General features: G+C 43.6%; 2 protein-coding genes across 14 annotated transcripts; one reads left to right on the top strand and one right to left on the bottom strand.

The window, feature by feature from the left end:
- Positions 1–1,533: 1,533 nt before the first annotated feature.
- On the top strand, positions 1,534–30,221 carry RAB1A (RAB1A, member RAS oncogene family). The gene is made up of 6 exons (XM_044772588.2): positions 1,534–2,413; positions 18,578–18,650; positions 22,623–22,718; positions 27,073–27,168; positions 29,013–29,144; positions 29,404–30,221. Exons 1-6 carry the CDS (start codon positions 2,391–2,393, stop codon positions 29,599–29,601), a joined length of 618 nt encoding a protein of 205 aa, XP_044628523.1. The 5' UTR covers positions 1,534–2,390; the 3' UTR covers positions 29,602–30,221.
- Positions 30,222–31,075: 854 nt separating this feature from the next.
- Positions 31,076–56,316, bottom strand: CEP68 (centrosomal protein 68). 13 transcript variants are annotated; one of them, XM_014836774.3, is made up of 9 exons: positions 56,059–56,206; positions 49,834–49,886; positions 46,618–47,017; positions 43,432–44,958; positions 41,822–41,944; positions 39,294–39,390; positions 35,576–35,748; positions 34,526–34,595; positions 31,076–32,450 (listed from the first exon to the last, which is right to left on the bottom strand). In XM_014836774.3, the coding sequence occupies exons 3-8, from the start codon at positions 46,966–46,968 to the stop codon at positions 34,572–34,574; spliced, it is 2,295 nt and encodes a 764-aa protein (XP_014692260.2). In that variant the 5' UTR covers positions 46,969–47,017; positions 49,834–49,886; positions 56,059–56,206; the 3' UTR covers positions 31,076–32,450; positions 34,526–34,571. The 13 variants fall into 13 exon arrangements, with proteins under 13 accessions (XP_014692260.2, XP_044628514.2, XP_070368814.1 ...); XM_044772579.2 differs by adding an exon at positions 48,949–48,996 and having other exon boundaries at positions 31,076–34,595; positions 56,059–56,202; XM_070512713.1 differs by adding an exon at positions 48,949–48,996 and having other exon boundaries at positions 31,076–34,595; positions 46,879–47,017; positions 56,059–56,198.
- Positions 56,317–71,096: the final 14,780 nt, after the last annotated feature.

Consider the following 71,096-nt stretch of genomic DNA (forward strand, 5'->3'; position numbering starts at 1 on the left):
ATGAGTGGTGCCATGTCCACATCCAGGATTCGAACCGGCAAAACCCAGGACCGCCGATGCGGAGCACGCAAACTTAGCCACTCAGCCACGGGGCTGGTCCCTAAAAGTAGTTACTCTTAAACACCTAAACATAAAATACATTAAAGTTTGAATCAGCAAAACTGACACTTTAAGTTTGAGGGGGAAGTCTTAATGTTAATGACACATAAGTCGTAGGTTGGGGAAGGAAACAACAATCCACCCCTCCCAAGCTAGGCTGCCCCTGATCGCCTTGCATATTACAACCCCATCACTAAGATATGAGGCGCTCTGTGCTTGGTATACAGCAGGTACATTGAAAACTGTCAGAGAAGTTAAGGGAAGGAGAAGGGTAACTAGCACCTACCAAGTGCCCACAAAGTCATAGAATTATATGCTTCATAGCCCATTTTACTTAATTCTTACAACTGCTCTCTCACTTAAGTTAAAAGTTATTAGGAGGTAATTCTTTGTTGGGAAAGGAAACAGCTAATTAAAGGAAGTTTAGGAGTATACCTCCAAGGGGAGGGACAGGTTAAAAATTGTCTTTTTGGCTCAGGATGAGTTCTTCGGAGATTTTGAGTTTTTCCTCTGGGAAATCACAATAACCAGGAAGGGACAGGGTCCAGGTAATAAACACTTTTTGATGTCTAGCCTTGATCCATTCAGGGTACTTCACCACAGTGTGGTGACCATGCTCATTTCAGAAGCCAACCAGACGTGAAGGAACTCTAGGGTACTGTGTGCTGAAGTTCCACATGGTGGAATTTGGGGGTTAAATGGTGTAGTTAGTAAATGGGTAGAACTAAGAACAGCTTTCTTTCCATATTTTTGGTGTCATGAGGATTTAAAGTGATTTTGCAATCACTCTTAGCAGATAATTTTCTTGGTTCTTAGAACAAGTTGGAAGATAAACTTTGGACAATGTATTATACTATGCCCTTTGTAATTAAATAACCCAAGATAATGTGTTAAAGTTTAGTGGAGATTTACATTCCCGAGCTGATTAAAGAGAGCTGTTAAGACCATAAGGTTTTAAAAAACATTCTGTTAATATTACTTTTCCCAGAGTTTCTAGGCATTATATAGTGATGAATTGCGTGTTTCTATCGCTTATTACTTTCCAATCCTGCAGAACAGCTCAGCATTAAATATCAACTAAAAATAAGTACAATTCAATTTGAAGGCTGGGACCAGGACAGGAAGACCTCGAAGTTTTGGCTGACCCTGGGCTGTGAAAGTGGATACACTGAAAGTTGTGGGCTCGCAATGAAAGTTCTGTTTCAGGAAGATAAATCTGGCTGTGTGTGCAAAAGGCCTGGGGCAGAGAGGAAAAAGAGGCAGTCAGCCTACTGCAATACCAGGCTGCAGTGATAAGAGCAGGGCTGGAAAGAGAATGGTAAAAGAACAGAAAAGAAAATGGTAGTGCCTGCGGCCAACACTGGACGATGACTGGACCTAGTGGGGTTGGGTGAGTGAGGAAGAGAACTGAAAGAATGGCTTCGTATTTTCCAGAAACTCCGAAGTTTTCAGCAGAGGCCCCTCGACTCCCCTTCCGTCCTCAGAGCGGACATGCTGGGGCCAGCCGGGAAGCTCAAGCCTCAAGCTGAAAACCCCACGGGCGGCAGGACCTGCCAGGAGTGGCCTCCAACCCCGCCTCCTTCCAGGCCTCGGCACTCAGGGACTCCTCCCGGACCGACGCGTCTCTCCCCAACCCTCGGAATCCCCTGATCGCCCCGCACCCCCACCCTCCCTCGGCGGCTGGCACCGCCCTCTGCCCCTCCCTTCCCTCCTCCCCCGTGGGGCGCTGACTCGCCCGGCTGCCACGTCTCACTGATGACATCACCAGGGCCGCTCGGCCTTAGCCAATCCGCTAGGGGGAGTCCGACCGAAGTCCTAGCCAGCGAGTCAGCGGGGAGGGGAACTGGGAGGGGCGGAGGGGGTGGCGAGAGAGTGGGGAATGGGGCGGGCGACAACCCCTCAAGTACGCATGCGCCAGGGGCGCGGGGCTCGACGGGAAGTGGAGTCCCGGCCGCCGCGCCACACCGTCGGTCTCAGCGGCCACAGCCGCACTCGCAACTCTCTTTCCCGGCATGCCGGGCGGTGCGGCCGCCCTCTGGGCTATGTAAAGACCCCCTCTGTCTAAGGCTTTCCTATTTCCTGGTTCGCCGGCGGCCATTTTGGGTGGAAGCGATAGCTGAGTGGCGGCGGCTGCTGATTGTGTTCTAAGGGGACCGAGTGGGGGAAGACGTTTGCTCTCCCCGAACAGCCTATCTCATTCCTCTCCTTCGGTTACCCGTGGTGCGGAGAGTCAGGGCGGCGGCTGCAGCAGCAAGGGCGGCGGTGGCGGCGGCGGCGGCAGCTGCAGTGACATGTCCAGCATGAATCCCGAATAGTGAGTGCAGGAGAGCGCCGGTCGGCTGGGTCGGTGGGCCAGCTTGGGAAAGCTTAAAGGGGGCGAGGAGGGCTGGGGCGGGAGGAGCGGCCTCGGCCGCGGTGAGGGGAGGGTGATGGGGCAGGAGAGGCTGCGGCCGGGAGTGGGGCCCCATTGTCTGACGGAGGAGGGGCGGCCGGGGGAGGGGTCGGGCTGGAGGGGCGAGCTGCTCGGGCCTGGACCGGGCCAGGTTGGAGGGCCTGACTGCGGGGCCGGGGCGGAGGACCAGTCTGCTGAGGGGGTTGGGGCGTTTGGGAGTCGGCGGTGGGGTGGTGGGAAGGGGCCGCTTGTGGAGGCAGTGACTTTTGAAGGAGGACTTGTTTTTAAGGGGAGGGGCGGGGGTGGGAGAGCACTCCTAGAGGGCACTGTCAGTCCCTGCTCCCGCACTCTGCGGAGCTGTCAGAATCGGCTGGGTGGAAACCAGCTTTACTTGTAAATCCTGAGCCTGTTGGCTCCCTCTCCTTGCATCCTCCCCGCCAGGTTGCAGGTAATATGGATGCTTTTCAGGACTGCGTGGGATTGAGGGGAATGAGTAGATGGTGAGAAGCGATTTAAAATGTTTAGTTCTCATTTTGAGTTATTTCCTGGAGTTCTTTAAGAACTTGCCAGGCCCAGTGCCTTCCTAAAAACCTGGGCATTTGTGAGAATTTTCTTTTAGAGGACACGAAAGTCATTTTGTCTTGTGTAGGTCAGGAAAAAAGAAAACCTAAAACTAAGACGTAGGAACACCTTTCTGACAGTGTTACCAAATTAAGGGAAGACACTGCTGTCAGGTTGAAAGAGAAACGAATGGACCCCATGATAGATCTGTAGGTTTTGCATTACCTACTTGAGTGCTTGCAGATAGGGAATGAGGTTCCATGACTTGTCATGAAAAGTTAATGCATTTCTTTTTCTTGCTTACTCAAGAAGTCACCCCGGCAGATGTGACACACCTGGCACCTTTCCTGGGAACTGGGGTTCACTTTCCCTGGGAAGACTTTGTTGGGCTCTCCTTAATGGCCCTTTAAAAAAATCCTCCTACAATTTGCGTATATAAATTAATGAATAATTAGAGGAGATTTAATTGTTATTCCTCTTCAGTGTCAGAAGATTTTGGGGGAGACGGGGAATTTTTTAAAGCATAAAATCAGTATTTGTCCTAAAAGTTGAGTTTATTTGCTGCTTTGGTCACTTACTGCTAAGCGTTTCCCCTAAGAGGTCCGTCCACCCATCGGTTTAGCTGACTGTCATGTGTGTGTCACATGGCTCTTGCAAAATGCATTCTGACTTCAAGTTTTGTAATACTGTGGTTTGAAGCTGAAATATCCCCTTTTGTACTAAACAGAAGCCATAGTATTTTATTAAAATTTTATATACTTTAAGAAGTTGTGGGTAGTGGTGTAATAGAGCCATATTTGCTATGTTGGCAATTTTTTATTTCTTTATAAAGAGCTCCAAGGACAAGGTTTTGCATAATTGAGCAGAGTTGAACTTGAGGTCCCTAATTTAGTAGTTTTCCTGGCAACAATAAAGTACATGGATTTGCTACTTTATAGAGGTTTGTAAACCTCTTCTGTTCAGGGAATTTCTTAGATTTGCTACATGTATTTAGTACTGTAAATAAATCTTGAAGATTAATTGAGCAGAACTATGACAAATTATTTAGCTTCTGAATTTGTTTCTCCTTTTGTAAAATAGGATAGTAGGAGTCATTGTTCCTCTCAGGGTAGTTGTGAGGTTCAAGTGTTTGTAAAAGAATTTGGAAAACTATAAGAGCACTTTAATTTTGTGCGTCATCTTCATGTAAGACATTCTAGTAGTGCCAGGATTTAGGAATATGATCCTTACCCTCAAGGAGTTTATAATGGAATATAGAAAATAGATTGTATATAAATCAAATACCTCTAGATATAGCAAGTTCTAGATGTGCAGCATGGATTGGAGGAGCAAGATTTCAAAGGAAGGTGAGGCTTGTGGTTGGTTAGTTGGGTCCAGGAAGACTTTATAGAAAAGAGACCTGTAAGAGAATTATTAGCAGTGGATTTGAAGAAGCAGAAGGGAGTGAGGAGGATTTTTCAAGAGGGAAGAAGGAAGAATGGTTTAATAAATGGCAAGGATAGTAATTCTCAAGTAAATTCAGTGCCAAACCATTCTTTCTTTTGAGGACTCTAGATTAATAACCTCAACAGAATCAAAGCTAGAAGTCATTTTTTAATTTTTTCTGGCATGGAGTATGCCAGTACCTGGCTACTGTGTTTATATTCTAGACTGTGTCTAGTAAAATAATCTGGGAATTTTGGAAAAGCGTTAGTGAAAATTACTTATGAGAGGAGGTGATGGATATTATATTCGGGAAGGTCACAAGGGCAACCAGCAGGCAGATTTTTAGCGATCTGACTTCAGCAGTTTCTTCTTTTTGTCTTTAATGAAGCTTGTTACCATAAAAAAAGTAATTAGAGAAAGATTGGAAAATAGAGAAAAGAAGGAAAGAAAGACTTAGAGATTTATCACTCAAATATAAGGCCATTTAACACCTTGTTCTAAAAATCTTATGTTTTTTCCTTAAATTAAAACTTTAAATGGGTGAGTGCCTTTCATGATTCCATGATGTCTTAATAGCTCATTTATAGCCACTTATTATATGCCAGGTACAATATTACACATTATAATACATGTGTGTTATAGCAGACACATTATATGCTAATGTGAAAGAATAGTATACTAGGTAATATTTACGAATGCACCCCAAATGTTCCTTGTTTTGGTTTATCATTTACGAATTTATCTTATTCCTGTTAGACACTAAAAATCTGCTTTATCAGTGCTGCTGAATTTGGTAATGAAAATGGGCTCTTGACAAAAGAAAGTATGATTCTCTCAGAAGGAATAGGATTTTAGATTTATATTGATTGACATAAGATTACCTGTTAGTAGCTTTATTACTGAATGCTTTTACTTTATGGTCTTTAAGTTGTGAGCTTTTGGGAGTGAGGAGAATAAGAAATATGCCAGTCACTGTTTTAATTTTAAGGTGTCCCTTTGATTACTTTGCATGTTATTTGGCTGATTTGTGGGAAATGACAACCTTGGGTTATCTTTATGGTAGAAATTAAGGATAATGACTGACTCGTTGGAATTTCAAGTACAAACAAAAGCACAAGGCAACTAGAGGTGGAATCCAAACAGTGGAAAAAGTAGATGGAAAGGATCAGAGCTTTCTTTTTCTGGAGATCTGAAAAAAGATTTTGATTTTCTGAGATAGGTGGTGAAGCCGGCAGTGATTATTTCAGCACGCTGGTTAAGAAATACCTAACGTTATTCTCATACCAGAAACATTTTTCCTAATCCATTACCTTCTGGTGGGTTTTTATGGTGTCAAGAAAATCTGTTTGGCTGTTTCATCTATAGGAATGTGTTAAGAATAAAGTGTGTGTCCCTGTCCTGAATATCCCAGTAAACTACACTAGTAAGAGCTATAGTAGTCTGCTTAGATCAACTGTAGTTCTTTACGGCAGAAAAATTATGTGGTAATTACCATGTTTTTTAACCTTTTTTTTTTTTTTATCATGGCTCCAGAATGATATTTGAGATCATGGTTCAAGATTTAATCAGCCTTTCAAACTTCACTTTTCTGTCGTTGTAGACTCAAGGAACATTTGACTTTTTTTGCCCCAGCACTGTGCTTTGAATAAATCTGTCTTTTATCTTGGGGTTTGAAAGTAAAAGCAAGATAAATCAGTTCTGTTGTCTGACAGAGTGTAGTTTCATTAATAAGTGTATCATTACTGGCTTTCATATAATTTTTAGAATTTTTTTATTAGAAAAGAAAGAAATCAACTAAAAGTAAGTTTTCTTTTTGTTGGTTGTGTTGTTGACTTTTTGATGGTGTTGGTAGTGGTTTGAAAAGTTCAGAAAAGTTTAAAGAAGTGAAGTAACCAGTTCTCACTATCCAGAATGTGATTTCTTTATGTCTGTAGAGAATCAACAGATGTAATTCTTTGGGTAATGTACGTTTCCGTTAGCTATATAGAATCTCCACAAAGTGCATCTTAAGAGGTTAGCATGAATGTATGATCTTGTGGGATCATTTAAAGATAACTCAAATTTTGCATTTAAAAATTTCTGTTCCTGGGGCCGGCCCTGTGGCCAAGTGGTTAAGTTCGCATGCTCTGCTGCAGCAGCCCAGGGCTTCGCTGGTTCGGATCCTGGGTGTGGATGTGGCACCACTCATCAGGCCATGGTGAGGCGGCATTCCACGTGCCACAACTAGAAGGACCCACAGCTAAAATATACCACTATGTACTGGGGGGATTTGGGGAGAAAAAGCAGGAAAAAAAAAAAAGATTGGCAACAGTTGTTAGCTCAGGTGCCAGTCTTTAAAAAAACATTTCTTTTCCTTTTCATCATAATTAAGTTAAAATGAGGGATGTTGACAGTTTCTTACATATTCCAGCAAATAAATCTTTAAAAATTTTTTTTTAATGTCTTAAAGATGGAAGAGCTTCAGAATCAAGTGTTCTCTTTGCCAAATCTTTAGTTGGCTTTTAAAGAGAATTTTGCTTTTTGTGTAATTTTATTTCTTGGATATTTCAGTCTTCCTTGTTCTGGAAGCAGTCTTAGTAATTTACCTATGTGCTAATATCTTGTTATATTCACATCCTATTAGCAGTCCTTTGGCTGTGTATGTGTGCTTTCTCTCCTTGGCAACTTTGACTGTACATATATGGTGGTTTTCCTACTTGGAGTTGTAATAGTTGTTTTGTTTTTGATAGGTAAGAGTAGCTTCCTTTTGCTAATGTTATCTACTGTTGTCTCTCTCTTGATATATGAAAATGTTTAGTGTTAAATAAAATGCTTTTTAAGGTTTTGAGATTTTTTTTAAAGATTGGTACCTGAGCTAACATCTGCTGCCAATCTTCTTTTTTTTGGGTTCTTCTTCTCCCCAAAGCCCTCCAGTTACATAGTTGTATATTCCAGTTGCAGGTCTTTCTGGTTGTGCTATGTGGGATGCCACCTCAGTATGGTCTGATGGGCAGTGCCATGTCCGCACCCAGGATCCGAACCTGCGAAATCTAGGGCCACTGAAGTGGAGTGCGTGAACTTAACCACCCAGCCATGGAGCTGGCCCCAGTTTTGAGATTTTTAAAGATTTGCTAAAAAATACTTTAAGTTGACGAGAAACCAAAAATGGGCGTAGGATGCCAGTGCATGAGATATTTTAGATATGTAGCTTATCAGCTTTTTACCACTCTTTGCCTGAACTACATTTTGGAGTTTTAGTAAGAGATTTAGGCAAAATGTTAAAAAAAATTTTTTTTTTTTTTAATCTTAGGGGAGTGGTCAGCCTGCCCCACTGTTTTCCTGTAGAAGCTGGGGCTGAGATCGCTTCTTTCACGTCTGGAATAGAATTTAGGGAAGAAGACTTAGGTCTTGGCTTTTCTTTGGGACCATCCTGTCAGTGTTTCAGATTATTATTATTTGGGAAAAAAAATAGTCCTGAGGCCTTAAGAAGCCAGAGAACAGTTGTTTATTGGATGTTGACTGACTTAAACATGTGAAGACATAGGGTGCAAAGGAGAAGTAGGAAATGCAGTTTTCTGTGGTACTTTTGTGACTGGTCAGAATACATTGCTTTGTTAAATTCCAGGTTGTGACAGATTCCAGTTAACTCTGTTCCATGTTTGTAGATTCCTAATTCTGACAGGCAGTTTTACATATGCATGCCTTTGCTCATAAGGGGAACCCCTCTTTGGAAACAATTTTTTTCTTTTAGTGAGGAAGGTTTGCTCTGAGCTGATATCTCTTACCAGTCTTCCTCTTTTTTTGCTTGAGGAAGATTAGTCCTGAGCTAACATCTGTGGCAGCCTTCCTTATTTTGCGTGTGGGTCACTGCCACAGCATGGATCGACTAGCTTTGTAGGTCCGTACCCAGGATGCGAACCCATGAACCTGGGCTGCTAAAGTGGAGTGTGCCAGACATAACCACTACACCACAGGGCCAGCACCTGGAAACACCATTCTTTAATAATAATAGCTCCTATTTAAGGAATGCTTAACTGTATGTGCCAGCCATTTGGGTATGGTCTTTGCACAGGGTATTTTATGCAGTCGGTACCTCAAACTTTACAAATAAAATTGAGTGAATTGTATAATTGAAGTTTTCCAAGAACAATGATGAATTTAACTTGTCTGAATGTATTTCCTTTAAATGACAATAGTACTTAAGTAGAATTATTTTTTTGTCCTTTCCACTCTGCCTGTAGACATTTTCCAGTAACTTGAGTTAGGATCGTTATTCTTAACCCATTTATGGTCGTGTACTCCTAGGGACATTTCATGAACCCTCTGTACCTACCTGCTCCCCATGTGCATACATACTCATAACATGTTGCGTGAAGTTGCAAGCTGTTCACACTCCTTGAGACTATTCATGAACCTCAAGTTAAGGATGCCTGATTTAGGAGATTTAGAAAACAGAAAAGAGAGTGTTCACTACCACTCTTTTGAAATGTGGAAACCTGGGAGTGACAGTTTAATTTTAAATCTGGTATCCTGAACTAATTAATTTTAAAATATGAGATTTGTTTCAGCATGGCTTTATTTTGGTGACCTCATCAGTGCTTTTCTTTTCTTCTTTCTTTTTTTTAAATGCTTACCTGTTTCTCATTAAGTTACTAGTATATGAAGTGTTTCCAAGAGTCTTGAAACAGAGGCACACTAAGTTCATAGAATGTTAGCATTCGCATTAAGAACAATAGGTCATCTCTCTAGTATCTTTATTACCTTAAAATCCATACAGATGTAGTTAGGATAAGTGCCTAGCCAAGTGTAATATGTATTCTTACTTAAGCGGATTAGATGGAACTTAGAAAAATAGTTGAATAGCTAGTTTATAAAAGGACATTTAAGCAACTTTGTGAAACATGCACTATGGATAATTTTTTTTTTTTTTGAGGAAGATTAGCCCTGAGCTAACATCTGTTGCCAATCCTCCTCTTTTTGCTGAGGAAGACTGGCCCTGAGCTAACATCCGTGCCCATCTTCCTTCATTTTATATGTGGGACGCCTACCACAGCATGGCTTGCCGAGTACTGCTGTGTCCACACCCAGGATCCGAACTGGCAAACCCTGTGCCGCCGAAGCGGACCACGAGAACTTAACTGCTGCTCCACTGGGCTGGTCCCATACTATGGATAATTATTTAGTGCTTTATTTGTAGATTGGTGGCTAGCACATGTCCTCATGAAGAACAGTTGGGTTCATCACTTACTAAAGCTGATGATGTCTGAATGCCAAAATTTACCATGCTCTTTTGAGCTGAGCCAACTTATTCTCTACTAACACAAATGATCTAAGTTAATTTAAGCAGTGAATCACCCTTTTCTTTATATTTGCTTGGGTCCCGTGTGCTAGTTCATAGACAGTTTGATTTATTCCGATAGGTTTTATATGTAGGACTTAGCATATTTACTGAAATTTTTATCATCTGAGTATATAAAATATATCGTTGAGAGAACGTGATGTGATAAAAAGAACATAGCATTTGGAGTTGTTTTTGTTTTGTTTTTTGAGGAAGATTAGCCCTGAGCTAACTACTGCCAGTCCTCCTCTTTTTGCTGAGGAAGCCTGGCCCTGAGCTAACATCCGTGTCCATCTTCCTCTACTTTACATGTGGGACGCTTGCCACAGCATGGCGTGCCAAGCGGTGCCATGTCCGCACCAGTGAACCCCGGGCCACGGAGAAGCAAAACGTGCGAACTTCACCACTGCGCCACCGGGCCGGCCCCAGCATTTGGAGTTGTAAACCCTAGGTTTAAGTTCAGGCTACCACTTACCTCATACAAGTCATTTATGCCTTTTGAGCTTGTTTGTTTGTCTATAAAATGGGGTTAGTACCACCTCAGTTCTGAGTCTCAAGAGTAAACTATGGTGCTATGCAGACATTGACATATTTATTCTAGTAAGGGATGTTAGAATATGTGTGAATGGCAGGAGTTAAAGTTTTTTCTACATGTTAATCATCATACATTTATCTCTGTCCTTGTCTACTTTAACAGTTTTTTTCAATACAGACTTTTAATCTTCCAGGTGAATATATACATATACATACGTACATCTATGTGTATGTAGGTTCTCTCTTTCTCTGTCTCTCTGTCTGTCTGTCTGTCTGTCTGTCTGTCTGTCTCTCTGTCTCTGTCTCTGTCTCTCTGTCTCCTGGCTTTACCTTGGAAGAAAGCTTGGTAAATAAACAGCCAGCCCTTTCTTTCTCTCTCTCATCAGTTAAAGTATGCTAGGAATTGAGGGGGTTTTTTGTTTTTGTTTTTTAATTATGCAACATGGACTCTGCTCTCAGGTGCTTACCAGTTAGTTATGAAGATGACTTGTGGTCAAACAAGCATAATCAATATAACAGTATTAGCACAAATTGTATCTTGTGATACTTTTAAAGAATAGGATGGAAGAATAGACGGTTCAAAAGATTTGGAGAAAGGGCCTCGGATTTCTGTTATTAACAGAAAGTTTTAGTTATGTTTGATTTAGATGGAGAGGAACAGAGCACCAGGGAGGACTCTCCAGAACGCTTGATGCTAATCTTGGAATGTGGTCAATAGCTAACAATTTGAGTTTTCACCAGCAGCCAGAAATTTTATGTCTGTGCATTATTTCCCTTCCTCCTGTGAAGAAATAGTGTCCTAGTTTTACAGTTGAGGAAACAGAGGCAGAGAAGAGTTAAATGGCTTGCCCAAGGGCATTCAGAGTAAACTGCGGAGTTGGAATTTTAACTCAAGGGCCTGTAATTTCACAGTCCAAGTATGCTATTTCCAGTTTACTGTGTGTGGTTAACTTCTAGGAATTTAAAATTTAAGCCAGTTAATTAGACAACTAACATTTTTGTGGTTACTTTTAAAATTCATGATTGGAGAGGTCTTTTTTAAAATTTCAAAAACGGTTTGTGAGGTACATAGATATTATGACAGGGCCTTTGACTTTCTCCTTCACATCTTGTGTTGGGTTGATATTTAAAGCTGCCTTAGGCTTGAGGTTAATTATTGTATCCATTCTCAGTTTTTCTGTCCTCGTGACTGTTGTTGAATATTTTATACTTGGGACCTTAGAAGTCGTGGATGTCTTTCAGTGAGTAAAGAAGTGAAGCAGAGAACTGCCTTTCTCTTGCTGGAGAGGACCCACTTGCTGCAGACCATGTTACTATTTTGTGTTGCTAGGTTTTGGGAGTTGTGACTGGTGTGATCATAGTACTTACAACTATTAGTTGGTAATTTTTAAACTTTTGCTTTAGATTGTACTGGTAAAGTCCTGTGATACTTCGTCACCTGTATCTGAACAGAAGCTTTGGATAAATAGCTTCAAAGTTTTTGTTTATAGCTCTTGAAATTTTTCATCAAGTTGTCACGTGGTTTGGAGTGAGAAAAGAAAAATAATAATACTTGCCATTTATTGTGTTCCTATAATGTGCGAGACACTGCTAGAGATATTAGAGGCATTATTTCTAATCCTGACAACAAGCCTAATTGGGTGGTAGAAAGTGCTAATTAACCTTTTTACAGATGAGGAAATTGAGGCTCATAGTGGTGAGTACCTTGCCTCAATTATAGCTAGTATGCAACGGAGCCTGAATTCAAATACAAATCTTTCCAGCTCTAAAACACATGCAGGCTTTGAAAGTTAAGAAGATAGAGGACTTTTACACCTCCTTTTGGTGCATTTTTCAGCAAATATTTGTCATTAAATAGTTTATAAGACCATCTACTCTGTTGTCCTCTTTTATGACTTGCCACTTCTTTCAGCACTACCGAAGTTTCCTTCATTTTCAGAATTCCAGCTTTGAGTTTTTGGAACACTCTTCTAAACAGAGCTAAAATGGAACCTGTAAAATTAATCCATTGTGTCTAAATATCAAAGGCAAACATGTAGTTTTAAGGGTCACTTATGGGGACAGTTATTAAAAAATTGCTTGGCTGTTTCCTTAAATTTGGAGGAAAAACTCTTGCCCTTTAGGATTCTTGGTAATTGATTATTTTGCCTGTTTATTTTGCCTAACAGGCTGCTTTTTTCCATAGCTGAAGGTTCGTGGTTTTTTTCTTTTAAATTTGATCACAAAAGTAATATATGCTCTATAAAATTCAAACAGTATAGAAGCATATGAGGTAACTAAGTTCTTACCTCTTTCCTCCAGCATGATGGTCAGTTTTGAATTGTATTCTTTGGAACCTACTTAAAGTGAGTGAAGAAGAAAAGTTGATGTCAAACACAATTAATTGCAGCCCAAGTTTTTATTAATCATTCCTTACCCCAAAGACTAATAGAATAGTGTCTAGTTTAATAGTGAATTAAAGTTTATTTGGCCACTATATCATAATATCATAATCCTGATTTTGTTTTGAATTTGATGTGTGAGCTTAGTTTTAGGCTTTTTCTAAGTATGACATTTATAAAAAGGTAAAATAACATGATTCCCATCATGCAGGTAAATTCATTCTAGAAGAAAGAGAACAAAGTTAGTTTCCACTGACCTTTTTAAAATAGCAGGCCTTTTCTAAGGTATACTTATATTGTAGCTGACATTATGAAGTTTGTGTTTGGGGATACCACCTTTTAGATAAAAGCAGCTATACGTTATAGTCCTCCACTGTTTTACTTTTATCTTTCTTCATTGGTATATGTTTCCAAAGCGTGGGATGTTGAAAGGTGTGTTAATGTCAGTCAGCTTGCTCGTGTAAAATACTCACTGACATGTGAACTATGTCTGATAATCCAAATTTTATTTCATAAAAGAAGAAAAATGTTTATTTTCATTTAATACGGAAAGTTGACTTCATACACTTGTGGCTGTATTGGGAATGTGCCAATGCTATCTGCTTACACCCTTGACCTACTCTACCTACTTAGAAATCATTTGTGTTATGGTAGGCAGGTGTGCTGAAGGAACTTTTAAGCATGTTAAGTCATTGAATAAACCCTCTGATTAGCAAATCCCCTCAAATAACATTTTTTTCTGGTTATAAAAGTAATTCAAATAGCTTTTTTTTCCTGGTTATAAAAGTAATTCAAGCTTACTGCAGACTGTTAAAAAAGCATAAAGGAAAAATAATCAGTTAACTGTAATGCTACAATCTAGGAGTGTCCGTTTTTTTCCGTATCATTTATCTGTGTGCAAAAATTTTTAAAATGAAAATGAATTTTACTAAACAAAATGTCCTGTAATCTTTTCACGTAACAGTCTCTTTTGAGATTTTAGAATTCCCATTAGCATTTTAGATTCAGAAACAAGCAGATTCATCCTCTACTTCATATTTTATGTATACAGTTTGGTAACTTCATAAAAAGGAAAACATTCTCCATAAATGGAATTCTGAACTAAAATCTGTTTTAGAAACTTTTTTAAAGAATGTTGTTTCATGCTTTCATAAAAGTGACTGTTTTGAAGGTATAGGAAATGTTAGTGCTTGCGTGCAGAAATGGCATAGGTCTCAAGATATGTTCAGATCATAAATAATGGAAATAGAGAATCTCCAGTATTGCTAAAGTAAACCAAGAGTTGACTCACAGGAGGAACTGATAGCAAAAAATAAGTTTTTACTTATTATTCTCTTTGACACCTTACCATCCAGTTGTTAAAAGCCTGTTAATTCCCCTGAGTCTGCCCTTCCATCCAGCCTTGATCTGTCGGTCTTACCTTAACTGTTTAACTTGAGAAAACACAGACTATGTCTCTCTTATGTTTAAAAAATATGAGAAGCCAGCTTGTGCTCATTTCACTAATGTCTTCGTAGTTTTTTTTAAAACCTTTTTGAAATAAATTTAGATTTACAGAAGAGTTGTGAAAATACAACTCTTGTGAAATGTAAAAATGCAGAGAAGTCCTGTATACCCTTCACCTAACTTAAGATGTTACGCTAATGTTAAGCTTACATCCCGTGCTACATTTATCAAAATTAGCATCTGTCAGGTTTCTCCCATTTTAAAGTTAGTATTTTTCCCTTCCATACTCTAAGAAACCAGTCATTAAGAGCCCACACTCAAGGGAAGGGAATTAAGCTCCATCTCCTAGGGGGAGGAGTATTCAAAGAATTTGTAGGCATATGTTAAGACCACCACAGTAATAAATAAATATTTTGGGGTACATACTTGGGGGCATGCAGATATTCTGTTTCTCAAAGTTTCACTCACTAGTTTTAGTATTCATTGGTGGATCTTGCCAGTGGCAGTTATTACTGTGGTGATCTCTACCACTGATTTTCTCTTTCTCTCATTCCTTCTATGTGTATTATTTGGAATCCTATAAGGAAGATTGTCTCTTCTCTGCTATTTATTTATTTAATGATTTATACCAGTACTACGGACTCATGGATATTTATTTTATTCTTTGGGTTATAATCCAGTACATGGTTGTTTATTTTGTGGCTCAAATTGTTCTGCCTTGGCTATCGAGAGAAATTTCAGGTTGGCCCCCTGGTATATAGTTGTGTATTTTTAGTTGTGGGTCCTTCTAGTTGTGGCATTTGGGATGCCACCTCAGCATGGCTTGATGAGCAGCGCCCAGGATCCGAACTGGCGAAACCTTGGGCTGCCGAAGCAGAGCGTGTGAACTCAACCACTCAGCCACAGGGCCGGTCCCTCCTATGTCCTTTTAACATGCCATGTTCCCATCCATTTTTTTCCATTTTGCCCAAAATATTAATCGAGGATGGCCATAGATATTTTTTGTATATATCTCACAATGAAAGAGGCCTGATTAAAAATACAAAATTAAAATGTCCTCTAATCTTTTAGCGTGTGCTTTTTAAAAGGCACAATGCTAGATTTTGGATATACAGATGAATAAGTCAGTTTATCTTCTCATTCACAGATAAGTCAAAAATAAGAGTGCAGGGGCTGGCCCCATGGCCTAATGGTTAAATTTGGCATGCTACACTTTGGCCACCCAGGTTTGGTTTTCAGTCACTGACCTATACTACTCATCAGCAGTCATGTTGTGGTGGTGACCCACATACAAAATAGTGGAAGACTGGCACAGATGTTAGCTCAGGGCAAATCTTCCTCAACACTGAAAAAAAAAAAAGAGTGCTGAAAAACAGATTCCAACTACTTAGGGGGAGAAAGTATGAAGTGTCATAGTAAATTACGCATGAAAAAGACTTCAGTAAGTTCTGATTTGGAAATAGTGGATAGGATTTACTAGATAGTCTTAATTTAGGAGAATGACGATTACAATTATAACTCTATAGAGTTCTCAGCTAGCATAATGCAATTTTTTCACTTAAGTCAAAATTATATTGTATACTGAAAACTTAATCCAAATTCTTGAGGGAAAAAGAAAAAATTCATTTAAAGTTTTACCATTTGCTAAATTATTCTTGACTGTACCAAAATTCTGACCTTGTGCTTTCTAATTTTAGATTTGCATATTTTCTGTCAACACTCTTACTGTGTTCTGTTTTGTAAATTACAGTTACAGAAATATCTTTAAGCAGTCTCAAATCTCTGAATTCTCTTGAACATTCAGTATATTAATAGTTTAGAAATAAGCTACTATGGTAGTGATAATTTAAAATGTTCCAATGCAAGTAGCATACTGTTGATCACACTCTCCAGCTGTGTGTATTCAATAAGGGGAAGAAGTTTGTGAGTTAGATTTTGTTTGCCGTTCTCCATGTCTCTTGTCATGTTAGTAAAGCTGATGGTTTGGGAGAGAACAAAATAGTCTTCTTTAGCAATGATTATCTCATTGCAGAGAAGAGTGCTCAGTTCTTCATATTGTTTATAATGGCTGTGAACTTTAAACTGTCAGAAACACATAAATAGTTTTGAAATAATTCTGTAAAATTTAAAAAGAATGTGATAATTGAAAAAGGTGATTTTTTAAAAATTGACTTAATTTCTTGAAACCATAATGTAATTTGTAACACAGTTAGGAAGAATTCATGTTTATTCAAGCCTTATGGTTACTCTGAAATAGAGAAATTGATCTTTAAGGTAATGAATGCTACGTTAGGCAACATCTGCGACCCACTGCTGTTCTTTGTTGTGACAGGTCAGTACAGCTGATTCAAGGGATGTTTATTGAGTGTTTACTGGATGCCTCGCACTGTGTTCAGCGAGATTGGTAAATTCAGGGCATCTACTGTGTCAAAATTCCTGTTAAAGGGGGCTGGCCCCGTGGCCTAGTGGTTAAGTTTGCGCTCTCCGCTGCAGGCGGCCCAGTGCTTTGTTGGTTCGAATCCTGGGCGCGGACATGGCACTGCTCATCAAACCACGCTGAGGCAGCATCCCACATGCCACAACTAGAAGGACCCACAACGAAGAATATACAACTATGTACCGGGGGGCTTTGGGGAGAAAAATGAAAAAATAAAATCTTTAAAAAAATTAAAAAAAAAAATTTCTGTTAAAAACTAAGTAACTATGGTAGTATCAATGATGTGATGATTCTTGCTGACTGAAATGTAAATTTTAACATATACTCATTGCTAATGTCAGTGTGCAGCATTCTTAAGAATTTATTTGATCTAATTAAGGAGGAAGCTATCAGTAGTACTAGAGTCAGTCGGCAGCTTCACTGCCTAATGAAAGTTGTTTGATATTAAGTATCATTTATAAAGGGTAAATTTTTGCAATGATTATCCCCCTCCTCATTTTTTTTCTTTATGATCTCAGACTGGAAGGGATGTTATTTAAAGATTTTATTTTTTTTCCTTTTTCTCCCCAAAGCCCCCTGGTACATAGTTGTATATTCTTTGTTGTGGGTCCTTTTAGTTGTGGCATGTGGGACTCTGCCTCAGCGTGGTTTGATGAGCAGTGCCATGTCCGCGCCCAGGATTCGAACCAACGAAACACTGGGCCGCCTGCAGTGGAGCGCGCGAACTTAACCACTCGGCCACGGGGCCAGCCCCTGGAAGGGATGTTATTTAGTTTAATCCTCTTCTTGAGGACTTGTTTAAAAGCTTCTTATTTTCTTATGTGACCTTTATTTTGCTGCTGACTAGGGCACTTTGGATTTCTTTTTATTCTTTCCTTTGGCTATAATTAGGGACAATAAGCATATTTATGGTAACTTGGTAAAATTAAAAAGATATGTTTTAAGTAATACGTATGACTATGTAAACCTAGGTAACAATGAATATTCACACAGATTATCACTTCTGAAAGTTTTATATCTTACATGTAAATATGATAATTGTAATCTAAATTTAAATCGTGGATATTTGGGTTTCGCCTTAAGTAGGTAGCAGTTTTAAAAAGCTAAATCGCAAAGAAAAGAATTGAAAATCTTATTTACTGAAAAAATATTTGTAAATTCTGGATTTTTTTGTCCTTTTGAAATTGCTTAAAAGAACATAAAGAAGTGATCGGAGTTGGGAAGGATCTATGATTCCTTTGGAGACCATAGGTAGACAGTCTCTCCTCTTCAGGTCCATGAGGGAGTCACTGGGGATCGTTTTTGAGTTAGACTCGGCAATGGTAAAATGTACATAAACAGAGCCTAGCTGTCAATGTTCTCTGAAATAGGCTTTACTGCAAGTTAGAATGTTGGTAAAGTTGTGGATTTGCATGAACAGCCTTTGATTTTACCATATCTCCACCTTAAAATATTTATAATACAGGCTTTCAGAAGTTAAATGATCTTTTTTTTCTTTAAGGGGAGAATTCCAGGTGGATGCTAGGAAAGGATCATAAAAGCTCCTTTGTTTGAGGATTGCTGTGGAATAATGATTTCATCTTGGAATTTGAAGGAGAGATTTGTTTTATTGGCAAGAGGCAAGAACAATGGAAAGTTAACTCCCTGTATTCTAAAACTGCAGAGGAGTGGGATTTATCTAGCATAAGTTTCTTGAGACTCTCAAAGAATGCACGTCACTTATGTTTCCTTGCATTCTTTCCTTGGAAGTAGGAGTTGGCCGATCTCAGAGATTAAGGGTGGCATTGCCTATCTTACTTTTACATAATTCTGTCATGTTCAGTGATTCATCAAAAAAACTTCTGCTGGTTGCAGTTTTGGCTGCTGTTAAGCCATTCATGGGCTTTAGTCTTCCTCAGTGTGCCGTTGGTCTTGGCTGTGTTTTTGTTGTAGAACTTACAATGCAATATGCTTTTTGTTAATGTGATTTTTTTTTCTTTTTGCAGTGATTATTTATTCAAGTTACTTCTGATTGGCGACTCTGGGGTTGGAAAGTCTTGCCTCCTTCTTAGGTTTGCAGTAAGTTGAAATTGAAATGCCTTTAAAGAAATTTATGCATGTATGTTTTCTAGATTGACAAAAGATTAAACAATTTTGTTCAGAATAAATTAATCCTTCCAGAATTTATATATTTAAAGCCTCCAAGTGTACATCCTCACAGATGTCTTGAACTCTTAAATAGAAGAAATGCTGTTACTCTTGAAAGAAATTCAGCAAAGTGTGGTTCTAAAGTCAGAGTGTCTAATACTCTTGGTAGAGGTCAAACAATGTTTCATTCCAACGTAGGTAGTGAGCTAAGGGGAAAATACTTGGCCCTTGTTGAAAGTGACTTGATGGAAAGTGAATCTTCAAGTGAAACTAGTAGAATAAAAAGAGAAAGCAGGGTCTGGTACAAAGGTTTTTTGGCAATAGCATAGTGTTCTATATGCTGAAATTTACAAACAGGGAAATAACTTTCAACCTAATGAATAGAATCCACAGTCTGCTTCCTGGTCTTTATCAACTATCTTCAAATTTAGCATGTTTTCCTTCTCACTGTCTAGATCATTGGTCCTCAGATCATGGGCCAAAGACCCCTGGGGATCATCAAGACCCTCTCAGGGGGTCCATGAGATTAAAGCTATTATCCGAATGCTACTAAACTATTAGTATTTACCAAGTAAATACTTACTTAGTAATAGTACTAAGACAAAAGACATTTGTCTTTTTCCACTATGTTGACATTTGCTCTGATGACACTAAAGCAGTGTTGAGTAAAATTGCTGGCACCTAGCACACACACATCAAGGCAGTGCTAAGCCCCAGCTATACTCATAGTCATGGTGTTTACCTCTGTGCACTCACAGAGCACAGGGAAAAAGCCACTTTCACTTGAGTGTTTTTGATGAAACAGTAAAAATGATTAATTTTTAAAAATCTTGATCCTTGAGGTTCTTTTTAGAATATTCTTTGTGAAGAAATGAGGAGTGTGCATAAACACCTTTACTACATACTAGAGTGTGTTGGTTGTCTTGAGGAAAAGAAAAATACTTGTGTAGTTTGAGTTGCGAGCTGAACTAGCTGCTTTTTTCATTGAACACCATTTTTTTTACTTGAAAGAACAACTGACAGACAAACTATTATGTAGACTTGGGTATTGGGCAAACATTTTCTCAAATGAACCGAAACTGTCACTTCAAGGAAAATATCTGACAGCATTTGCGAACTATAATAAAATTCAAGCTTTTAAGGGAGAATTTTAATTCACCATTGTGAGCTTAGCAGCATCTCCAATACTTGAGAAGCAAAAAGGGCATTCCCACCCTCCTGTCTCTGTTCCTGCTGAAAGCAGGAAGTAAATCTCCCCTGTGAAAGGTGTTCTCCCTGCATCTTTATCCCCAGAGTCAGGGACTCAGGGCTGAAAAGTCTATATGAACAAACTTTGCTCAATACTACCTCAAGCCAAAACTCCGCTTGAGATCCTCACTAATTGCATACCTCAAATCTAAGTGTCTGTGTCCTGTCATTCCTCACAAATTTATTGTTTCTGTGTGTAAAAGATATAAACATTGCTGCTTTGTTCACTCTCCAAGCGTCATCTCTCCATGATCTCCAATATGTGTGTATTAAACTGGATTTTTCTCCTGTTATTCTGGTCTTGTGTCAGTTTTATTATTAGTCCGGCCATGAGAACACAAGAAGGGTAGCAGGGGTAATTTCCCCATCCCTGACAGGAGTATGCAGAAAGATACACTAATAATTTGAACAAAAGGAATAGCAAATGCAGTGGCTCAGAGGCATGCAAGTAAGGGTAATTTAGGGATTTATAAGAGTTCAGTATTTCTAACAAAGCACTTGGCATGTAGAAGTGCTAAATGAATGTTTATTGCATTCATTTTGTTCTCTATCCACTTTCTGTAATACCTGCTACTTATTAGACACTCAATTAAAAATAAATAAAATTTTTAAAAAATGAGTACCTAGTAATGGTGAGGACCAGTTTGTAAATTGCATTCAGTGCTTTAAAAATAGATATCCTTTTACCCAGTGATTCTATATGTGCATAAATGTGAATATATGAAGAGGGTAAGTCAACATAGCTACCTCTAGCCACTTGGAATTCTCTCTGATCACATTTTACAGTTTTTTTTAAGAGACCTTTTTTGTTTTAATTCTCCATGTTCACATCAGATTCAGCATTATCAAGACTTGCACACACTGGCTTCATTTAACCCTTTTTTCCCCTTCTCTTCTTTGGGAGTGCTGTAATGCAGATCCCAAACGTGTCATTTTCCCCCTCTATACTATAATGTGCATTTCTAAAGCTGGACATTTTCTTAGAAAATAACACCATTATCAACTTACAAAATAAATAAATTTCCCTGATCTTCTCAGACGTGCATTGGTTGATTTGGATCAGGATTCAAACAGGATTACAGTTAATTTGAATCAGGATTCAGACATGGTCCACACATTCCATTTGGTTGTTTTGCTGCTTACTCTGTTAATCTACAATTTTTCCAACCTCCCACTTTTTTATTTATGAATTTTTCATGTCATTTGCTTTTTGCAGAAACTGGGGCAGTTGTCCTGTAGATTGTCCAACATTTTAGATTTGTCACTTTGCTTCCTTGTAGTGTCTTTTAACTTGTTCCTTTATCCTCATTTTTCTGTAATTGGAAGTAAGCCCCAGAGCTGTGCTGTCCTTATGGTAGCTGCTAGCCCCATGTAGCTGTTTAAATTTAAGTTAATTAAAGTTGAATAAAATTAAAACTTCAGTTCCTCCTTCTCACTAGCTCCATGGAGCCAGTGGCTACTGTATTGACTAGCACAGTTTACAGAACCTTTCCATCATCAAAGAAATCTGTTTGACAGTACTGTCTTACTGGATTTCAGTTTGATTAGATTTAGGTCCATCTTTGTTGGCAGCATACATCCTAGGTGGTACTTTGTGCTTGCTAAGAGTGTTCAGTGATTTGGGTAGCCTGATCTCTCTGTTCACATCTTTTCACAAACATTTTCACTTAAAGGAAAAAAAAAAGTTTTGTCTCCATTCTGAGTAAAATGTCATAACAGCTACTAGAGAAAAACAGGTGTAATTTTAAAAGTTTAACATTGGGTTAAACATTGTTCACACAAAAACTTGTATACAAATGTTCATAGCAGCATTATTCATAATAGCCAAAAAGTAGAAACAACCCAGATGTCCATCAACTGAAGAATGGATATTATTCAGCCATCAAAAGGAATGAACTACTGATACCTGCTATAACATGAGTGAACCTTGAAAACTTTATGCTGAGAAAGAAACCAAGCACAAAAGGCCACATATTATGTGACTCCATTCATATGAAATGTCCGGAATAGGCAAATCCATAGAGACAGAAAGTAGATTAGCAGTTTCCAGGGTCTAAGGGGAGAGGAGGAAGTGGAGAGTGACTGCCAGCTGGGTACAGGGTGTCCTTTTGGGGTGACAAAAATGTTCTGGGATTAAATATGGTGATGGTTGCACAACCTTGTGAATATACTAAAAACCACTGAATTGTGTACTTTAAAAGGGTGAATTTTATGTGAATTATATCTCAATTTTAAAAAGTCAACTGGAAAATAAAATTGACTTCTAAAAAAATCCAGGAGAGTGACATTATCATTGCTTTGTGGTGAATAAATTAGATGTGGGGGCGGAGCAGAGGATCAAAAGTTTCACTGATTAGCAATTAGAAAAATCATTCATAATTATTGAAAATATAAAACCTTTTGCTGTGTGATGTATGTAAAGAATTTGTCAAGAGATGTTTGGAAAAATTAAAAAATAGCTATTGGAAAAATCTTAAGAAGAAACTGCGGTTAAATGGTGCTTTGTAATCAGAACATAAACTGAGTACTGGAGCAGGGTGGAATGCCTCTTAATGTGTTATGCCTTAGAAACTTTGTTTATCAACTTTGTAGATAAAAGCATAATATTTACTCTATTGAATATTAATTTTAATCATTAACTATTTTCTTCCTCAGGATGATACATATACAGAAAGCTACATCAGCACAATTGGTGTGGATTTCAAAATAAGAACTATAGAGTTAGATGGGAAAACAATCAAGCTTCAGATAGTAAGTAATTTTGGACTAGACATTTTTTTGGAAATTATTTTGATAAATTTAGAATATATTGTTACTTTCAAGTCTGTTAACAAGATTAAACTATCTTAAGAATCATCCATCTTTGATAGAGTGGTAGAAAAATGATTTGTCTAAAATTACCTTCCTCATTGAATTTTCTGTTCATAAAGCAGAGAAATACATGTTTTAAGTCAAACTTGGTCCCAGCTTTTTTTCTTGTGCTTTTATTGGGGCGGGGTGGGGGTTGGTGGTGGTCTAAGTTGAAGTTTACCTTTTCTTATAGGAAAAGTATATTTAGCATTTTTTGTATGTCTTTTATTGTGCTGAATACTGTGGAACATTAAAAGCAACCCAGCAAGAGGTTCTTGATACGTGGTTTAGTTGAAGAGTTTTTATTTAGTTTGTTGTATGTATTAAATAGTATGTACCAATTCTGTAGTAACATAGAATTTTATTGGAAAGGAGTTTAGCTTTTCTAACATGTTTTTTACAGCTCAGAAAATGGATGCCAAGAGATTTAATGACTTGCCTACAGTTACTAGCAGAACCGAGTGACCCACAGCTCTCTGTCTTCAATATTTTGTGTCCCTGTGCCATTCTAGTTCCCTTTCCATCCTTACATCCCCAACCCCAAATTAAAAACAGGCTATTGTAGTAGTTCAGAAGTATCACTCTAATATGGGCCTGGGTACTACCAGTGTGGACATATCTATCGTCTTTAAAAAAATCAATCTCTGGGTATCTTTTAGAGTCAGCTTTCAGTATGAGGTAACAGAAAATCAGTGACCTTTTCATGTAACAGATAACACACTAAACTGGGATGTAATTCTGGATTTCAAGTCAGAAAACTTGGATTTGTTGTCTTCCTTCGGGTATTTATTAGTTACAGAGTTGTCAGTTTAACTTACTTCAGCCTTTTTCCTGAGACTCAGTTTCTTCTCTCTAAAGTGAGTATGATGATACATGATTTACTAACTCATAAAGTAATTGTGAGAACCAAATCTTGCAGTTCTATGTGTATACGATAATGTATGTGGAAGCCCTTTGTAAACTTTTGGGCAGTATACAAATGTTACTGATGATATGACATACCCAGATGAATGGATGTTTGATAGGTTACTTTTTTTAGTTTCTCCCTTTCGTATTTATGTTACTGATGAGGAAAAGAAAAGGTACATTACAAACGAATTGTGGATTTTGATACAAGTGAATACACTTGACACTCCAAATTAGGACTTGCAAGGATATAGTTACCAGAAATAGCTTGAAATAATTTCAGCCAGTGAACACATTACCTTCTATATTGATTTTTCCCATTACATGCAGAGTGCCAACTTTCTGCTTGGCATCATAAAGAATATTTCAGAAAGATACACCCAAGCCTCTAATCTAACTAGTGAGGGGAAATGATCATTTGTCTCCATACAATTTGGGTGTATATTTGTGAAATATTCATATATTGATACTTTGCTACGTCTGAAAGGGATCTTAGAGGTCACTCACTCAGTCTTCATTCCATCTTCAGTAGGAATTTCCTTTTCGTATGTAGTGCCTTTTTTTGAACATTTTTGGGAAGTTCATCACTTTTCAAAGCAGCTAGTTTCATTTATAAATAACCTCTGATTGTTAATTCTTTATATTGAGCTGAAGCCAGTTTCCTTTAACTTCTGTCTGTCATTCCTCTGCCTTTTGGAGCTGCCCGAATGAGATTAATTCCTTTTCTGTTGGCAGCTTGCCCTTTATAGAGTGATCATATCACAACCTTCTGCCTCTTAAGTCAGTCATAACTTTCTGGAAGCGTGTTTTCAGAATCTTTTACAATTTGGGTTACTCTTTCAATTTTTAAGTGCCTTTTATTAAAATGTGATTCCTAAAATCAAATATGAGGTATAGTCCAGCCAGTGAGGACTACATGAGAGAGGTAAATCCTCTCTTGATTTGGACTATGACGTTCTTTTCTTTCCCTGTTGGACTTCTTTTCTCATCATTAATCCATTCAAGGACGAAGAAAGCCTGAGTTTACTGCATTTGCTGTCTCAGTGGCCATATTACTTACTAGTTTGGATCTTGAGGTTTTTGGTTTGTTTTTAAAAGAAAAAAAGTCTTATTGTATACTTTGTGACTAGTGTTTTTAAATCTAAATGCAAGATTTTACTTTGATAACTTCATTACATTTCATCTTGCTTGGCTTGAGTTATCTTTCCAAGTTTTCTGCGTCTTTCAAAATGATCATGCTGATCTATATTTTAATTGTTCTTTCAGCTTTTCCTCTTCATTGTGCCATCTGGATCTTTGTATCAGAGTTAGTGATTACAAAACATTGATCAGGGCAGGGTGGGTGTGGAGTCCAGTCCCATGCCATGGAAGCACTCTTTCTGTGATTGTTGATGAAGTATTTATGGAAATGCTTATATTACATGAGGAGCTCAGATAGATTTGAGGTTACAGAGATGAATGAAACATAGCCCCACAGGAGATCCTATTTCAGCGGGAGAGACAAACAGGAAAATCAGTTATCCTGTGATTATGAGGGGTAATGAGGGTTATAAACAAAGGGTAATCAATTACAGAGAAAGGTACTGTTAGGATGTAGAGTCAGGAGAGTTTTCAGAGCGGCAAGGAGATGTCAGAAATTTTACTCTTTGGAGGTAATTGCTTAGTCGGCAATTAATTAGTACTAATTCAGTTAATTAATACTAATTCAGAAACAGTTTCTTCCTTGTGCTATCTTTGTGAAGGAGGTAGGTGGAGAAGGGAATATTTTCTTGAGCAGCTTCTATAATCAGCGCTGTGCTAGGCATTTTACAAACATTAGTTCATTTAAACAGTTTAGTAATTTTATAAGGTGAGTGATATCTAGGATTTATAGGTGAGTAAACTTTTGGATGACTCCCCCTAGTGTTAAGTAATCGGGAACCTAGATTTGATGTTTTGAAGTCAGGTCGCCTTGACTCCAAAGCCATGTTTCTCCAAGGATATCCTGAAAGCCTTTGAGGCGCCTTACTGGTACGTCAGATCTAAATAGTCTTGTAAGCTCTCAGGCTAGTACTTTGGACAAAAAAGGTAATGAAGCTGTGTTGCCTTGTTTTTATTTGTTTTAGATTAACGATTATTAACATTTTACTTTATTTGTTTCATTACTTTTTTTCCTGGAGTATGTAAATTACAGACATGATATTTTACTTCAAAAATACTTCAGTATGCATCTGTTTTACAGTGTAAATGATCACATCTAAGAAAATAGACCCTAATGCCTTAATATTATCTAATAACTGGTCTATATTCAGATTTCCCCAAAATTGCAACTTGTTTTTAACAGTTATGTGTTGACTGGGTCTTAGAAAAGGAAGTGATTTCATCGAGTGAAACTGAACCTTTTTTTTTTTTTTTTTTGGCCATTTAAGACATTAGTGGGGAGCAATGTTAAGTTCACAGGTATACTCCAAAACTTTACAATTGGCTCCCGCTAAGAGCTGTTGCACCTTAATCTCTACTTGTTGTAGGCTTCAAATCCATTTCTTTTTTTCTTTTGTGGTAACCATTAAATAACCATTCTGTTACTTCCCAATCAATCAAGATGTTACCTTTTACCAGTATCTTTTAAAGTGAGGTCGGTAGCTATTCTAATTATACAAATTTTTTTTTAAGAAGAAGCCATTGTCTAGGAGCAATTTAAACAAAATTCTCATTTCCTTTGTTAAAACCAAGGCTTTTAAAATCTAACAATTGAGTTTTCCTCTTGATATTTTTAATAATTAGTTTTTAAAACCCAGAAGTTTAATGTAACAATGTAAGCATTTGTTTTTGGTGTTTGAGCCTAAATAGTTGAAGATAGGTTGCTTTTAAAATGAGTTTTATAAAAGTATTTGGAATCATCTTTACATTGTTTTCCCTAGGATTAAAATACCACCTTCCTGAGATGGCTGAAGTGCCGTCTTGACTGGTAGTTACCTGAATTAGGTTCTTTCAGTGCTTTCCAGGATGGTAAAGTGAGCCAGCAAGTGGTTTTGTCTTACGTGTGAGAGTGTACTGTGTTAAAGGGACGTTCAGCCGGTAGCTTTCCTAATCAAGTCAGCCCATCTCGGCTTCATACTGCATGCCTCACACGGTGCTAAGAGCTGTAGGGAATATGAAAAGTATGACATAGTTCCTGATATCAGAGAGCCTATAAGATTGGTGTCATTACCATGCAGTTTAGTAGTGTGAGTGCTGAGGGCTAATGTTTCCATATCAAATCCTGACAGTCTCCATAACTATGTAAACTAAACTATTCTCCCTACTCCTGCCTCCCCCCCCCACTCTATGTTAATGGAGTTGTTTGGGTTTCTTGATTGTTTTATAATAGTGGGACACAGCAGGCCAAGAAAGATTTCGAACAATCACCTCCAGTTATTACAGAGGAGCCCATGGCATCATAGTTGTGTATGATGTGACAGATCAGGTAAGTTCCAGGAGGAAATTGTGTTATAGTAACAAAGTAGGAAGTTACTATTTGATAAATATCACATTCTTTTACTTTGCATATAAGCCATCAGTATTATTTATATGGCAGAAAACTTTGTCCACCCCCAGATAAGTGAATTACATTAAAAAAATTTGTTTCAAAGCAATAATTTTTTTTTTTTTTTTGGTGAGGAATATTGGCCCTGAGCTAACATCTGTTGCCAATCTTCCTCTTTTTGCTTGACGAAGATTGTCGCTGAGCTAACATCTGTGCCAGTCTTCCTCTATTTTTGTATGTGGGATGCTGCCACAGCATGGCTTTAGCAGCAGTGTGTAGGTCCATGCCCAGACCACTGAAGTGGAGCATGTGAACCCAAACAGTGAGCCACTAGGCCAGCCCTGCAATAATCTTTTTAAAACAAGAACATTGTTACTTTTCTCCTCTCCCGTCATTTGAAGGTTTAATGAACTGGTCAACCAAAATTTCTTACTATTTTCCTTTAATAAATAGAAAATTTAGTAATTGGTTTTACACTTGCTTTCAAGGGACTCTGATATATTTATTGTCAACTAAATAACTGATTATTTTGGCAAGAGTTCATAGGGAACTGTGGGGTAGTTTGGTTTATACTGTGTTCTTGGTGTTACGTATTAACAGGACTTTGCCTAGTAATTAGACCTGACAGAATTGCCAAAAGCGGGATTAGGGGTCTCTGCCTGTAGAGGATGTGGTTCAGAAATAAAATAAGCTCAAGGAAGATTTTAAGACGACAGTGAATATCTGAAGATTAGCTGTTGAGAGAAGGTGTAGGGGGATATAGAGATAGTGTGAAGAATGTGGTCCAAGGGTCATAACTGTTCTTTTGATCAGCAACTTACAAAATTTCAGGGTCCTTTTTTTTTTCCCATCAGAGAAAAGAATAGGGAGCCGACCCCATAGCCGAGTGGTTAAGTCTTTGAGCTCCGCTTTAGCAGCCCAGGGTTTTGCTGGTTCGGATCCTGGGCACAGACCTGGCACTGCTTATCAGACCATGCTGAGGTGGCGTCCCACATCGCACAACCAGAGGCACTCACAACTAGAATATACAACTGTGTACTGGGGGGCTTTGGGGAGAAGAAGAAGAAGAAAAGATTGGCAACAAATGTTAGCTCAGGTGCCAATCTTTAAAAAAAAAAGAAATTTTGAAATTTACAATTTATTTTTCTTAGAGCAAATGTTAAATTTCACCTCAACTGTGAAATCATAGCTAATTAGGAAATAACTAGAATCATAGACTTCAGATTCAGTGCGATTTAGAAGTACTGGGTGACTGATATCAACAGGAGAAAAAAAATGCTAATTTCAAAAATCTTAAGTCATTGCCATGAAATATTTAAAAATGAAAATTTTCCTCCCTGAAATATGACTGTGGGAAAGAAAACAAGCATCTTGGGACCCATTCATTTAATATCTTTTGATATCTCTAGTAGTTAACACTGAGTAGGCCATCTTATTCATAAACCAAAATTGTATCAAATTTCAAAACCCAGGTTTTATAGTGCATTTAAATTGCATATTTCCATACAATTGGATTTGCCTGAGCCATAGTTTAATACTGAGCTCTTTCTCTCTCAGATAAGGTATTTGCATCCTCAAGCCTTCAAATTCTGATTTCTTGTTCATTTATGTAGTCATTTTAATGTATCAGTGCACTTCTTTCACAGCACTATAGTTATTATTTTGTAGTTAGTTGTCTCACTAGCTCTTCGTAGGTCAAGAAAGACACTTCTGTTTATCACTTGCTTCATTAGAGCGTGTGTCCAGAATTGTATTAGCGTTCTTAAAAATGTCCGTTTTCTTAGGAGTCCTTCAATAATGTTAAACAGTGGCTGCAGGAAATAGATCGTTATGCCAGTGAAAACGTCAACAAGTTGTTGGTAGGGAACAAATGTGATCTGACCACAAAGAAGGTGGTAGACTACACGACAGCAAAGGTATGTTTAAAGTTTGATGCTCAAACTGAATTGAAGGTGTTGACCTGCATTATGTATGGCTATGGAGTATCTAAAATATGTGCACCTAGAATATGGGTATTTAAAATATGTGCACTAGAACACTCTGACAGTGACAATTCACGTAGTCTCTGTTTAGACTCGGTAAACTTAGTCCTTCCTCACCCCCCATTTCAGGTGATAGAAATGTACTAAGTGAAAAAGATTTTTCAGTGTTAATTGTGCCTTATTATTCTCTTAGGAATTTGCTGATTCCCTTGGAATTCCATTTTTGGAAACCAGTGCTAAGAATGCAACGAATGTAGAACAGTCTTTCATGACCATGGCAGCTGAGATTAAAAAGCGAATGGGTCCTGGAGCAACAGCTGGCGGTGCAGAGAAGTCCAACGTTAAAATTCAGAGCACTCCGGTCAAGCAGTCAGGTGGAGGTTGCTGCTAAGATTTGCCTCCATCCTTTTCTCACAGCAATGAATTTGCAATCTGAACCCAAGTGAAAACAAAATTGCCTGAATTGTACTGTATGTAGCTGCACTACAACAGATTCTTACCGTCTCCACAAAGGTCAGAGATTGTAAATGGTCAATACTGACTTTTTTTTTATTCCCTTGACTCAAGACAGCTAACTTCATTTTCAGAACTGTTTTAAACCTTTGTGTGCTGGTTTATAAAATAATGTGTGTAATCTTTGTTGCTTTCCTGATACCAGACTGTTTCCCGTGGTTGGTTAGAATATATTTTGTTTTGATGTTTATATTGGCATGTTTAGACGTCAGGTTTAGTCTTCTGAAGATGAAGTTCAGCCATTTTGTATCAAACAGCACAACCAGTGTCTGTCACTTTCCATGCATAAAGTTTAGTGAGATGTTATATGTAAGATCTGATTTGCTAGTTCTTCCTTGTAGAGTTATAAACGGAAAGATTACACTATCTGATTAATAGTTTCTTCATACTCTGCATATAATTTGTGGCTGCAGAATATTGTAATTTGTTGCACACTATGTAACAAAACAACTGAAGATATGTTTAATAAATATTGTACTTATTGGAAGTAATATCAAACTGTATGGTGATAAGTTTTAATTCTTATGGTTAAAGGGAAATAGAACCTTGCATTATACTCAAAATGGCCATTTGTGTGTGCAAGCAGGGCATTGCAGACCTAGCTTAGAGCAGCATCCAATATGCTTTCCAGATAATATACCCAATCAATGACCTAGAGAGCCTTCTGTGCTGTGTAGGGATTTAACCAGGCTTAACGGTTCAGGGAGATTTAACTGTATGGAAAACAAGTTTAGAATGTTACCCTATCTAGCCTGTTATCTCTGATCCTTCCCTGAAAACCATTTGAAATGGCTTCATTGATCAACATTTTGTTAATTCATCTGTGGTAGAGGTGGGAAAGCAGCACACCTTTCCTAATTGGCAACGATCAGACTAATGCGTGTGCTGTATAATACTGTTTCCTCCGTGCTCGAGTCAGATGTCAGCTGTTTTATCCTCCACAACTGTATAACTTAGAGTGGAGGAGAGTTAAAGCATTCAAGTAGAAAGCAGGAAATTTATTACTTGATTGCCCTAATTTTAGAAATTATATCCCTAAAAATTAACTGAAAACACAAAGGCTGGGTGGGAATGATAAATGAGAGAAATATATTTATTTCAGTGGAATTTTGCACATGTGAAAAATTTTGTTAAATAGGACCTTAAAGATCCTAAGGTTTGTTTTATTGTGGGAAACAAAAATCTTCTGCTAACACTGGCATTTTAAGGTGATAGAAATCAGAGATTGTTTCCTTGGGGTTGAAGTAGCAGCCAAAACATTTTTTACTTAGAGGCTTGGGATGTGGTTGTTGGCAACACATTTTATGGTGGGGTCTTTAATTCAATGATAAAATCTAAACTAAAAACAAGCCAAAAATTACAGGTTTTTTTATTTTCACTCAACAGGCAATTGAAATACATGGTACAAAAATAAGTGGTAAGATTATTGTAAAATGAAATGGACAGAATAAATATTCAATTTAATTTTCCATCTATGAGAATTTCACAATAAAATCATAGTTTACTTTGTATTATAGATGTGCTTGTTGGATCTATTCATCCTCACATAAGGCAACTGAAAAATTCCTCAAGTTACCAATAGTTAATTTATTTGGGTGAAGATCTTTTTTTTAATGCTTCAAAAGGTTTGCATTCTGCCTTACCAATACCGTATAAAGGGGGAAGGAATTTAGAAACTGTTTTTTGAATTAGATAAGTGACACAAATGTTAGACAGTGTGATGCTGTGCACTTCAGTTCTATACAGCAAGCTCAAACCATCAGCTCATTATTCTTGGTGAGTTAGAAAAAACCATTACATAAATTTAAGATGTAAGCATATTTACACACTTATTTAGTTTTGAAAATTCTAGTGTTCTTTCCCCCATGGCAGTCAAGACTGGGGCTTACCACAGGCCGTTGCAGCGTGCTTCGTTATTTGCTTTTATGAATATGCCAATAAATGCAGTTTTGTAAATAACATTCCCACTTCTCCCATTTTCAAGTACAAACATTTCAAGCTACTATGGCCTTTAATAATTTGTCCACTTAAAGGGAATTACTGCTTATTGGCATTTTGAATGTAAGTGGCTGCCATGAATTAGCTTACATAAGTGAAGAGTGTTCTGAACCCTGAGCAGTCACAGTCTCTGGGAAATCCTTGCAGAATGATAGCTGTTCTGGTCTGAGCAGTAACTTACTGTTTTTGACTGAAATATCCCTTAGCACACATGTTGCCACTGTAGCGTATTTTACAGCAACCCTTCTTTATGTTCCCATTTAAGCTTCAGAACAGCCCTGTATTGACATTGTCTCCTATTTGCAGATGAGCTTAGCCATGGAGCTGCAACAAGAAGCCAGGTCTCAAAACTGCCTGTCTGGCTCTTAGTACTGTGCCTTCCCTGTGGACTTAAGTTCTAATTTAAAGGAACTACTAGGAAATTTTACTACAGGTACACTTGGTTTGGTATTTCATAACCACTGTCACGTCACTGCAGGCCACTGTTGTCTTTAAGGCTAACGTGTACCACAGCACACTGGCCAGCCAGGCTACTTGAATCTAACCCAGCCATGTCTCCTGATAGAAATGCTGCTGGTAGCGTCTTCCTAGGCCCAAACAGTTTCAGCTTGAGTTCTAAAGGAGGTCTTAGACTTCTTAAAGCACTGCTGAAGATCTAACTAACAGTTGTGTTGATACTCTTCAGTGGCATTCACGGCTAGGTCCAGAGTAAGCACCCTTCAGTCACACCTTATTTCAAAGGAAATGAACAAAAATATCTTAGATCATTTCTGGGTAAAGTAGTACTTTCTTGGGAAACAGGGCACTCTGAAATAAAATATTCTATGAAAATTCCTGTCAGTTGAAGCTGATTATAATTAGGTTGAATGGGAAAACAATGGCATATTCAGCATTCAGTTGCTATAATATTGGCCAGTTTGTTTCTATAGGGTTGTCATCTTCAATCTTTTGGCTAACTAAGAGACCTATCCAATACTAGTAAATAAATGGGTTTAACTCCTGAGGGCTATCCTGTAACATACTCAAGTGGCAAGGCATGTCCCAATTTACAGCCACATTAGAGAGAAAGTGAAATACATCAATTTAAGAATAGGGCCATCAGACATATCTGCCTTTTTAACTAATTCTAGGCTTTTAAGACTGTTTAACAAATATAATTATTTGCTAGGGAGGTGTTTTGTGTTGTCTTTTTAAATCTGTGCATGGAACCAAGATTAATATGGAGATGGCAGAATCATAATACAGTTTAATTCTGATCCTGCCCTTGAGCAGTATGGTAAATCGTGCCATAGTAGCAGCAGGTGCTTGAAATTCTGCATTTTATTTAGCTACAACTGAACTTTATATAGTTTTCCTTCATAGTTCATCTTTAAACATTAGAATTTAACAGCTTATTTTCCAATCACTGTCAAGTCTGAAGAAATTTTAAAGCAGAAAAGTCATGTTTGATACTTAATTTAATATGGAGGTGGATGAGACAGTGTTAAGATTATGTGGCTCAGCCCCCAAAACCAAAGTCCTAAACTTCTTTTAAAGGAGGTAATTTAGTATTAAAAGTTTTTGTTCTGAAGGGATATCAGAAGTCTGCTTATGAGAATAATTGTTCCAAAGTCACCCTCTTTGGCTTAAGATGACTTATTAATTTCTTTATAAGCCTAAAAAAAATCTTCCTTTCTTAAGCACCCTCCTCAAATGAGAATTTGGAAGGAGTGTGAAAAAAGATCTGTCAGGGCGTATCTCACACATATTTAAGTGTGAAGAACTCTTCCCTTACGTCTTAGCCTATTGTAATACTAAAAATAGATGGGAAAAAAATGTGCTTTCCTCCTTCCATAAACATGGCCCAGTAGAACTTTTTTTAAGTGCTTTTTTGTTTTTGCAGAATCTGTGGTTACCAGCAAGAGCTGAGCATTTTGCTTTGAAAAGATATAAAATCAGTGCTTCAAGTGGTTGATCCATAGATTCTTTTTTTCCATCAAGGTACTCACATGTCAACTCCTAAGCTACAAAGAATTCCCTTTTTTCCTTTATTATTGACAGCCTTAGTTTCTTTAGGTAATCAGGCTGTGTGTTCCTATCCATGCCCTTCCCTGACCTTGGATACTCTTCCAAGGAAGAAGAGGAATGGAGGGCTGGAGGGCTGCATCCTCCTAGACGTACCCTTAAGGTGGATGATTAGTCTGTAGCCCTGCCGAAGCTCAGGGGCAGTTCCTAAGTCCCTCACACATTTTCCTTTAAGATATTAGTTAGGCAGGGAGATGCAGCCAACCCTGAAGATGACAAAAGGTGTCCTAACAGCCCAAAATAATTTGTAGAGGTTCACTTTGTTTAGAACCTTCTTCGGAGAGTTAAAGTCTCTTCTAAAACCTTCAAAGAGGGATTTATAAACATAAGCTTCGTTTTCTGAAAAGACCTAAGTTCCCAGCCAAGCATTCACTTTTTTCAGTCTCTTGGGTCATCTTGTATGCCTGAGAATACCAAGTATCTGGTACCACCTTTTTCATACCAGCCTTCTTTAAATGATCTCAGCAGATGGACTAGTTTAGGAGCTCTGTCTGCCATTTTTAACTAGAATGGGGTGGGGGGAGGAAAGACCTTTAAGTCCTGTTAGCATTATTTTATCAAAAACTGCAAAGCCACATGCTCTTTGTAGAGAAGCACCAAAGGAAAATGGTAGTTTGGAAGGATTCATTTTAAATAAAAATAATAACGCAGTGGCCCTTACTTCAGGGAAGAGAAAGGCATTTTAAAGCTAGTACATTCGTGAAGTTTCCCCCTTGATTTCAGTGTTAAATGGCTCTTACAAGGACTTCCTGAAAGTTTCCCACCAGCCAGATTCGGGCTGACAGATTACATCTCTGCCTGAGAAGATGCCTGAAAGAGAAAGAGAAGCATCTGTTATAGGCAGAATGCCACAGAGGAAGAAATGACAACCTCCGTTCGTTTTAGAACTAAAATTTTCTTTTCTAATATTGCTCAAATTCCTTCCATGAAAACACAGGGACTCCCTGCTCTTGACATCCTTGGATTTTATCCTTTACTTTCTTTTATCTACAGTGAATTCTTGCCTAGAAAATCTGTGTCAAGCACCATATTTTGGTTATAGGAGAGGAATTTCAGAGAAGTATGGTCCAGCTGTGGAATCATAAAGAACATTGGGCAGTGGCAACCCCACAGTGGGCATGAACCCTCTCTGCTCTCTTAGCCCCACTCGCTCTCATTCCCTGGTTGGCCTTCCCAGAGATCAAAAGAGAGTTGTGCTATTAAGTCTCTAAGGCCTGTTACCCCAATCTATCCCCCAGCCCTTTTGGGAAGGGAGTGGGATGAGAAATTGCAGAGGCCCTCTGTGGGAAAGGGAGGCGCAGGGAGTTATCTGTAACTCTGGGTCTCTGCAGGCACTTGGTGCTGTCAGGAGTTGCTTGCAGTTGGAGTACCAAATTAGTTGGGTGAGAAGAGCCAGCAGAACAGGGGGCAACATGACAGCACTATACAGGAGAACCGTACACATGCAAAAATAAAAAGGTAGGTTTTGCCACTCTTTTCCTTGAGTGGCTGGAGTGGTGGTAAAGGGACTGTCATAAATGGGAGCCTGGGGCACCCTAGTCTAGAGCAGGGGTGAAACTGAGTAATGGAAAGTACCCAGGTGAGCCTTCATCATCATAGAAAGACCCCCAGCCTTCTTCCTGGCAATGGTAGCAACTCCCTTTTCAGTATCAGGGGCTTCTCCCAGCATCTCATTTCTTTAGCTCAACAAGCTTCTAAGAAACAGCCAACTGTTAGAGCAGGAGCTCAATACCCTAATCCAGCACTGGGGTCTACAGACAGATTTTCTTCTCTTGGGTTCTTCTCCTTACCAGGCTAATGCCCTTCACGTCGGCGCTCCTGTGTGTCACTGGCATGTTGTCAGGGATGAGGTTGCAGCCAGCCAACATGTCCAGAGAGGCTAAAATAGTGTCATACAGGTGATCTGCGTGGCTCTCTAGCTCACTGGGCTGCTTCGAGATCCTCCTGAGGACATCCTTTAACACTGACAAATGAGGTTCAAAGCAATTAGGCCAAAAAAACCATGCAAGTTTATTTTCAAAAGAACATACAAGGGTGTAGCATTTTACATAAAATAGGACCATGGTAATAGTCTAAGAATGTCCACTCTTTTTAAACAGTCACTCTCCAGGGGACTGCTGTTGTACTGGAGGGATCTATGTTGTTAACTTCTGATTAAAGCTGAGAGAAGAATTTCAGTGGCTCCACTTTGAAATTACAGTCATGTACTGCTTAATGACAAGAATAGCATCGTTAGGTGATTTCATCATTATGCGAACATCAGAGAGCGTACTCACAAACCTAGAAGGTGTAGCCTACTACAAACCTAGAAGATGTAGCCTACTACACACCTAGGCTATATGGTACTAATCTTATAGGATCACTGTCGTATATGCAGTTTGTCATTGACCCAAACATCATTATGTGGCGCATGACTGTACATAATTCACAAAAGGAGACACAAACATGGTTCTCTGGGGACTGGTAGGTATTATCTGACTTTTAGAGAGAAGGCACAGGGCACATGGAGATCCTGTGGGGCAGAAGGCTTAAATGAAACAAAACAACATGCCAAGATTCGGACGCTGGGTCCTGCTACCAGGTCCTATCAGCTGCTTTTGGCTGGGGGAGTGTCAGCATGTAAATGGGTGTCCAGTATTGTATTTGGGAATGCTTGCGAACCCTTTTTTGTGGGTCCTAAATGAACAAACTCAAAAGCAAGTTATCTGAAAGCAGGCTAAGACAAGATGGTTAGTGAGGCCAAGGGTTCATTTGAGGAAGGGATGGGCTAGGTTCAGAATGCACAGTTGTGTTTTTCTCTTAAAAACGATTTCCTTTGTTGAACTCAAAGGCTGCTTTAGCTTCCTGTGCCTTTATCAGCTGTGCTAACACTCTCCCTAGTTTCCTGCCACAGCTGCAATGTCTGCCAGCAGCGGAAAGGAAAGGGGAAGCTGCCTATCTGCAGAGGATGCTGACGGATGGGCAGAAGGAGAAGGAACACAGGCTGCCTGTGTTGAGATCAGCCCCTGGGGAAGCCGCATCACTGCAGCAACATCAGGGCAAAGTGCCATCCTGACCACTCACGAGAGCTGGCCAGGCTGGCAGAGGAATGCAGCAAGGGTGTGTGGTACAGCTCGCCTGTAAGGGTGACCGGGCTGGGTTCTCCCCTCCACCATCACCAGACCTTTGCTCATCCTCCTGTGTGTGGTCAGTGGAATTCAGGGAACCTTTATTTCACTGAACTTTTATTTTACAATGTTAGACTATTTGGTTGGGGCCATGTGAGAGGAAAGCTGGGAAGGGGAATGAAATAGCCTTTCTCAGTGAGACTCATCTTTTACTTGAATACATGCATACAGGGGCCTGGTTCAGCTTAATGTCAATAGGTTCCAGTCATTTGATCAGTATAAGGAGTCTGGGTGTGAGACAGGATCGTCAACTTGTAACTGGGTCAAAATGTAGTGAAAATCTGCCAGATTTCTGGGGGGAGGCCTTTGGCAGGAGGCTGACATAGAGACATTTTAGAGGGGGAATTAATTTGGCTTCCCATCCCTAAGGTTATATTCGTGGCTGAGGAAGAAAGCAGGCTCTGAGGAAGCTGGACAGGAGTGTTTGTGCTTGGGCTCTAGTGACCCTGGCAGGGTGCTCTGGAGAAAGGAGGACAGCCACGCACCTAACTGGAGAGACCCTGTGAATGTCAAGGAAATGTGATTTTCACAATAGCAATTATTCCAAGTGAGGATGGGGAGCGGCAGAGTGTCAATCTGAAAGAGCCTGGATACATATCTGAAAACCACAGAAAACCCAAAAGCCTCTTCTTTTGGCAGTAAAATACTTTTAGACTCCTTTTAAGAGAAGGGCAAAGTTGGATATTCTTATTACAGATTAAGCACTGAGAAGTATTACTTCATTGATTTTTAAATGACAGTCAAAGAACCTGTAGCTTTTACAAGGCCCACTGTTAATGTGGCCTCCGGAAGAGCTTCCATTATTGAGCTCTTTCCCTTCCTGCTCAGGCCCCTGCACCTCCAGATACTGAGGGCAGCCTGGGAGCCGGCATTGGAGGCCTCAAGCCAGGGCGCCACTCCTTGTGTGGCCCCAGGCAAATTCACAACTCTGTGAGGTGAGAGTAATAATAGTATCCATCTCACAGAGCTGTGATTAAATGGAAAAAAAATTGATATGTCAACTGCTTCAGCTCAGCGCTTGGCACACGGTGTTCAGTAAAATGCTGGTGTAATTAAAGAAGCTTGGCATATTGAATTTCTGCCTCAATAAAAACCAAAAAACCCTAGTGCAAGAGAACACCAGAAGAGTCAAAGTCCTCCCCAAGGCAGGGGCTCGGGCGGATGGCTCCCATAACTCACACTGGATAATCACCGCCCTGCTGCAAGCCCTTCAGGGCTCCCTATCCCCGAGGGCAGTTCTCAACCCCGTGATTCTTCTTCCAAGGGGGCATCTGGCAACATCTGGAGATATTCTGGGTTGTCACAACTGGAGAGGAGGTGCTGCTGGCATCTAATGGGTAGAGGCCAGGGATGCTACTGACCATCAAGCAATGCACAGGACAAGTCCTCGCAACAAAGAATCCTGCAGGCCAAAATGTCAGTGGTCCCGAGGTTGAGAAGCTGTTGTATGCCACCTCCGTAACAAGTACCCGCCCCCCACTTTTGGTCAGGCAAGTGCAACCTCATTGCCTCTCAAGCCTGTGGGTTCTGCCTAGCTTTGCTTATGCTGTTTGCTTCCAGTGTAAACCCCACTTCACTCCAAAACTGAGGCATAATACGACAGGCTCTTTTAGCACTTGGTTCTTCAGTCTTAAAGGAAAAATGAGGGGCTGATTTTGGGGGCCCATCAGTTTACTGCTTCAACCTAACCTCTAGCTCATCCTCCTTATTATATCCGCCCCCAGCAAGGACAACAACAATTGCAAATCCTTGTACCCTGCGTGCTTAGACATACTCTTGAAGTCTATGATTTTTACATTTTCTAAATTGGGAACCCACCCTGCAAAAGGGGCTTGAGCCTAGTTTGAGCACCACTGTCCACCTGTGCTCGCTCTATCGGTTCATTTCATCCTTCAGGCTATTCCCTTAGAAGAGACCAACTGCTCTCCCACCCTGAAACAAATCCTTCTCCAAAGCAGAGAACTACAGAGGGGTTCAACCTGTGCTGGGAAAGGGGGGAATCTCTGAGGGCTCCCCACTGTGAACACCCTAGCAGAAAACCAAAGACGTCTGGATTAAAACCAGCATTCCCACCCAGGAGCCCATCAGGAAAAAATAAAAGCAGAAGCAAAAATGTTGTTCTTGCAGGCTTGACGCCTAACTTCCACTCGGCTTACCTTTAGGACTGCCATGGCCTCACCGTGTGGCTGCCAGGGCAGTGAGGATGTGAGGGGCTGGCAGACAGGAAATCTAAGACAATGGGTGCATATGGGAGGGGCTCCTGACCAGTGACACGCGGGTCACTGGGCCTGCTGCCAAGAGGGATTAAGCGCTGGCTAAATCAAAACCCCAAGCATCTTACCTGGAGTATTATCCAGCAGGCACTGGAGAAGAATCTCTCCTTTCTGTAAGACACTCTCCGTCAGGAACTGGTGTTCATCTATATCTTTCTTAAATTGCTTAAAGCATATCAGAAAAAAAAAGAAGAAAGCTTTGTTACTATCGTTTTGTAAAAGTTACTCAAAATGATCCCTTGCAGGGAGCCTGATTGCCCTCCAATGTGGAAGATAAACCCACTCAGTCTTCAGAATTCCCCAAGTAAACAGTGCAATAGTTTAACTTCACCTTCTTTGAATCAAAGGTACATACAGAGTCAATCCTTTTTTACAATTTAACAAAAGTTTTCTTTTCCCTGGCAGAGCCTGGCTCATGAACAGCCTAAAGTCAGGGTTTCCTTCCTGTGCCACATCTCACTGGCTTCTCTTAGAACTCACAGGCCTATGGGATTCTCAAAACACAGTCTTCTCTTCTAATGGACGTGTAAGAACCACAAAAGAGATGCTGTGAACTTGACCACAGGGAGCCGCCGCCTCCACCGAGTCCTGCCTCCATGTCCTCCTCTATGTGGACAGGCCTCGAGAAGCCTCTGTGAGTCTCCTAAGCAGCTGATTTGTTTTCCCCTCATCACTACCAAGCTGACTGTTTTTGATGTTCCTTTAGCTGCTAAGAAATGTAAAGTCAAATCCATGCCCACCTTCAGTACAGTGTGCAGAACTTGGCCGTTCACATTCTGAAGTTAAGATTTTACTGTTGGATTTACTATGTTCCTGTCTTCACTTTTCCTTTGCCTATTATTTTATTCTTTAGCACTCCGTAGTTTATATGCTGCCACAAACTCACTGTGTTATTAAGACAAACTGTGAGTATATGAGACAGAGTCAGGGTTAAAATATGTGAACACACACACTTGCTTATATTAGGTATCTAAGCAGGGGTCAAGGTAGCTCATACATATGCATGAGCCATGCACCATTCTGGGTGGGGAATGGGTTGGCAGTATAGTCCTACTCTGTGACACAGTTGTGTGGGTGACAGCAGAGGGCTAGGCTTCACTGACCTACAGGGGTAACTCCCAGCTTAGATCTCGGCTCTACCCACAAAGCAAGATAGTTGCTTCTGGCTAGCCTGGAAGTTGAGGCAAAGGACAGAATGACGGACAAATGGAGGGAATGGAGTTGTTCTACTTGATATCCGCTCCGATGGCGGCGGGGCTGAGGCACCCTGGAAAGGCCACCCAGGTAAGTCTAAGGATGGCAGTTCCATCGCCTGCAGTGGCACTGCCCCTGGGCCTCCTGGGGGTGGGCCCTGCACTGCTATGTGCATGCACTCGGGGGCTACACACAAAGACCTCACACTCAGCCTTCCTCTCCTGCCTCAAGTGCACTCCAGGCAAGGAACTCATGGCCATCCTGCTCCACCCAGCAGGAAACAGCATTCCCACTAGGGTATGGCAGCTGGCACACCCCGGCCAGGCCCCTCCCCTAAATTTTAGTTGGCTTCACATTGAAAAACAAAGTCCCTCTGCTGCAGTCAGGCCAGGGTGTTTGGCCCTGGCCCAGGCACGTGTAAATCACCCTCTTCTTCTGAAGGCACATGGTCAGGTTATAGATGGTGGTAGAAATTCAAAGAACTGTCCTAGGAAACCCTTTCTCGAGTAGCACTGGGCTCAGATCACAAATATCACCTCTGCTCCTTCAGAAGAGGTTAGAAAGGCTTGGCCAACCAGACATGCTAGAAGTCGGCAGGCAGTTCAGTCAAGTTAATGTTATACTTTGGGCAACTGTACATCATCCAATTCAGAACACTTCGCAGAATGAAGGGGGATCTACTGATAATTATGCCGGAATAGCAGGCACAAACTGTTACCCTAAATACATCTGATCTTAAGTCAAGTTACCCAGAAGCCGAAATCAAAGAGATTTTTAAAATAACAAAACCTTAATGAAAAAGAGGCAAAAAACCCCAAAACCAAAACATACCGAGAAGCTAATCAAGTTGTATTTTTGTTTAAATATCATCACAATGCCCTGTGTATTTTCTGGAGTCAGTATGATTTCCACTCAAATCCTTGAATACCAGTCTGTGCTGTCTGATAGGACCTTCGGCACACTGTTCAGTATGGCGGCCACTAGATAAATGTGATGATCCAACACTTGGAACTTTCAGTCCAGTGTGGCCAGTGCAGCTGAGAAGTCGGAATGGATAACTTTACTATAACAGCCCTGTGTGATAGTGACTCCGTAACAGTGCAGAGCGATGCTTATCAATCCCTGAGACATTTGGAAAATTACACTGCAAATCACACTTAAGTATTTTTGATTGAGCATAAATATATTTTCTCCAAACTCTATTTGGCCTGGGAAATAACATACATTTTACAGTTTTTCAGCATTAAGAATTTGAAAAGGGAGCTCTGATTAGATTTCAGGTGAAACCGTCAATTGAGCCACAACATACCAAGCATCTGTGATTTAAGAATTTACTTGGTAATCAAGTAATTTAGCCACCACTCTGGTGAGTGGGCAGCCAGAAGCCAGGACCACACATTACCCGGTAAAGCTGCAGAGAAGACCTGAGACCTGTGAGATTGGACTTGGCTGGAGTCAAGTGGTTGGTAACGTCTGCTACGTTATACAGCCAGCGGATCAGCTCTTCTAGCTGACAGCAAAATGTCTGTGTAGACAAGTAAAAGAACACACGGGGTTACTGACCGAACTGCTGTTTACATTTTCAAGACTGCAACTATCCAGGGGGTTCCTGGAAACAGCCTGTGCACCCTTCTAAGCTCCCCTCACTGGAAGCCTTAGTCTCCTCTCTCCTGCCCTGACTGGCCCCACTCTATGACTCCAGACTTCCACCAAGGCAAGAGGAAGAGCCCCACCTTGGCTCTGTATCCCCTCAGCCTGATGGGACACCAAAAACGACAGGCTGAGAAAGGCCAGCCCTGCATGTGGGACTAGAGCAGCTAAGGTAAGGGCAGGGATGGGAACAGCCCAGAAGAGGTACACAGAAACCAGTTCTCACGTCAGCACCATTGCTAACTACCGAATTGTCATGGGGAAAATGGGAACAGAAAATCAGTGACTATAATCGTGCCTAACCTGAACCTGCAGCCAAACAACCAAATTCAAACTGCTTGTCCCTCTTCTCTCCCACACTGCCCAGGGAGCCAGGGCCCTGGGCTCCTGCCAGCCGCACACCCAGGGGAGTCTGAGCCAAACACTTTCCCTCATGGTATCTCAATCTTTTATCATAAAAGAGGGCACAGGCTAACATCCATCCTACCCACTTCACAGGGCAAATAAAATAATCCACGGGGCAGGTGAAAGCCCCCTTCCAGTGCTAGGAAATGTCTGGGGTGTGGGCTCATGGGGCACGGCCCTCTGGCCCACAGCCCTGCCGTGGTGTGGATGCAGTGTCCATGTGCTCAGCCAGGAGGCAGCCTGTGTGGCTCTCCAAGTGTGTGGGGAGCCACACTCCTGATGCTGCGCCAGGGGCTGTGCAAAGCCCTTGACGCAAATGATTCCATTTATCCACACATCCCAAGGAGGGAAGGCTCTCCATTTTCAGGGACTGAGCCAAAATTCAGAGACAGCAGTGCCATGATTCAAATGCAGATCTGCCTGACACTGACGACACTAGGCTGCAGAGTATTCATTCTATCTCTGGATACTCAGAGGTGGCCCACAAGAGAAGGTTTGGTGGCCACGGCACATCTAACGCCCCTGACTCTGCAGTTACCCCACGTCATCAGAAGGAAGCTCTGAGAAGCCCTGCAGTCAAGAAAGCACTCCTTTTGTTTAGCCCAGTGTTTCCTGAAGGCATCTGAGCACAAGCCCTTTTTGTGCAGAGAACCTCTCAGGCCTCAAGGTCAGGAGCCTTGCAGAGCAGCCTGGGGCAGGGGTCTAGAGCTCAGGTTCCAGCCCTTGCTAATTGTGAGTGTGCAGTAACCTCACCTCTCGCTGCCTTCTTCTCCAAACTGTGAAATGAGAACAATAGCTAACCGGGTAGAGCTGTGAGGACTGAACAGCATAAGGTGCAGTACAGTGCCTGCCAGATGAAAAGTGCTCAGTGTTACTACGTTTTATGATGATGTTAATGGACTGGGGGAAGAGGAGACAAGACGCCTCTACACGAAGCCTCTTAAACGTTGAGTTTACCTTCACACACTGCACGAGTGATTCTTTTCCCTGCTCTCCTCCTCTCCGGGGAGGCTGCCCGTCAGCATCTGGATCTGAGAATGCCCGCCGGTCCAACATAGCTGGCAAGCAGGAACATGTTCTCAGCGGTCCAGAGGAGACCCCCAGGGCCTGGCCACTCCCCAGACCGCCTGTCACTGCAGAGTCCCTTGCATGGACGAAGGAGCGCAGCAAACAGTGGTTCTGGCCCTCAGGGCCCCTGGACCCTCTGCGGGCAGGCCTGGAGGGAAGCTGGCTTTGGCTGGAGTCCGATGGGAGGGAAGCTGGCCCATCACTGTCTGACACGTCCAGGGAGCTCTGCCCTTTGGGAGCCCCGGTGGGCAGGGTCACCACAGTAGGAATGGAACCTAGATAAGAAACCAAGCTAGAAACCTGCGTCAGCCGAGTGGGCAGGGCAAGGTACTCGTCGTCACTTTCCACCTCCTCCTCTGATTTCCATCCAGACTCCATGCAGGCACGGCGCCGGATACTCTGGCTGGTCCCTTTCTCTCTTTCTGGCCCGGGTGAAGGCCACCCTCTGTCCCATGTCTTCAGCTGGGGAAGGCCCACCTCAAGGTGCTTGCCCACAGGCAGCCAGTCCCTCACACCCCTCAGGGCTGGCTCTTTGCTCTCCCAAGGAGCATCTGTACTGCCTGGGGCTCTGGGGGTAGATGCAAGCAGTCTACGAGACGCCAGCCCCATGCCACCCTGCTTCTGGGGTATTCCAGAGGGCCACCGCTTAAGGTCCGGCTCTCTGGGCCCTGAGAATGGCAGGGCAGTGGCCTGTGCTGGTGGGCACCTGTGGGAGATATCAGTGGGTGACTTCAGCGTGCTTGCTGGGGAAACAGAGAAGCTATCCAGGTCTACACCTGAGTCCTGCAGGACAGGGTCAGCCAGCACATGGCTGTCAAGGTGCTTCAGGAGCTGAGGCCCGGGCCGCAGTGGGTAAGTATAGTCCAGGAGGTCTTCATACTCTTTATTCGGGTTCCAGAGGGGAGAGTGGCGGTCGGGGGAAGGGGGCAGGGAATCTGGCAGCACGCAGGCCCAGTACTCGGCCTGGAAGGAGAGGCGCCTCCTGCCCAGCCCAGGAGCATCACCCCCAGAGAACACAGGCTGTGGCGACCACTGGAGCCGAGGCCCTGGCCGCCCCACAGAGGGGGCTGACTGGGGGACGACCAGCTCCAGGGAGGAGACCTTGGCAAGGGAGCAACTTCGAGGTTCCGCCTTCTCTTGGTGACCCTGGAGACTGCTGCCGGGGGACGAGGCGGAGCCGCTGCAGCTGGAAAACTGCGGAGCAGCAGCACCTGGGCTCACCCCAGACCTCCACCTTGACGGGAAAGGGAAACCTGAGATGTGAGGCTGTTGGCTGAGGTCCAGCACCCGGGGTGACTCAACTGGGGACAGGTCCTCTTCGGTGTCAGCATCATGTCCTGAGCAAAGGGCTGTGGCTCTGGGAACGGTAAGGGTCTGAGGTAGCTCCTCTGAGGCAGAAAGCCTGGTCTCCTCCATCTGCAATGATAAGAGCGAAGAAAGAACACTCAGGGGAAAATAGGCAAACTGAATGTCTTTCTTAGATGACAACTCGGAGTTTTTTTGGGGGGCCCAGGTGATGTTCGGGAAAGGTCCTGAAATCAAGAGTCAGCTCCTGATGCAAGAATCAGACAGAGTGCGCTGCTAGTGGCCGGCACCAAGGTCACCCTGCTCTGGGAAGCAGATTGTCTTCCCCAACTGATCCCCTACTTGGTCCTGTCAAAGGTTCCTCCTCCACAGACACCCAGTTGCCAGTGAGCAGAGCTCAGACAGCTCTGTCATGTGAAGATGGAACTCACTGCCTCGCCTTTGACAAGTGTGTCCTGGGCAGACGAAACCTCAATCATTCTGTCACCGACAGGAGACACATCCAAACCCAGCAGGCAGGTGACCCACCAGACTCCACCAGGCTCAGCTCAGATGCCAGCGTTAACTGCACACTGGCAAAATGAGTCGTTCATCTCAGCCTCTTCACTCTGAATCTTTACTCTGCTCCAGGAAGAACTTTCCCCAAGGGAGGCAGGACGGCACCGTGGTTAAGGGCATGGGCTTTGGAACCAGACAGACCTGACGCCAAGCACCTTCCAGATATGTGACTTTGAGCCTGACTTCCCTTACCTGTAAAACAGGAATAGTCAGAGGACCACTTCCTCAGGACCTGAGGATTATGTGAGCTCATGTGGGAAAAGCACAGGGCGAGAGCTTTATGTGCACACCAGACGCAGACTCACGAAGCGGCCCACTTCTGTGTTTGCTGATTTGCTTCCTGCCTCACTCAATCTCTGACTCATGGGTGCCTTGAGCCTCCCTAGGCCCCCGCCTTTCAGGCAGGTGGGCCCAGCTTCTGTTTCCTCCCAGACCATCTTGCTCAGAGCCTCCTCACAGGATGGGGCTCCAGAGGGGCAGCACGCAGCTGCCAAGCCCACAACGATACTGAAGAGATCAAGCCATTCCCACAAAAGGCCTTGGCAAGCAGAACATAATAGGACGTCAGAGCTGGGAGGGACAGGTCATTCAGTCACCTTCCCAATTATGCTGAGGGCCTGAAAGATTTGGTGATTTGTCTGAGGTCACAGAGCCAGGCAGGGCTCTCTGCTCCATGTGACTCCCACCAGGCAAGGCCGCCGTGCAGTCAGGGAGGCCCAAGAAACTCTCCCTGCCCAGGGACAGTACTGCCTACTACATGGGCTCCACAGCTCTGCTAGGTTCCCTGGGTCCCCAGGAGATACAGTCTCAGAGGCCTCAGGAGCAGAAAGCCCTGGACCCTCCTTCCCCAAGTCTCCTTAGGGCCCCGGAGCCTTCAGATCACTGAGTCAGAAACAGGATGTGGCTCGCCCTGTCAGAGCTCCTCTGGCTGGCCCATTGGGCAGTAGGTCTTGGCCACACCATCCCCGGTCCTCAAAAGGTCACCAGTCACACTCTTGAGGAATAGGAGCTGCTGTGGACAGAGGACCCTGCTGGCCCCAAGGCCCTGCTCTCCAGGTGAACCTATAAAACAGATCATCACACCCAAGCTCGCCCAATTCCCCACCTTGTACAGGGGCTGGGAAAGCATGTAAGATGGTGAGAAAATGCCGGGACATACTCCAAAAGGACAGCACTAGGTAAACCCACAGTCCCATTTACCTCAGTACCTACCTGGCTTCCCACGGAGTGCGAAAGGTCTCCAGTCCCCATGCTGGTAGGAGGAAGCAGGCAACCGAACACAGGCTTGGAGCCACCAGGCTCCCAGCTGGCGTCACTGGCCTGCGGCTGGTAGGCTCCAGAGGGACCAGGGCTGGCCCCACCGCAGCAGGCAGTGACAGGGAGCCCCTCTGCCCGCCACACAGGGGAGGCGGGCCCTCCCTCAGCTTCCAGGCGTGGCAGCTGCTCCCCGCTCACGGGCCCTGGGGTGCCCACCTCCTGCTCCCTGCAGCTCCACCTCCTGTAGGATGGGGCCTTTGTGTCCTCAGATGTTTCTACCTCTGCCTTTTCTTCTCCCAGGGCCATTGAGATGTCCGTAGGTCCCCTGAAGACGCCCCCTGAAACCTGCAGCTCCCTACAAAATGGGAAAGAGAAAGAAAAAGATAAGTTTTCTGCATCTGTGTCCAGGACACCTTGCTTTTTAATGATTAAGACAAACACTTTTTTAGCCAAAGGAAAAAAAGAACAAACATGGCTTCTTCCTCAGAGAAGAAAAGAGCTCCAGCTTTTCCTTGGCTCTAGGCCTTCCACAAGGAGATGCAGGAACCATCATCCTGTCCTCTGCTTTTCCGGGGCCAGTACCAGGCCCAGCAGCGGGTGCCCAGCAGGGACAATGCAGGTCCAATCCGAGACAAGGCTTGGTCCTGCCTAAAATCACCTTTTCGTCCCTGTCCCTTCGGCCCATCCCCAATGAGTAAGGGGCCTGGCTTGGGCCCTCCGGTTCTGTTGTCACAATGCCCTGGTCAGCAGGCACTCTGGCCTGGCTCTGACCACTCTGCTCTAGAAAACAGAAAGTCAGGGCAGGCTCAGGCTTGGCCGAGCCCAGGATGCTCCCTTGGTGCCCAGCAGAGGAGGCAGGAGGACCCTCTCAAAGCCAGAAACCACACTTCAGGCTGTGGAGCAGATGGGGACTTCTCATTCCAAGTGTGAGAGAGAGAGAGGGGGAGGGGGACGGGCAGGGGGAGAGGGAGAGAGAGAGAGAGGGACAGGGACAGGGAGAGGGAGAGAGCACGTGCAAGCGAGAGACAGCAAGTAGGCTAACATGCTAACAAGCAAGCGAGCAGCACACCAGGCAGCCGCTGCCAGGCAAGGGAGAACCAGGGTGAGTGCTCAGGGAGGGAGGAAGGAACGATTTGGAAGCTGGAGCTGAAAATAGGGCTGTTCCAGTAAGAGCTTTAGTGACAACACAGGGAGACCCCTCAGCCTACATGTGCAGGCAAGGGCTGCTGCCGGGAGCACGGCTGGGCTGGGCTGGGGCTGGAAAGCCAGAAAGCTGGCAGGAGGAGAACCCCAGGAGGGTTTGGAAGGCGGGTAAGGAGCAAGTGCCCCCAGGGTTTCGGTGGCCGCCTGGAGTGCACTGGGCCAACCTCAGAGGGAAAAGCTGGGCAGAAATAGCCTGTTTCCTCAGAGCCTGGGAGCAGGAGTGATGGCAAGAGGAGGAGCTGGCGCCAGCAGGGAAGCCTGACAAGGTGGAGGTGGCCATGGACGCGGGCTCATCTGCTCAGCTTGCACACTGGGCAACAGGGCTGGGTGGGAACAGCATGTCACCTGAGACTGCCCTTACCCGAACACGAGCGGGCCCTGCCCGGCTGCCTGGGCACTTGAGGCTCCAGACCCATTCAGAGGCGACCCCAGAGAAGAACATACACCTCACATGTACTCTCATTTACTTCTCACAACCACCACCAGGGGCAGGAACTAAGCTGAAAAACAATTTCTTTGGACAGATAATATGTGGTTCAAACTTAAAATGCACTGTGGACTAAGTCTGCCTCTTCCCCCGTCCCCATCCCTCACTAAGTGAGGTGGTGTGTGCAGGGCATGACGACAGTGCCTGCAGAGTGTGCACCGAGTGTCAGCTAGTGCCGTCAGTGTCACGGGGAGGGAGTGTGTGCATGACAGAGTCACTGTGACAAGTCATCTTGCGAGGAATAATGGACTCCAACAGGGGGAGAAAAAGCAGCCAATTCTTCCGTATAACCAAGGAAAATACTTACTACTAGATATTCCCACAAAAAGAGGCAGTCTCATTAATTTTGCGTGTCCCCTCATCTCCCAGTGCATATGCAGACAAACGCAAAGACCTAGTTAACCCTTCCCTCTCTCTACACAAAAGTAGCAAACGCTACAGGACACTGCTCAGAACCTCACTCTCCTGTCTTTTCTTCTTCTTTTTTTAAACAAAATATCTTGGAGATTTTTCCTTAGCAATACACAGAGAGCTTCCTCGTCCTTTTTCTCACTGCCCAGTACTGCAGCCCACTGTAAGGATGTACTCTAACTTACCTCACCAGTCCCTCCCCGGTGGAGACTGGAGTCACTTCCCGTCTTTTGCTGTGACGAACAATGCTGCAGTGAGTAACACGCACACATCACCTGCACGCAAGCCAGCACACCCACAGCATAAACAGCCAGAAGCAGAACTGCTGAGGCACGGGGTACAGTGGCCCTCTGTGCGTGGCAGCGATTTACACTCCCACCAGCAGCATGCGAGTGCCAGCCTCTTACCCTCATTTCACAGAGGGGGACACCAAGGCTCAGAGAGATTCAGATCCAAGACCGTGTGACTCCAGAACCCAAGCCCTTCATGAACCAGCTGGGGAATGAGTTACAAAACAGACAGGCACTCAAAGTAGACGAGGGAAGAGCTGGCTGGAGGGACTGAGGGATGGGTGACCAAGTCCTGCTGAGCCAGAGACTTCCATGGAGCCACATCCTCACCTTGTGGCTATCTAAGAAACTGCACATGAAGATGCTTGCAGGCAAACTGTTTTCATAACTATGGGAGTAAGCTGAGCCCATGAGATGGAACAATTAGGGTGAAGGCTGAACCTAGCCCACAGCCCCCCCTTTCTCTTTCTTGCTCCATTCCTAGCAACTCTCAAATGGCCAGAGTCGGGCTGTGAGGGGTGGCTACTCCTTTTATTCCCCTACCTCCCCTCCACTAAAGGGTGTGGTCCTGTGACAGCCTGGAATAAGATGATGCTGCGGCAAGAGAGGGGTGCAAACAAATGAGCGCAGTCTTTGTTTTGATAACATATTTTTGATTTGTCTTGTCTGGATCTCATTATTCAAACAAGAAGGTATCCATTTATCGGGGGGGAGGGGATGAGCTAGAATTATAAGCTGTTCAGAAGACACTCTAGATAACTTACAAATATGCATACAAACCTGAGCTAGGTTAACAGTGTCACCAGAGCCCTGCAGCAACCAGGTAAGAAGGTCTGAAATGCAATGATTTTCAAGGAAATGTTACTTCTGAAAAGACAGATTACAGGTGGTTATTTTCTGAGTCTGGATAAGCAGTCCCTTCAGAATTTTACTTATTAATCTGCCTAACAAATCATGCTTTTTTCTCCCGTGCTACACGAGTTTATTATGAGAACCATGAGAGAAAAAACAAGGAAAAAACAAAAAGAGGCCCTCAAAAGTTCATTCCAAATTGTATATAAGACACTACAGAACACAAAGAAAGGGAGAAATCAACTGGGATAGAGATAACCAGTGAAAATTCCTTGAAGTAATAACTGTCAAAGGCAAACCATTTTAAAACATCAATTATGTTGAAGAAAACATCAGCCCAGCAAACGAACGAGTTCTGGATTTCTAGAGCTCAGTCCTGTCCGCGTTTGCCAGGTGGGCAGCTGTCCCCTGCATGCAGGTCCAGCCCTCACCTCCCTAGAGTCTGGATTTTGCACATCATTCCTCCGAAGTCTCTGGGGGTGAAGGTGGAGTGGAGGATTCTGCTTGGACCCTTCCAGTGAGACAGCTTACTCCTTTCCAAAGCAACCAATGGACTGCTCAGACTGATGAAAACGATTCGCTGTGCTAGACCAACACTGTCTCCCAGGTCAGTAGCTGTAAACAATCTACTACTCTCTGTGGGGCCTCGCTGCTCTCAGATCACACACTGTACAGGGTTCCTGGAGGCTAGCAGCTCCATGGCAGGTAGAGGCCTCAGCTGGCCTTCTCCCTAACAGGGAGGCACCAGGAGGTTGGGCTGAGTGAGGAGAGGCCTCACAGCACAATGAACAATGAAATGAACAATGAATTCAACCTTCCATCTGAGGAAGGTCTGTATACCCAGATCTGCCCTGTCCTTGGCCAAACCGAGAAACAAGCCACGTAAGCTGCAGGATGTTCTAGGGATGACCTGGACTTGGCTATTAAAATTCTCCATTAGTTTCCAGGGCCTACAGAGGCCGGATGACCTACCAGATATAATTAGGAGTGATGCAGGCTTGGCTTACTCTTGCCCTACAGTAAAAATATGCTCACACATCACATACGTGGTAACACTAACTCCATAAGCCTGGACATCTGACCCTTCCTGGTATCTGCCTCACCACCCTCGTGCGGTCCTGTCACAGCTGCCAGGGCTTCCTCCCACTCGCTCCTGTCCAGGATCAGAAAGGAGGACTGGCGACTGGGGGGAGGAGTGGTGTTCCTGTCTTAACCAAATCATTCAAATAGATGAATGGTCAAAGAAGGAGGAATCCTTCTCTGATCAAAAAGGACTTTCTCCAGGATTCTCTAAATCACAAGCTCCTTTGAAACAATCTGATCCAGGGGCCGGCCCCGTGGCCGTGTGGTTAAGTTTGCACGTGCCGCTTCAGCGGCCCAGGGTTTCGCTGGTTCGGATCCTGGGCATGGACATGACACCGCTCATCAGACCACGATGAGGCGGTGTCCCACATAGCACAACCAGAGGCACTCACAACTAGAATATACAACTATATACTGGGGGGCTTTGGGGAGAAGTATAAAAAAAAAAGAAGATTGGCAACAGTTGTTAGCTCAGGTGCCAATCTTTAAAAAGAAAGGAAACAATCTGATATCAATTTTGCCCAGGAAGCTCTGTTCCTGAGTACACAGAGAGCCACCTGTACCAGCCACAGAGCAAGCCCTATGAGATCAGGGGCCAAAGCCCTGAGACGACTCCTTGTTTCCACGGGAGGCCCCAGGTGTAAGTGTAAATGCCGTGCACACACACTGGCAGAATCAAGCCTGAGAACCAGACAAAGAAGCTCTCAGTGCTGCTCTTTCTCTAAGAACATGAAGCTGCCCACAAGGAAAGGGGACCGGGTCGGGCAGGACCCAGCACTGTCTGGGTGCTGGAAGGCTTCTCGGGGAACTAGAATGACAGGAGAAAGGAGCTTAAAGGCAGAAGTCAATCCAGGCATAGGAGGCAGCATGAAAGGGGGTAAAGACATACGGGGGGGGGGGGGGGGGCAGGGTGGCAACAAACAGGTCAGTCACAAGAGGCCCAGGCCTGCCACAGAGCAGGGAGGGTGCCAGGAGCACTGTGGCTGGAGGTTTGAGACTGGGAGGCCAATGGCCAAGAGCCCCACTGTTCCACCTGCTCCTTCCCCAGCTGTGGACGCCCTGAAGCCCCTTAGTCCTCTGCATCAACCTTGTCTTTGCTGGGGGGCAGATCACCCTCAGTGCAGTGTCCCCTCCTATGCAGGTAACAGCAAAGCAAAGTGAAAGGAAGAACAGGTTCAAAGCCGTAGAGGGGTGTCTCTGATGGTGTGGCAATGTGCCAACGCCAGCCTCAGGATCCTCGGGCACCTGCAGCTTCCAGCCTTTTCCCCCTAGGCTGCTTCCCTACCTTTTCCTGAGAGTCAAAGAAAGAGTCCTCCAGGGCCCTCAGAGAACCACTGGATCCCTCTGGATCAGTGTGGTGGGAAGGCTGTCACCGGGCTGCTCTCCCCCTGCTTTCTCACTTGCTCACTCACCAGTTGGCTGGCTGACTGGGACCACCAGACAGCCTCACAGCAAAGCCTATCTTCCAACTTGTCATGAGAGGTCTTTAGATGGCCTTTAAAGAGATGCAAATGCCACAGCTACAAGGAGCTTGTCTGAGCTTCCAGCCACCCCTCCCCTCAATCCCAAGCCCTCTGGCCTCAGCAGTCCCTAGATTGTCCCCATTCAACAAAGCTCAATGTATGAGGATGCAGAGGACTGAACATGTCAATCAACTGTATCCTCTGTTCCCAGCAAAGGGCAAGGCAGAAAAACAGCTTCCCTGTAGCAAAAATCGCTCCTACCCACCAAGGAAGCTGGCCCTGGACGACGTGGTCGCAGTTCCACAGGCCATTGCTTTACTGTACTGAAAGTTTCTTGTGAGCCCATCAGGCCACATGTAAGAAGACGGATAAGAATCTTACTGGTTTTCTCAAGAGATGCTATTAAGAATGTCACTCACCTTATCAAAGCATCCCCTTTGGAGAACCCATGGGAGAATTCTCTGGTCCCAGTAATAGAAACAGCTATTCGAGCAGCCAGTTTGTTTTTACATTATAGGTACTGGCAAAACTGATAAAAACTTTCCTTTTTGCTTTGGCTACTAGGAAGCCCAGGGCCAAATCTGCAGTCCTGCACAATTAAAACGTATAGGACAGAGGAACACTCACCTTCTATACTCATCTTACCCTCGACTTCCTCTTACTTTTCTTTTACCTTTTCTGCCTCAATTACTTTTATATAAAATCTTGTTACACTAAAAGTATCTTGGAAAGATTGCTCAAATCACTTTTTGGAATAAAAGAGAACTGTTAAAAACAGAATAAAATAATAAATAGGAAAAAAGCTCCTAAATTCAAGACTTCACTTTTCCAATACCCAAAGAAAACAAAACCTGTTTACTGGTACTTATAAAAAGCAAATGCAGATGCTTATGTCTGTACCTTTCTACTCAAAGTGTCGCCCATGGACGAGCAGCGTCCACACCTCACAGCTTGTTGGGAATACATTCTCAGGCCCCACCAAGAGCCTTGGAATCAGAACCTGCATTTCAGCAAGATCTCCAGGCAAGTGGTAAGCACAATAATGTTTCAGAACACCAGGTGAGTACGCCTGTTTTAGCGCCCTGAAAAGCAACAACTTTCATGGCTTTACAACCATTCATCGAGCACCTCTCTTATGCCAGGCACACAAAGAAGGAAATTTACAGTCCTCGAACTTAACGGCTTTCCAACAGGACACCAGAAAAAAACCCACACCTTGTGGCAGGTTTTTAATGGCTAATTATAGAATGTCACAGCTGGAAGAGAGTCCCCAGAAAGAATAGTATTCCTCAAAAAGGATTCAAGACTCATTGTGGCTATTCTACAAGCAGAACCAGAGACCAGAATTCTCCTATGATAGTTTCAAGTGAGAGGAGGACTGGTATTTCTTTTGGAGACTCCAAATAATTTAAGAGAAACTGATGTGCCAAGGGGACCTACAGCTGTAAGGAAATATACAACTTAGCCTGTTTCCTGCACCAGAAAGTGGTCCAGAAAAACCTGGAAGTGAGGCAACCTCCCCTAGGGGTTGTATCTGCCACCTCCAGGTCTGGCAAATCGGTCTAGAGCCAACAGGAAGGCTTCTTCCACTTTTCACAATGTTTGTGAACAACTTTAAAGACAGGAGACAGTTTCTTCATGAGAAGAGACTTAAGTTATAAGGAGAGACAGCAGCGCAAGCCCACCTCCACAAGCTCTGCCTCTCTGGCTGGACCACCCCTCCCACGGACTTTCTCTCAGCCACATCAGGCCGAGTCTGTCTTCCTCCTCTGCTTTTGTATGACCATTCTGAGTAAGAGACCACATTAAGAGTGTATCAAATACTACTGTAATACTTGGCCAAATTGTTATTTGGCACCTCATCAATCTCTAGTGGATGGTAGGACTACATGCATAAACTATTAATCTTCTATGGAATTCTTTTACTGGGGGGCGGGGAGAATCTGGAAAGGTTTAAGCAATTTTTTAAAATCAAGGAGCAGATAAAGACCAAAGGCAGACAGACCCTGACGGGTGAAGCACTACACAGATACACTCAGTATTAGTGAATCTGTTCAAGTCCCTGTTTATTTTTATCCTAACAACTCCTACAGCAACTGCACATTTTCTTTGTGCGAGGAACTATGATCAGCACTTTATGACAAGATTTTATTTAATATTGAGAACCCATGGAGTAAATACTATTCTAACTCCCATTTTACAGATAAGGAAACTGAGACAGAGTTAAATAACCTGTCCAGGGTTAGTAACACGACAGAGCTAAAGTCTGATTTGACTTCAGAGAGCCAGAGCTCAACTGTCTCCCTAACCTGGAGGAATAACTGGCCCAACAAGTTAAAGGAATTAAAGCGTGTTTTTTTCCTTTTGTCAAGTTTTGGCTACACTGCTGATTTTTTGTTTTCTTTTGGCTTCTTTCAATCACAGAGTGCCTTCTATGTTCCAAGCATTGTGCTAGGGGCTGGGGACACCACGATACAGTGTGCTGTGTAAAAATAGAGGCAAGAGAAGGTAGCCCAAGGCGGGAGTGATTATTAGTGATTATTACTGGAGTGGGAGGAGAGTTATAAAAAGCTTCCAGAAGTGGTGAGTTCTTTGCTCTTTTCTGTGCTGAGTGGAACTGACTGACCAGGTGATGGGGGAACAAGGATGAGAAATGGTGACCTCTACTTCTTTTAACCAAGCCCTTGACCCTTGACGCAACACAGTTTGTAATGCATTTTAACAACGCTCTTCATACTCTGGATCTAGGAACCGTTAGGGTCTTCATGAACGCTACCCATCTTCGTGCCCGCCTCCCTCCACCCCGCAGTGAATTCCCAGTGAGGTCTAATTTACTCTGGAGCAGGTTTCCGCTCATTTTTATTACAAACAATACCCCAAACCCAACCGAATAATTATACAGGGGCTGAAGGAGGTTTTGGACACGCGCCCCTGGGCTGCCGAGAACTGTTCTAGTGATAACGGTTGGAAAGGGTGGCCCTTCTGGGCAAAAAAGTGAGACATCTTGCTTTTTCCCCTCGGCAGCTGGGGACTGCTGCATTCAAGGCGACAAGAAGGCATCCTTCGTCTCCATCTTTCCAGTGGGAATGACCCTGAGCTGGTGAGACAGGGTCTCCGCAGTGGGCCGGATCGGGAGCAGCGCGAGCCCCTTACTCCGGGGCATCGGGGCCTCGGCGAGGGCGCAGGGTAAACAGGGCACGCCCGGGCAGGGGCCGAGAGGGAAGCGAGCCCTCGCGGCCACGGCCAAGCAGCTGCTCGCAAGGGAGGACGAGGACGCGCGCGCCCCCACCTCCGCCCGGCCTCGCCGCGCTCAGGCCCTTCCAACCGCGGCCTCCCACCCCGCCCCGGCTCCGCGGTCGCGGTCCCGACCCGCACCCGCCGTTCCGCCTGCAAAATGGAGGCGAAGGCACGAGGCGCCCCCGCCCCCAGGCAGCTTTTGTGCCCCTCCCGCGGGGGACGCGAGGCGCGGCGGCCCGGCAGGGCCTCGCAGACCCAGAGAGACCGCGCGGCAGAGGGGGCCGGGCCGCCGGGGACCGGGGCTGTCCGGCCGCGGCCCCCAGCGCCGCGGCCCCTCGGACACCGCGGCTGCGCGCCGGCCACTACCTACCGCAGCTCGAGCGCTTCGGACGCCCCAGCCGGGCCTGCAGCGGTGCGCGCGGGCCCAACAGCCCCATACGGCGGCCCCAACGCGGGGGTCCCAGATGCAGACCGCGGCCCTCCCACCCGAGCCTGGAACGCCTGGGGCAGGGCCGAGCGCCGGCCACGCCCTTGGGGCCCGCCCTCCTCCCCGCGGAGGGCGCCCTCGGGGCGGGGCGCCCAATCCCAGCGCTCAGTCCGGAGGCTCGGCCAATGCGCGGCCCGCTCCTGCAAGAAGAGCCCACCCCTTGCGCCTCCGGGCCTATGAGGCCGGATCTTCCTCAAGCGCCTGCCTTCCCTTGCCTCCCGCGCTCGCGGCTCGGGATCGCGTGTTCGCGGCGAGCGGGGTCACGCAGGGGCGCGTCGTCCCGGGCGGGTGGGTGCCGGCGGTCGGCGCGCGCTCTTTCCGTCCTGCAGGCCGCCCCCTGAGTCCTGAGTTCATTCATTCCCTTTGCGCGGGGCGCACGGCTGGGTCCAGGCGCGCCGCTGCGGGGAGGCGGTCCCACGCTCTTTTCCTGTGCGTCTGTTTACATTCGCATCTAAACAACCGGGCGGCGTGTAACCCAGGCCCGAACAGGTGCCGTCGGGCAGAAGCGCCCGAGGAGGGCGAGGTCCCTAGGCCAGGAGGTTTGGGATGGCTTCAGGAGGGAAGTGGGACCTAGGCAGGCCCGAAACGGATGGGAGGGGTGTGAATAAATGAGCCGGGAGCAGCTTAGCGGGTTTCTGATTTTTTTTTTTTTTTTTTTTTTTAGCCTGGTCTGATGGGAAATCGGTGTCGGAGGCCAAGGGGAAGTGAGAGCCAGCCTGTGGGAGGCTAAGATGCACGTCCCCGTTTCACCACAACCCCTCCCCTCCGCCCCTGCCAGCAGTGAGGCCTAGGAGCCTAGTGACACAGCTCTTCAGGTCTTACTGCTCAGGGAATCCTGGGGCCTAGAGGAACTACCACCGGGCGGGGCTGTGGAGGGGGTCACATTGTAACCCCGCGTTCCTCCTTTCTGACGCTTTTCCCAGCAGCAGTTTCAGCGATCTGGCTGCTGTTGAATGCCTCACCAGGTCATAAAACAGCTGTAGGGAGGGTACACGTTCTTTCAGTGTAGGAGATAAAGACTTGGGTTTTCCTGAACCTGTCATGAGAGCTCGAGGTTTTGTCTAACGCTTGAGTCACAAAGTTTTGACAGCAAGAGCAGAAACTAGCCCACAGATGGTGTGGTTTGGGCAGCACACTGATTGTGTTGTGTTTTGTTTTTTTGCTGAGGAAGAGTCCCCTGAACTGAGCTGACATGGGTGCCTGTCTTCCTCTGTTATTTTATATGTGGGTCACTGCCACAGCATGGCTGACAAGTCTAGGTCCACACCCGGGATCAGAACAGGACTGCTGAAGCAGAATGCCATGGCTGGCCCCACGCTCTTGTTTTTTAATAAGAATTTAAATCCCACAAGCACCACTTGCGTATTAAACCAGCCAGCCTCTTCACACATTTGTTACCTGCCTGACGTCTGATGGCATTCATGTTTGTGACCCTGGGTCTTCTCTGAATACACAGAAGACCTCTGGGGGAGTCACCTTGTCCCATGGGCTGAGACTTGGTCTTTCCCAGCCAAGACACCCTGCTGGACAGAGGACGGGGTCAAGTCCAAACAGGCAGCCAGGTCAAGGTTGAACCAGGGCACCAAATCCAAGTGAAGGGAATTGGAACTTGAAAAAAAAATCCAAGCCAAATGAATAAGGACTCAAAAAGTCAAGGAAGTTGTGGGTGGTGGGATTTAAGAGAAGCAGACCATGAGGAGAAGAGTAATTCCGAAGTCAGCAAAAAAACTACCGTTCACCCACTGTGCGTCAGGTCCCAGGTCAAAGGGATTTGACCTTCATCGAGCCCAGCCTGATCTCCTCAGCCAGATGTGCACTCTCTCTTCCTTGAACTCTGCCATACTCTGTGTGTACCTTTGGCGGGGCCTTTACCATTTTCTACCTCCTCGTATGTTTTCCTCATCTCTAAGAGGGGAGAGGATGGGTGACTTCTGAGGTTCCTTTCAGCTCTGACTGTAATTCTGTGATTTTCTGTTGTGAGCATTTTTTGTTTTTGCTTGACAAGTAATCTTTCCTTTGAAGGATCGCCTGAGATCCCCTGGGTCAGATGGTTCTTTTAGGGGCATCACACTTCCCTGGCCTCCCAAGTCAGGTGGGGCCCAGGCCTGGCCACCTATGGTCTCCCACCTCTTGTCCTCAAAGATGCGACCCAGGGGCTGGCCAGATGGCGCAGCAGTTAGGTTCACACATTCTGCTTCGGCGGCCTGGGGTTCTCTGGTTCGGATCCCGGGTGCGGACATGGCACTGCTTGGCAAGCTATGCTGTGGCAGGAGTCCCACATATAAAGTGGAGGAAGATGGGCACAGATGTTAGCTCAGGACCAGTCTTCCTCAGCGAAAAGAGGAAGATTGGTGGCAGATGTTAGCTCAGGGCTAATCTTCCTCAAAAAAAAAAAAAAAAAAAAGATGCCACCCAACCTGAGATGGTCTGAGCCCTTGTCTGGGACTGTAGAGAATGAGGCTGGGAGAGAAAGATTGTTTCTTTTTTCTGGTGTCTCTAAGCTTGAGTGAAGTAAGCCTGCAGCTGTGTATGGTTATATTCTTTTTACCAGAAAAGCTGGAAAACCAGGTCTGGAAATGGTAGGAACCCAGGAAGGTCAGGCAGCAAGACACTCAGTCAAAGCTTTCCTGCTCCAGCACCCTGGAGGGTACATGCCTGCACTTTTAGTGCCACCGTGAACTATTTTTCAACTCTTCTGTGATATTAGGTATTCACTCAAGATTCAAGTTTTGGGCAGGACCATTGACTTGTCCTACTCTAGGTTATATGCCTGTGTTCTAGCTGCCAAACAGCCAGGAGAGTTCTGGTTTCTACTGCGGCTTTTACTGGACCCATTGGCTTCTAGTATGTGAGAGGGGCCCAGCCTCCTTCCAAGACAGAGTAGGAACTCCTTCCGAATTAGAAGGACGTTCAGATGCTGGGTAGCCAAAAGGCACTCCACTAGAGTCCATCCCTTAGGCTGCCCAATGCATTCATCTCTCCTACAACAATAACAAAAATGCGCTCATCCCCTCCCCAAAGGAGGACAGCTCAAAGTCTCATCAGTTATCGTCTGTGGCCCCAGGTCCAAATCTGTAGGTGATGGTCCATTCTTCTTTTAAGTTTCATCATCATCCTATCTCAACGTTGTGATGTGTAGACTAAATTTTAAAGTTAACCATCACTGACTTACTTTAAATACAATAATGAAGAGAAAGGAGATGAAAGAAAAGGACAATTGCTAAAAACTCTACATTTATACATGATACAGCAAGAAAGGAAATACCAGTAGAGGCTACAATCTTCATTTTTGCAACTGGTAATGAAGCTTTATTGGCGTTTATGATTGCCCGTCTCCACTACCCATTTCAGGTTCCCCTTAGGTTCAAGCTGTCCAGGATTCTTTACATGGTGGGGTTCCAAACTTTCTTTCTGGAGGAGTCTGCCTTGGTAGGGGTGCCTGTATGTAGCGCAGTACCCTCAAATAACTTGTATCCCTGGCCACGGGAGTGATGAGATGCCCTAGGAGACCTCCTGGGTTCCAGTCGTACTCCTCTTGCCTCTACCCCGTTGAAAGTCGGGACCAGTCAATCCACCAACATTATAACCTCCAGTGGCAAGAGAAGACCATAACAATCTCAGTTTCCAGTCAATTGGAACCACTGTTGTAGGCTCTGGTGAAAGTTCTACACCTAAACATCTAAATCAGCTGATTTGAGGAAAAGGGAAGCATAAATTTTGGAGGAGAATCTTTAGGCATAATTTGAGAGGTGCCACACCTACTTCCACCAGCTGGTTCACTGACATCTGCGTTCTGCTGTGGAGGAAACTATATTGGTCCTTGGCTCAGAACGTGCACTTCATCCTGCAGGACAATACCACAACCTCTCAGAGTGCTGTCTCCCAGCTGGCACTTGAACTAATGTTTTTAAAAAATTACATTTTTGGAAGATAAACAAACACAGGCAAAGAGAACAGTTCAGTGGTTACCAGGGGAAGGGGGCTGAGGGATGGGCACAGGGGGTCAAGGGGAGCACTTATATGGTGACAGACAAGTAATAATGTACGACTGAAATTTCACAATGTTGTAAACTATTATGAACTCAATTAAAAAAAATTACATTTCTTAGGGGCCAGCCCCATGGCTAAGTAGTTAAAGCTCCACCACTTCTCTTTGGCAGCCCAGGGTTCATGGGTTCACATCCCTGGTGTGGATGTACTCCACTCATCAGCCTTGCTGTGGAGGCGTCCTACGTACAAAGTAGGGGAAGATTGGCACAGATGTTAGCTCAGGGCAGATCTTCCTCATACACGAAAGAATTACATTTTTTTATGTTGTCAAAGTAATGTGTGCACATATTCTTTGTAAAAAAATCATGCAGAACTAGAAGACTCATAAGACAAAGGAGTCCACTGCCCATTCAACCCTCTTAGTCTTCTTTATCTGAGGCTTTCACTTTCAAATTTTTAGCTTTCTCTTCTGGTTTTTTTTTTCACATTTTTAAATAGTACAAACGGTCCCTGACTTAGGTTGGTTTGATTTATGATTTTCTGACTTTACGATGGTGTGAAAGTGATACACATTTAGTAGAAACCATACTTCGATTTTTCAATTTTGATCTTTTCCTGGATGAGCAATATGCGGTAGGATACTCCCTTGAGATGCTGGGCAGTGGCATCAGCCACAGCTCCCAGAAAGCCACGCGATCCCAAGAGTAAGAACCGGTACACCTACAGCCCTTCTGTACCCACGCATCCATTGTATTCTTCACTTTCAGTACAGTATTAGTAAATTACATGAGATATTCAGCACTTTACTATAAAATGGGCTCTGCCTTAGATGATTTTGCCCAACTGCAGGTTAATGTAAGTGTTCTGAGCATGTTTAAGGTAGGTGAGGCTAAGCTATGATGTTCGGTAGGTTAAATACTTTCTCAATTTATGATATTTTCAGTTTACAATGGGTTTATAGGGACGTAAACCCATAATAAGTTGAGGAAGATCTGTACTTGTACTGTTACTTATTGATTTATGCATTTTAGATCTGATCTGTTGACTTTTTATTATGTTACATGAGGATTTAGCCCATTTTACCCCCTTTCCCATTTTCTCTCATCCAGCTTATATTTGCTATATCACAATTTTCCTTATTTAAGTCACTGGACAGCATTTATATCATTATGATTTTATAAATATTGCTTACTGATGACTTCTATACTGTGATTATATTTCCTTTCTCTTACAATTTTTTGGTTTTTCCTGGAGCTAATGATTTTTTCACCTGCACAGATTTCATTGTTTCTGTTCTTAGTTTTTCCATTAAATGTGTCATGTTTCTATCAATAGTTTGTTTTAAAATACTCACACTCATCATATGTTCTACCATTTACATTTCCCCCCAGAGATGTTCTTCCTAAGAAACCTTCCTTCCATCGTTCCAGCCTCTTGCTCCAACCTTGACCTGTCACTCTTCAGCCTCCTGCACTGTCATCTCCCCTCAGTAGAAACACTTGTTATTTCTGGTTCAGGAAGATCCAAGACTTTTTGAAATAAACAGAAAACAGCAACCACCATCCCTATAAAGCAACTATAAGAACAAAATAATAATCAAACCTTTTTAGCTAATGAATATACAGCCAAAAAGCAGAGGAAAACTGCAACACAGAACTCAACGTGAATTAAATATCATTTAGCAAGCAATGGCAGCTGTAAAGAATATAGAAAAATCAGATATTTAAAAGCTCAAAAAAGAAATGGACACGAAAGAGAAAGCTGTGAAATGAAGACTGACTGAATTCAGGAAAGAAAAAGAAGAAAAAATAATCCTGAGATAGGAGAACTAAATTTTATGGCATCTAAGGGAAAACAGGATAGATTAAGAATTCATAAGGGACATTGGGAAAAACTTTTTAAATGGTTAGGAGAACCAAAAGTAAATTTGGAAAAGAAGGAAAAATATCAGAGAAAAAGTGAGAGACATAGAAGATAGACAAAGAAGAACTAACGTGTATATCATCAGAGTCCCCAGAGAAGAAAAACATAACAAGAAAACAAAGCTATAATACAGGGAAATTTTCTGGAAATAAAATAAGACATGAATTTTTGAAAGGGATCAAAAGTACGTTGGAAAAGTAGACTCAATATCATTAGGCTCTGGGAAATGCAAATCAAAATCACAATGAGATATCACTTCACATCCGCTAGGATGGCTATCGTCAAAAAGATAGGTGATAACAAGTGTTGGTGAGATATGGAAATATTAGAACCCTCATATATTGCTAGTAGGAAAGTAAAATGGGGCAGTCATTTTGGAAAACAGTCTGGCAGTTCCTCAGAAGGTCAAACATAGATTTACTATATGATCCAGCAATTCCACTACCCAAGAGAAATTAACACATATGTTCACACAAACGCTTGTACATGAATGTTCACAGCAGCTTTATTCACAACAGCCAAAAAGTGGAAACAACACAAATGTCTATCAACTGATGAATGGATAAATAAAATATGGTATATCCATAAAATAGAATTTTATCTGGGAATAAAAAGGAATGAAGTACCGATACCTACTACAACATGGATGAACCTTGAAAATATAATGTTAAGTGAAAGAAGCCATTCACGAAAGACCGTATATTATATGATTCTATTTATACGACATGTTTAAAATAGAGAAACCTATAGAGACAGAAAGTGGATTAATAGTTGCCTAGGGCTGAGGAAGTTGTGGGGAATGGGGAGTGACCACTAATGGGTAACAGGTTTCTTTTTGGGATGGTGAAATGTTCTAAAATTGATTGTGGTGATGGTTGCACAACTCTGTGAATAAACTAAAAACCATGGAATTGTACACTGTAAATGGGTGAACTGTATAGTAGGTGAATTATATCTCAGCAGAGTTTTTTTTTTATTGGATACAGAAATCAGCTTGAAAGAGTTTCTCATTGGTCAAATCAGGGACAATTTGCACATCAAAAAGAACAATGTTAATTGATTGTAATATAATAATTTTAAAAAATGAGTTCAACGTAATTCTCAAACAAACATATAAAACATAAGACAAGTTCATCTTTACAGAGTGGTAAATGTAGAAGGAATGATAGATTAGACAGTCACCATTTGCAACCCCAAATGTAATAATTAACCAAGTCAAGAATTACTAATGGATGCTAAAACCCCTGGGAGAAACATTGTTGGGGAAAAGGATAGCCACACAGACTCCACGTATCACCCTACAGATTGCTGACTAATTACAAGAGGGAAATGATGCATTTATAAAGGAGAAATCGAGCAGCTACCCCCATAACCAAGTGGTCAAACACCACTAGCCTCCTAAGAAGTATTTTTTTCCAAGACTATTTAACATAACTTCCTGCTTACAGGAAATACGGTGGATACTGGGACAAGTTAAACAACACTGTAAGGAAATACGCATCTCCAGAATACGGATCATTCTCCAAAACAATTGGCCTGGCCTCTCAAAAACGTCAACAGTGTGAGAAAACAGAAACAGATGGTATTGCGAAGAGCTGTTCTAGATTAAAAGAGACTAATAAATAAAACAATCAAAAACAATACAGGAACCTCAACTGGATGCTGGAGCAGGAAAAAAAAGAACTATAAAAGATATTATGGGGATAGTAGAGGAAAGTTGAGTTTGAGCTCATGTTAGATGATATTACAGCACTATTGTTAAATAGTGTGGTAACACTGTGGTTTTGTAGGAAAACGTCCTTATTCTTAGGAGATACATGCTGAAGTAGAGGAAATATCTTGAGGTCTAGAACTTATTTTTGGTTGTTTAACCAAAAAAAAAGTATATATACACAAATATAGACAGATAGATAGATATACTACGAACAGATGTATCTATATCTATATAAAGAGGAGGGAGAGCAAATGTGGTAAAATGCTAACAATCAATAAACCTGTGCTTGGCAGCCTCTAAGATGGCACTCAGTGAATTCTTTTCTTCCCTCCTGGAATTCACACCCTTTCCCTTGAGTATGAGCTAGAGTTAGTGACTTAGCTTGTGGGAGAGATGATGAAATGTCACTTCTGTGATTGGGTCACAAAAAGACCGTGGCTTCCATCTTTGACGTTCTCTCTCCCTCACTGGGTCAGGTGGAAGCTGGCTGCTGTGAACCACCCCGTGGAGAAGAGGCCCATGTGATGAGGAACTGAGGGAGGCCTCAGGCCAACAGCCAGTGAGGAACTGAATCCTGCCAACAACCACCTGAGCAAGCTTGGAAGCAGATCTTTCCCAAGCCCAGCCTCCATGTGACACTGCAACCCCCTTGACACCGTGATTGCAGCCTTGTGAGAGACCCTGAGCCAGAGGCACCCTGCTGAGTGATGCCGGGGGTCCTGACCCACAGAACTGTGGCCTGGTAACTGTTTGTTCCTAAGCTGATATGTTTTGGAGTAATTTGTTTCACAGTAATAGACAACTAATTCACTACGTGATGGGTGAATCCCCTGTACTCTTTCCATGTTTCCATAGACGAACAGTTTTTCTCACCACAGGCACAGTTTGGCCTGCCCACTGCCATGGCCACCACACACTAAATGCTGCCACTGCCCACATCTGATGCTGCTGCCGCAGATTATTTCTCTACTGACTCCGAGTGTCTGATTTCTCATGTGCCCAAGCTCCAGCTCCCAAGGTCTGGGGCCAGAAAGCACCTGAGTCTCTCAGCATCCACAGTGGGAATTGTGGCCCTGCCATCTGCCAGGACTCACGCAATGGAGGACTTCCCTCAAATGGGGACAAAAGAAAGGACGAAAGGAGGGCTGAGAGAGGGAAGAGAAAAGAAGAGAAACAAAGAGAAGAGAAAACATCTCCCATACTTTCTTCTACACCTCTACTCCAGCTGCCTGGAAAGCTCACCTGCTGTGGGAGGGAACAGCATCAACAGAGCGTCCCTGATGACTAAAATTCTTGGATACCCGTTATGGCCACTCAACTACTATCTATCTCCATCTCACCTTTTACTCTCCTGGCAGTATCAGCCCCCAGAAAGATGATCTCATTGTTTGGCTGGTCACTATATAACAGAGGGTGTTCTTGTTGGTCAGCGCTCCCCTTCAAGGTGACTTCAGAAGGGCTAGTTGGGCCGCTAGCTTGGGTGCCCCTGGACCGGGTCCCCTCTAGTCCATTCATTGGCCTCTGAGGGGGTACCAGACAGAACAACTTCTGCAAAGAAGCCCCTGAACTGGGGACTTTGGCAGGCATTGTGAGGCTTCTGGAAGGGGACAGTGTCGAGGAAGGAAGTTTGCTTGGCCCATACACTCCCATCTCCTTGCCAGAAATAAGACCTGTGCAGAGGAAGCCAACCTGGGGTAACAACAATGAGGTTGATTTTGGACGCGAAGTGAAAGCAGGATGTCCAGGTGGTGCCGTTTTGTGGTCAGTTGGAGACATGGAGCTGAAGTTCAGAAGTCAGGGCAGGAGAAGAAGATGGGATAGTTGGTCATATGGATGTGACAGCTAAAGCTACAGGCAGGACGAGAGTTCCATAGGCGTAGAAGAGTTTGTAAAGCTGGGAAAGCCAAGGGTGATTGCTTCAGTAATATCTAATTTTCCAACCATTTTCACCAGAACTTCAGAAATTTGCATCTAGCTTAAACAGCTGGAGTGAATGGGTTTTGCAAGCTGTATAATGTCCATGCTGTGTCAGCATCTCGTGCCGCTCACAGACTTCATGTCTAACATTCACTTTTTTTGGCATTGCCTGATCATCAAGCTTCTCAAGGTAGCATAATTTTCTGAGATACTAATGTGGGATTTCTGTCCATATTTCCTCCTGTTGAGCAGGTAGCAGGCCTTGTGTTTGCTTTCCCCAGGGGAGGTTTGTGGCGAGCCAAAAGAAGTTGCCTGCAAAACACTTCCTTCCCGGCTTTGTTTTCAGAAGTCTAGCCCCCTGAGGTGATTTAGTGTACCACGGGGAGAGGAGACCAGCTGCAGGCACTGGCGGATTTTCCCCAGGCTAAAAGATGTCCCCAGGCTGGGGGAGGGGTCCAGGGTCCTGCAACAGCCGAGACCAGTGACCTGCTCCCTGACAACACTCCAGGGAGGTGGCCAGATCTCAGAGAGGAATAGTGAAGGGTTCCCAGCTTCACCAAATATCCATGTGTCCCCAGAGTGGCATGTAAGCTAGTGGGCTATTAGAACCGGGGGGAATCAGGTAAACTGAGACAAAGGGGGATTGGCAGTGACCAAGGATGACCCATAAACGCAGGATCTTCCAAGGAGCTCTCAAAAATGATCTGAGGCAGAATTTCCTGTTGGCTTGGAGTTGAAATTAACTTGATTTAATTTATTCCATAATGGAATTTTTAAAAAAGTTGTAGGGGATGAATATATCACATCAATAATACTGCCCTGACATCTTTGTGCATTCAGCTTTTTCTATATATATAGGATTCTTTTTTGAAGGTAGATTCACAGGAGTAGAATTACTAATTGAAAGAGAATAGACATTTTTAAGGCTCTTGATATGTATGGCCTGAATGTCCTCTGGATGGGTTGTGCCTTTTCAGATTTGGATTTTAAAACTAGGACCTCTCTTCAGTGGGCTAGGGTTGTGGAGAGACCGGAAACCTGTTAGCAGTCTGTTGAAGTATTTCATGTGAGACATGAGGGAGGGCCAGAGTGAGATTACGGCAGTGGGGAAAGTGGAAAGGACAAATGCATGTCATTTAGGAGGTGATATCAGTCAACCTTCTTGCACATGGGAGTTAAAAACCAAAATTCAGCTGAACAAATTTAAAGATCTATCGGCTTTATTTAATGATTCATGAATGGGCCAGCATCCCACCTTGGCAGATAGAGCTCCAAAGAGCTGTAGAAGAGACAAGGTTTTAAAGGCAGAAAGAGTATGAGAAAAGGAAGTCATTCCAAAAGAGTGGATTGCTTCAGGCAAGGTCACCTTCCCAAGGGAGACAGAAGGGGTCTATCCTACAGATTAGTTCACTAGTCCTGAGCAGGCACTTCCGGATTGACAGGATAAAGGCTGCATTCCTGGGAGAAGCTGAAACTGCATTTAGGTTAGGTATCGAGTCTTGGTTTGCTGATGTGGGGCTTAGCATAAGTGACTCCATTTTGGGCCTATTGTCTCTTTTTTTTTTTTTAAAGATTTCATTTTTTCCTTTTTCTCCCCAAAACCCCCCAGTACATAGTTGTATATTCTTCGTTGTGGGTCCTTCTAGTTGTAGCATATGAGATGCTGCCTCAGGGTGGTTTGATGAGCAGTGCCATGTCCGCGCCCAGGATTCTAACCAACGAAGCACTGGGCTGCCTGCAGCGGAGCGCGTGAACTTAACCACTCGGCCATGGGGCCAGCCCCCTATTGTCTCTTTTTAACATAGGTGAAGGAGAGAGAGTAATCAAGAACACCTTACTAATTTCCGGCTTCAAAATCTGAGTAGATGAAAATCCTATCAGCCAGAAGCAGTGTGGTTTGGTGGAAAGAGCCTGTGTTGTGGATCTCTTTGACCTGGTGAAAATCCCAACTCCCCTGCTAATTAGCTGTGTGGCCTTGGGCAAGTTATTGAAACTGTCTGAGCCTGTTTGCCCAGATTTCCCCATTTGTGAAATGGCTAGTCTCCCGGGTTATAGTATGGATTAAATGTGAATAAGTTTTTAAAGCACCTGGCCAATGTGGCTTTGAAGACATTGAAGAAAACCAATAATATCGATAGAATAAGATGTAAGATGTGGAGAAGAAAGAGTATATTTGGTTTGACGTAAATTGTGTTGAAGATGTCTGCATGAGGTCCCATGCAGTAAACTTTATGTTGGTGTACTTTTCTTTTTTAGGAGCCTAAAGGTATAAGAAACACTAGGAAAGACAGGGTGGTGATCCTGCTGCCCTTGGGGGTATAGACCTTGGAGAGCAGTGGTGCAGTTCTTAAGTGTGACCACAAGGTGGAGTCCATTTTGTTGCAAAGAACTGCTTAGACTGACCGGGGGTGGGAGCTCGGTATTCATCCGGGCAGCATCCAGGGAGCATCTTCTCTGTGCTGGGCTCTGCCTTCCAGAAGCTCCCTGGCTTGTATGGCTGGGGCTGCAGCTTGGTGGGAGGGCAGTCACAAAACTGGGTTCGCTAGGAGCTAGAAATACTTTTCTATTTCTGAAAGTGCACTTAGAAAAGAAAACAGAACTCAAGAGATGTACTGGGGTATTTTACTAAAGCTCTTCTCCACCCCCCCCCCCATTTTTAAAAACAATGAGGACATTGACACAATTGAAAAAGGCAAATCTGACCAAAGGCACAGCTCTTCCCTGTAGAGTGTTGGGGGACAACAAACCTCTTCTATCGAGAGAAAATAAGATGCCTTACTAATAGGAATTACACTGTTATCGGCATTATTAATCTAACTGTATGTTGAAATAGCTGGATTTGGAAGTTATAGTGTGAACAGCAAGCTTAGTTTTAAATCCCATCATCCCTTTTGGGGGGGTTAGTAATTCTTCCCTTTCACCTGCATTAAACTCTGAAAGCTCCATTATTTTTCTGGTCACTTTAAGGAAAAAAAGGTCATCACTTTCAATGATAAACACAGTCTCAATTTAGCCATTAAGGTGTCAGTCCTAAGTAATCAGAACTCCAAAAATGATTTTAAATCTTCTCCTTGCTCCGCACAAGGGCATGCCAGGAGGTGTTGGGGTGTGGGGGTGTGGGGAAGGAGGAATCTGTCTCCTGCTCCCAGCTCCAGTCCTGCCCCCTTCACCCCAGCTCTCTGACTCTGCTTTGGACCCCTCGGGATTACAGGAAGTAGGAGTAGGAGGGGGCCAGGTACGTTTTTACTTGACTGGTACCATAGGAGGATGGCTTCATGCTGTCCAGGCCTCGAGGTGTTTAAAGCTGATTTTCCCATGGGCTCTCTTTCTCTCTCTCTCTTTTTGATTGAAGTGTAATTGATGTACAATATCTTATTAGCTTTTTTTTTTAAAGATTGGCGCCTGAGCTAACAGCTGTTGCCAATCTTTTTCTTCCTCTGCTTTTTCTCCCCCAATCCCCCCAGTACATAGTTGTATATATTTTTTTTAGTTGTGGGTCCTCCTAGTTGTGGCATGTGGGTCGCTGCCTCAACGTGGCCTGATGAGCGGTGCCACGTCTGTGCCCAGGATCCGAACCGGTGAAACCCTGGGCCGCCGAAGGCAGAGCCATAAACTTAACCACTCGGCCACGGTGCTGGCCCCATCTTATTAGTTTCAGGTGTGCATCATAGTGATTCGATATTTATACATGGGGTTCTCTTTTAAGAACCCTAACACCGCTGATCAGGTTTCACCTGAGTTCTCTTGACTCAGGAATCCAGCAGTTTCTTTGCTCCGTCCACAATCCCTAAGAGTCTGCTTCAACGTCCTCCTGTGGCTGAGGTTCTGTTGCTCCTCTGGATGGCCCAACTGATGGTTGTCTAAGACAAATCACCAGCTCCATGGCTCTCTCTCTCTCCCTCTCAGCTACCATCAGGTCCATGAGACACACTCTCACTCTCCATGCCCTGAGAAACTGGGCGGGCAAGCCTATCCCAGTACAGCAGCAACCCTTCTTCATGCTCCTCCCAAGGCAGCTCACCAGCCCACTTCTTGCCTCTAGATTTCCTGAGTGCTGGCAAGACACTCATCCACAATGCCTCCTTAGCTGTAGGGGACACACAGCCAGCTTTCCTGGTTCTCCAGCTTGCAAATGGCAGATCGTGGGACTTTTTGGCCTCCATAATCCTATGAGCCAATTCATATAATAATTCTCCTATTTTATATATATATATATACATATATATCCTATTGGTTCTGTTTCTCTGGAGAACCCTGACTAATACCAAGCCTGTCCTTATTTCCACAACTGGATATGATGTAATGGCCAACACGATAGGTATGGTTCCCGCCCTCATGGAGCTTACACTGTAGTTGGGAAGACAATTAAATACACAAATAAAAATAATTATACATTATGCTAACTGCCAGGAAAGAAACAAATGAGGCACCGAGAGAAGAGAAACATCGATGACCTACTTTAGATTGTGTGCTCAGGGAAAGCTCCTCTGAGAGGGTGACATTTAAGCTGAGGCTGGAGAGATGAGGAGGAGCCAACAAGTGCGGAGGGAATGCAGGAATTCCAGGCCCCTGATGAGCACAGGCTTGAGAATAGGGAAGTGCCAGGTGTGTACCCAACCTACACAGGATCAGTGTGGCTGGAGGAAGGCGGGCAAAGGGGACAGCCACCTGGATGAGGCAGGAGAGGCAGGCAGGGCTTCCCAGACCAGGGTCTGGATTCTATTCTGGGTGCAGAGAGTTGCCACTGAAGGATTTTAAGCAGGGGTGAGACTTAACCTGATTTACATCTTAAGATCACTCCAGAAAGAGGGGCATTAATTTGGAAGGCGCTGCAGTTGTCCAGGTAAGAGATGGCAGACACCCAGAGAGGTGCTAGCTATGGGACAGAGAGAGCGAGCGAATCTGAGATATATTTTAGACCTAGAATCAGCATGATTGATTTACTGATGGATAGGATGGGGATGGGTGGGAAGTGAAAGAAGGAGAAGAATGTAGAGCACCTTTTCAGTTGCCAGCCTGAATACTGAGTCATGATGATGAGGGTAGGGAGCAGGGGTGGGAATCAGGAGGTCAGTGTCCAGCAGAGGCCACTCAGCGTCTCTGGATCCTAATCAAAAATTCCAACGAAAGAGTCTGATTGGCTCCCTTTGAGTCAAGTGTCCATCTGGTCCATTAGCTGAGATGGGGGCAGGCATACAAGAATGAGTGTAACAGGGCCTGCCTAAATTTGCTAACAGTCTAAAAGAAAGGTGAAAATAAGCATACGAGTAGAATACAAATCCATTTGGGCTGGGACCAGCCCCGTGGTCGAGTGGTTAAGATTGTGCGCTCGGCTTCGGGCGGCCCAGGGTTTCACTGGTTCAGATCCTGGGCGCGG

Source organism: Equus asinus, chromosome 6 (genome assembly GCF_041296235.1).
Source record: "Equus asinus isolate D_3611 breed Donkey chromosome 6, EquAss-T2T_v2, whole genome shotgun sequence".
NCBI lineage: Eukaryota > Metazoa > Chordata > Mammalia > Perissodactyla > Equidae > Equus > Equus asinus.

What these genes read in the sequence shown, in the direction of transcription:
- RAB1A (XM_044772588.2), top strand. Translation starts at nt 2,391, where the DNA reads ATGTCCAGCATGAATCCCGAATA. An exon ending in GCCTCCTTCTTAGGTTTGCA is followed by an intron (nt 18,651 to 22,622) that starts GTAAGTTGAAAT and finishes TTTCTTCCTCAG; the next exon opens with GATGATACATATACAGAAAG. An exon ending in AAACAATCAAGCTTCAGATA is followed by an intron (nt 22,719 to 27,072) that starts GTAAGTAATTTT and finishes GTTTTATAATAG; the next exon opens with TGGGACACAGCAGGCCAAGA.
- CEP68 (XM_014836773.3), bottom strand. Translation starts at nt 46,968, where the DNA reads ATGGCCCTGGGAGAAGAAAAGGCAGAGGTAGAAACATCTGAGGACACA. An exon ending in CGCACTCCGTGGGAAGCCAG is followed by an intron (nt 44,959 to 46,617) that starts GTAGGTACTGAG and finishes TTATCATTGCAG; the next exon opens with ATGGAGGAGACCAGGCTTTC. An exon ending in CACTCGTGCAGTGTGTGAAG is followed by an intron (nt 41,945 to 43,431) that starts GTAAACTCAACG and finishes TTGTCTACACAG; the next exon opens with ACATTTTGCTGTCAGCTAGA.